The sequence below is a fragment of the Notothenia rossii genome (genome assembly GCF_949606895.1).
Source record: "Notothenia rossii genome assembly, chromosome: 2".
In the NCBI taxonomy this organism is placed as follows: Eukaryota; Metazoa; Chordata; class Actinopteri; order Perciformes; family Nototheniidae; genus Notothenia; species Notothenia rossii.
Genome location: NC_136904.1, coordinates 47,590,202 through 47,661,998, shown reverse-complemented (window position 1 = coordinate 47,661,998; position 71,797 = coordinate 47,590,202). Strand labels below are relative to the sequence as shown.

The 71,797-nt window shown below is 42.7% G+C and overlaps 4 protein-coding genes and 1 long non-coding RNA gene across 7 annotated transcripts; 4 read left to right on the top strand and 1 right to left on the bottom strand.

Moving 5' to 3' along the window:
* Positions 1–10,671: 10,671 nt before the first annotated feature.
* LOC307029623 (E3 SUMO-protein ligase ZBED1-like) lies at positions 10,672–13,019 on the top strand (the record flags this gene model as incomplete). Its single annotated transcript, XM_079665704.1, has 2 exons — positions 10,672–11,749; positions 12,394–13,019. The coding sequence occupies exons 1-2, from the start codon at positions 10,903–10,905 to the stop codon at positions 13,017–13,019; spliced, it is 1,473 nt and encodes a 490-aa protein (XP_079521830.1). The 5' UTR covers positions 10,672–10,902.
* A 14,939-nt stretch (positions 13,020–27,958) lies between these two features.
* On the top strand, positions 27,959–31,898 carry LOC307029879 (uncharacterized protein). Its single transcript, XM_079665968.1, has 8 exons — positions 27,959–28,070; positions 29,627–29,681; positions 29,765–29,883; positions 29,991–30,404; positions 30,572–30,794; positions 31,089–31,262; positions 31,410–31,621; positions 31,692–31,898. Exons 2-8 carry the CDS (start codon positions 29,642–29,644, stop codon positions 31,881–31,883), a joined length of 1,374 nt encoding a protein of 457 aa, XP_079522094.1. The 5' UTR covers positions 27,959–28,070; positions 29,627–29,641; the 3' UTR covers positions 31,884–31,898.
* Positions 31,899–35,219: 3,321 nt separating this feature from the next.
* LOC307029876 (uncharacterized protein) lies at positions 35,220–41,413 on the top strand. Of its 3 annotated transcripts, none has more exons than XM_079665963.1 (9): positions 35,220–36,738; positions 37,422–37,540; positions 37,667–38,080; positions 38,602–38,812; positions 39,116–39,253; positions 39,411–39,628; positions 39,706–39,877; positions 40,101–40,207; positions 40,771–41,413. In XM_079665963.1, exons 1-9 carry the CDS (start codon positions 36,699–36,701, stop codon positions 41,080–41,082), a joined length of 1,731 nt encoding a protein of 576 aa, XP_079522089.1. In that variant the 5' UTR covers positions 35,220–36,698; the 3' UTR covers positions 41,083–41,413. The 3 variants fall into 3 exon arrangements, with proteins under 3 accessions (XP_079522089.1, XP_079522090.1, XP_079522088.1); XM_079665964.1 differs by having other exon boundaries at positions 39,113–39,253; positions 39,724–39,877; XM_079665962.1 differs by having other exon boundaries at positions 39,113–39,253.
* An 888-nt stretch (positions 41,414–42,301) lies between these two features.
* On the top strand, positions 42,302–47,203 carry LOC307029875 (uncharacterized protein). Its single transcript, XM_079665961.1, has 2 exons — positions 42,302–44,617; positions 44,976–47,203. Exons 1-2 carry the CDS (start codon positions 44,221–44,223, stop codon positions 47,051–47,053), a joined length of 2,475 nt encoding a protein of 824 aa, XP_079522087.1. The 5' UTR covers positions 42,302–44,220; the 3' UTR covers positions 47,054–47,203.
* A 7,049-nt stretch (positions 47,204–54,252) lies between these two features.
* Positions 54,253–55,359, bottom strand: LOC307029885. The gene is made up of 2 exons (XR_013805435.1): positions 54,765–55,359; positions 54,253–54,593 (listed from the first exon to the last, which is right to left on the bottom strand). It is a non-coding gene; the product is annotated as an uncharacterized lncRNA (long non-coding RNA).
* Between the last annotated feature and the right edge of the window lie 16,438 nt (positions 55,360–71,797).

The following is a 71,797-nucleotide window of genomic DNA, read 5'->3' as shown; positions in this document are numbered from 1 at the left end:
ATCACATGAATCTCCCACCCCCGACATACAAAGCAATAGCAATGTTAAAACGAAGTAAACTGGATATAAACTCTCCAAACAGGCGAAAAACCTACCAGTTTCACCCACTGTCTCTGCCACCTCCCTCCATGCCTGGTTCCTCCGGTTTGTATCCCAGTAAATAGTTCTGGTCGTAAAGAACCGGGTGATTTGCTACCGTAATATCTCGTTTGGAATATGAGGAAATGAACTGCGGTCTGGCTTTCCAAGCTTGCACGCGATTTGATTGGCTAGCGCTTGCACTGGCGGGATTTGCATAAACGGGATTTGATTGGCTGATGCCAAGCATCGAGCCTCAAAAGTTGAACATTGTTCAACTTTTGATGCCGATAGATGCTCGTGATGCTTGCAAAGCCATGCCATGCTCCCCACAATGCAGTTCGGCGAAGATTAAAAAATCTTCTACGTCACCCCATTCAAGTGAATGGGCGAAGCGTTGAAAGCATTTTTCGATGCCTGTAGGGTAGACGGGCCGTAAGTCTGAACAGCTTCTGTCTTCAGGAGTTAACTGTCAGCCTCATCCTTTTCAGGGTAACTCAAACCCCCCCCCCCCCCCCCCCCCCCGTTAGCTGAGTGGCTCTCGTGTTACTGCAGAGGAACACCAGCAACAGAATAGCGGCGACACATATGTGATGATTATGATCTATAGGGACTAGATGACATAACAAAATGCTGACAACTGCTGATTATCCTGTCAGCGAATACAGTATCTCCCCAAATCTGAGATAACGCGGCTCTGGTGTCGATGTAGACCCAGCCCACACAAAGAGATGACAGCTGAGGCCCTAATTCTTTATTTCCTCTCACACTTCATTTAAGACTGTCCAGCTGAAGCAAACAGAGTCATATTTCTAATGATAATCTTACAAATAAGGCCTGATATATTCCATATGTGTCCTATTGTCAACAAATTCAATGAATAGGACCCAAACCAACATTGAGTGTACCTGTAAGAATTATTGTATGAATCAGATCCTATTCTTCTGAGCCGAATCACCTTTACAACACACTGTCTGCTTTATATAATGTGCAATAGTAATAATGTGCAATAATAACCTGCAATTACGTATCTGACCATTCCGCTATTCACTGTATAGTTTCCTACATTCATTATTTGTCCATCTTTATTTCCGGTTTGTTGTTTAATTTGCTCTTTTTACTGCACTGCTAGTTTACCGTTTTGTTATTGTTGTGTTACTATTATTATTATTATTATGTTTTTTGCGTCTTTTGGCACAAGAATGTGCTTATTAGTGTGAATGCTGTACTACAGCATTCCACTATAGTTCTTTGAATCTTTATTCTTCCCCTTATTATTATTATTAGTGCGAATGCTGTTTACAGCATTCCACTATAATTCTTCGATTCTTTATTCTTCCGATTCATCTTATTTCAGCCAATACTTTGGCTCTCCATAACTTCAGCTTACTTTCAGCTACAGAAACCATTCACATATTAAACTATTCAGCCTTTTCAGGAATCGATGGGAACCCTTCAACTTAAAAAAAATATTTAATACTTTTTGAAATATTCAGCTTTTTAAACTATTTTTTTAACATGGAAGTCAATGGGAAGAGCCTTCAAATCGTCTTTAACTACACCTTAAGCCAAATGCTTCTCCTTCCACATACTTTTAACTAGAGACTTCATTCCAACTTTAATATGATCACAAGACTTGTTGTTCAGGTTTTTTTCTGGCTGTTTTAGATTTTATAATGGTTCTCTATGGGAGGGACTCTTCAGGGGTTGAGTGCGTGACATCATCACTTAGCAGGGGTCGGCAACCTTTTTGATATGAAGTGCCATTATAAGAAAAAAAATGTCATCAGCGTGCCGACAATCGTGAATTATCAGCGGGGGGGTGAGGAGCTCAACGCTCGTGAACTGACAACAGGAGGGCGGGGGGAGCCTTGCTGCGGGGAAGCAGTGTGTGCACCTGTCAGCGCAATTTAACCAACAAATTTAAATAATTGGTTTAAACGGCATAATAATAAGGAAGATCGTCCGTTCTTTGGTTCTCCAGAACACACAGATGGCCAGTCCGCCCCTGTGAAGCATATTATTTCGATAAGAGAAGAGCAGATCGCCACTGGGCTTTCAACTAAAGACACAGCCACGCAAAAACTGCGGCATGTGTACAGCTCCTTATGGGTACTGCAATTTGTGAAGTGCTTTCCTCTGTGGTGAAACGATCAGCACTGCACCACGGAAAGAAAGCAGCAGAAAGTCGCCTGGAGTTAAAGAGAACGGGGCTGCGTTGCGTGCATGGCTTCCTTCTGCAGGTAACAGGGAGACGCGCTCTGGTGGCGGTCTCGTTCAGGATCCAAAAATAACATTTTAATATTTTGCCCACTTATTCCTAGTGTGCCACTGGTTACGGTGCCGCGTGCCAATGGTGGCACGCGTGCCAGGGGTTGACGACCCCTGGTGTAGAGAGTCTTAAAAATATTCTCTCAGAGCCAAAATATACACTCTATTCAAATAATTTCAAAAGATTTCAGGAGCATAATTAGTCTGGCCTGCTCAATTGTCATATCACACGGACCCACCGTTCGGGTCCAATAGTAATCTGAGTGACAAAAAGTCCACCTAGCTTCCAATAGACTCCCATGTTAAATTTGACCAGAACTTTCTTCAGAACAGAGAGAAGTCAACTTTAGACAAACTGCTCCCATCTTCACATTTGACACACAAAACCCAAAAAAACACCATATATCAGTTAATTGGGGTTCCCTGATGCTCACTTTCTGGTCATTTATTGATAGGAGCCATAGTTTTTTAACAGGTGGCAAAATTGTCAGATATAATCCTCAATGCATTATTAATGGCACTCAGTGCTGCAGTTGGTAAACATGGTGTTGCTGGGCAGATTGGGCCCACACACCTGAGTGACATCATCTAATCAGAGCAGACACACCCACAGACAGACTGGAGGTTTGTATTATTATTTTTTCAACAAAAGTAAGAAATGCAAGAGGCTTATCTCTCATTCAGAACAATGGAAAGACTCTCTGACTGATTACTGCACATCACCATGGAAACCTTTGATCTCTGGACACACACACAGCTGTCGTCGTAGCAGCAGACTTCAGATAATGGTTAATGATGATGCCCTCAACAGCTATTCGTCAATTATGGGGTGTCATCATATGCCGTTTCCATGGAAACGCCATAAAACACGATGCCGCTGTAACTCCAGTGGACATGGTCCGATCGTCCCAAACTTCGCTTGTATATCACCGGTCCATGCCTCAACAGCTCTACGCCAAATCTGAGATCTCACCATAGGCTGTTGCCATGGAAACGCAATGTTGTGGTAACGCCTATGAAAAGGGTCAAAACAGCAGCAGACTTCAGATAATGGTTAATGGTCCTGCCCTCAACAGCTCTACGTCAATTATGGGGTGTCATCATATGCCGTTTCCATGGAAACGCATCCCTCGCCATAAAACACAATGTCGCTGTAACTCCAATGGACATGGTCCGATCGCCCCCCAAACTTCGCTTGTATATCACCGGTCCATGCCTCAACAGCTCTTAGCCAAATCTGAGATCTCACCATATGCCGTTTCCATGGAAACGCATCCCTCGCCAAAAAACAAGATGTCGTCGTAACGCCTATGAAAAGGGTCAAAACAGCACCAGACTTCAGATAATGGTTAATGGTCCAGCCCTCAACATGTCTATGTGCCAATAGTGAGTTTTCCTCAAAAGCTGTTGCCATGGCAACGCATCCCTTGCCATAAAACACGATATTGCTATAACTCCTATGAAAATTGTCCAAAAGTGCTCAAACTTCACGTGTGCTAACAGTCCAGCCGTAAAGACATCTATGGGACAGTTTTGAGATTTCTTCAAATGCCGTTGCCATGGCAACACAATGCTAACCATGAAACACGGTTTTCTCATAACTTCAGTGAAACATGCTGAAAACGGCCCAAAACTTCACAGGTTTGGGAACGATGCAGCCATCAACACATGTATTATGGGGGTTTCATCAAATTCCGTTGCCATGGTGACAGATCACTCGCCATCAAGTTATTTCAAAAGTTTGCAGTTAAAATATTCTGCTGCTTCTCAAAGTCTTTTTACTTTCTTTTCCCTTCTTAATAGGGCGGTTTTGGCGCAGTGGTTAAAGCGTTGATCATCAGATCAAGGGGCGTTGGTGAACTCCAGTTCAAAAACTGCCTCGGCCGGCACTGCGTCAGGCCGTTGTGTCCTTGGGCAAGACATTTTACCCGCATTTGATCCTGTGGGTAATGTCCACAGTAATGTAATATGTAATTGTAAAGTGCTTTGAGCACCCGTAAAAGAGCTCTAATAAAAAATATAATGCATTATTATTATTATTATTAATATACATTCATTCACTACTACTTACAAGCCTACTTTCAGCTATAAACCATTCAACTATTACATTATTCAGCTATTTCAGGACATTGAGGCTATACATTTTATACCTTTTTTAAACCTTTTCTTTGAAATATTAAGCTTCTTCACTATTTTTCCTACACTCCCAGTTTAACATTTCACTTTCAAGTTTTTAACAAAGTCATTGCAATGCATTTGAACTGTAACCAGTTTGATTCAAATCATTTCACTTTTCTGCATTTCTCCGCTAAGTTCAACAACACACTTACTTGTTTTTTTTTTTATTACATTTGAATTGTCTTCAAAATAAAATTGTCAGGAAGTCGTCTGCTGAGCTCTCTGGATCAAAAACTTGCTGAGAGAAGGGGGGCTTTGTTTCACCAAAGCAAGTGTACTAATATTCTACTGAGGGCTTCTTTCTTAGTAGTTCTACAATCTGTATGTCTTATTGAATGAACTTCACCAACATGGACAATTTCCCCCCCTCAGATCTGCCACCACCCTCCTCCCACCCCTCTCCTGGTCCAAGCACAGGATATAGGGGGGGCAAGGCCTTCTCCATTACTGCCCCCTTCCCAGGCGCTGCCGTGGGAGGGCCAGGTATGGCCTGGGGTCTCATTTATAAACAAGCATACGCGTGCAGCAATTTCAAAGCAATCTTTGCGATTAATTAAAAAAAAACTTGATGGGAAAATGTGCGGTCCTCCACGGACACTCTGACCCAGGGGTGTCAAATTCAAATACACAGTGGGCCAAAATAAGAAAAATCGGTACTAGTCGAGGGCCGGACTGGTTCAATGTTTATTGTAAAACGTATTGAAATGGACTTATTGCACATATTAAACCTGGAACTAACAAAGCTTAAATTATTGCATATAAAAACAACAATAAACATTAAATAATCAGTTGCATTCATTTCTTATGGCTCTATCCGCAGCTTTTCTGGAGTCATTTGTTATGATTACATTTTTCCACAGGCCAACAACAGCTTCAAAAAAACTAGTTCCCTCAAAGAAAAAAACAAACATGCCCTGCTGTCGCAAGAAAAAAAGGGCAGAAGGAAACATCCATTGAAACTCAGTTTCACATAACTGCAGTTTGAGGCACTTCCGCATTGGCGTCCCGGCTCTTCCCCAGAGTTTGCCGCTTGGTCCCTACTGACCGCCAGAGGCGGTGTTTAGCACTGGATATGTCCATCGCGCGCATGCGCAGCTCGAGTACCAAATAACAACAAAGTCACCTGGGACCCACGTGACACCGGCTAAATATGCCGGTGTCGTCAGTAGGGGTGGGCGATACCACAAAATCTGTATTCAATCCGATATCAAGTATTTCAGGGCCAGTATCGCCGATACCGATATCGATACCGATACTTTTTTTTTTTTTTTAAACAATATGTTTATTAATTTTCATTCTTACAAATACTTACGACAACAAAACATTAAAATAAAACAAATGATGTGAAAAACAGAGATAAAGACAAAACAGGACATCATTACAAAAATTAAATGAAATTGAAATATAAAATATATAATACAAATAAGAGACATTAAATAAAATGACATTTTACAATAAAATAAAATTGGGTAGTAGCAACATTATCCTAAGAAGTGTACACAGTCACATCAGTTTAAGACGTACTTTACTTTTCCATTCAACCAGATCGCTCTCATGGATTTCCATTATTATTCCTTAGCATGTTTGACACATTAACATCGCCCAACAGTTGAGTAAACGGGCCCCAAACCCTATCGTAGGTTTCATTTTTCCTTTTCAGAATATTCATTATCTTCTCCATAGAACAGGAATTACTCATTTCCCTCAGCCATTGGCCCACATGTGGCCTCTGAGTGTTCTTCCATGACAAGGCAATCGAGCGTTTTGCTTGGAGTAAACACATGTTTATGAGATTCTTTTTATTCTTTGTTATGACTGGGGTGGAGGGGTAAAGTCCCAAAATAAACAATTTAGGATCAAGAGTATTCTTAACATCTAGCATTTTGTGAATTATTTGTGAGATCTCGCACCAGAAAGTTGCAATCTCTCTGCACTCCCACATGCAGTGAAAAAGTGTCCCTTTAGACTGTTCACACTTAGTACATATATCTGGAATGTTATTATTAAACTGATCTCACAGGTGTTATGTACGTGCGCATCAGCCAATTGTGTTGTAGTAATCTTAATCTGGTATTCGCAGTTTGTCTATGTGCCTCAGTACATGTCACACCCCAGTCATCCAAGGAAATATCCTCCTGTATATCTTCCTTCCAGGCGTTAAGCCGGTCGGTAGAGGATTCAGTGGAGTTAAAAACCAACAAGTTATATAGCACTGAAATAAGCCTTTTCCCATTACAATTATCAGAGATCACTCGTTCCAGTTCAGAAAGTGGTGGGGGAGTTAATAACTGGTTGCGGGATGCAGTTATAAAGCTTCGTACCTGTAAGTATTTATAAAAATTGCTATTTGAAAGGCCGAATTTAATATGCAACTGTTCAAATGACATCAACGTTTCATCTTGAAACATATCTCCTATTTTTGTTAGACCTTTCTTTGCCCAATGATAGAAACCTTGATCCATTCTTCCTGGTTTGAATTGGTCATTTCCCCAGATTGGGCTAAACCGGGACATTGATGATTTTTCCCATAGCACATCTTGAATTTTATACCAAACATTGTATTCAATACAAATGGGTTAGATGTTTGTTCCCTGAGCTTTTTAACATTGGCAGAATACATGTATAAGTTAAGTGGCAATTTAGGGGTAAGTGAAAAGGCTTCAATGTCTACCCACGCTGGGACTGGGTCGGGGGAGAAGTAATACATTATGCTGCGTAATTGGGCAGCCCAGTAATACCACTGGAAGTTAGGAAGTTTGAGTCCTCCTCTGTCATACGGTAAGTATAATAACGTCAATTATAAAACGGACAAGTCAAATCATTCAATCTGATTGGTTCTTAGCCGTGATATACTGAGCGTATACCATGGGTAGAATTGTAAGTTACTTTTCACAAAAAGTCAGTATCCCTCCGCGTCTACGAAAAACAGTATACCGATGGGCTGAAAAGCAAACTGCCTGCAGTTTGCTTTTCATAGTGGAACAAAAAAGCAGCGGATAAGTAACGGGGCAGAAACCCTCCTTTTTACGCAGCGGTCCAGACATAGACATCAAACGGCAAAACATATTCAGTGTGCAGTTCCTTTGGCATTAGGGCAGGGATATCTAGACTCTTTCCAAGGTTTGACATAATGAATTGTGCTACTTTTAAAGCAAGCAACGATGTTTTCAAATCTGTAATCAAAGAGGTCCGCAAAAACACTATCGACCAATCAGATTGCTTGATTTGACTTGTCAGTTTTATAAATATATTAAAATGTCTTCAGTTACGAAACAAACTTACAAAGCCTAAGATGGAAACATTTAAGATTAACTTCGACCTCCGGGGGGGTCTTACTATGGAGGAGTGGATTGAGCAGTGCCTATCTCAAGAAAGCACCTAAACGACGACATGCAGAGCTACGTGAAGAGCAGGTAGACCAACTGGAAAAGTAGCACCATTCAAAAGCTTTCTGATGCGGGTCTTGAAACAAAGCAGAGCAATGATGACCGTTAGTGGCCACAGGCTGAGAAAGCTCTCTCCAGAGCTACTGGAAGCCCAAGCACTGGGACCGGAGAAAGTGGAGCAATATTCTCGCCACGCCAAGCAACAGCCTAGAACAACCTCAACCTATATAAGTGACCACGTAAGCCATGCTACTGATGCTGGACAGTTTTTCAGTGGCTGCACAATAAACAGCAACATACACATTAATGTAAATAAACAACCAAATAATGGATCAACGCTCTCTGTCTAATATGTTCGATAGCTGTTAGTGTTGTTGCATAGCAACCACCTCGCACTATGTTTTGTGCAGAAGGCAACGGAGGGACTATTTTATTTTGATCATCATTATTTACGAATAAAAACTATTTAAATTAGAGTGTGTATTTTTCTTTCATATTGCCACACTTGGTAACCGTTTTATAAAAGCAATAGCTCACTTCAGTTCGTGATATATGCTCATTATATCACAGCTAAGGGGCGTGGTTCGTCCCGACGCGAAGCGGAGGGTCGACAACCCCCTTAGCTGTGATATAATGAGCATATACCACGGCCTGTCGTGAGCTATTGCTTAAACGTAGCCTGTGTCTTCTATTATTCCAAATGAAATTCGAACAAGTTTTCCTCAATTTAGTGAAATGCGATAGTGGCAAGGGTAAAGGTATGTTTTGGAACAGGTACAATAGTTTTGAAAGGATATTCATTTTCAGTATATTTATTCGCCCTATTAAAGAAATTGGCATATTAGACCATCTTTCCAGTGATTTATAAATTAAATTAAAGAGCAGGATCATAATTGTTTTTTTACAATTTTTCCTATATCAGGCACTATATGTATATCTAGGTAGGTAAAAGAGTCTGTTGAGTTGAATGAGGACACATGGTCCATAAGATTGCATCTTTCTTTTCCATTCAATAACATTATGGAGGATTTTGCATTATTCACCTTATAACCCGCAAATAATCCAAACGTCTTAATTACATTTAGTAAAGCTGGAATTGAATTAGCTAAATCCGTGAGGAACAAAATGATGTCGTCCACGAAAAGAGCTATGCGATGTTCTAGCTGTCCTAACCTGACACCTGAAATATTCTTGTGTGTCCTGACTGCTATGGCGAAGGGCTCTATGGCGAGTGTAAATAGGAGGGGTGACAAAGGGCACCCTTGTCTGACCCCCCTATTAATATTGAATGGTTGAGAAATAACATTGTTAGTCAGAATTTCAGCTGTGGGTTGAGTGTACAATAACCTTACCCAATTGCAGAAAGCAGTCCCAAATCCAAAACGGTCTAGTGTTGCAAATAGAAAAGGCCATTCTATGCTATCAAACGCCTTTTCGGCATCGATTGATAGCAGAGCAGTGTCTGGCGCGTCTTTCCTCTCGTGAAGTATATTTAACACTCTCCGTACGTTATGAAAGCCTTGTCTCCCTTTAACAAATCCATTTTGATCCATATCTATAATGACAGGGAGAACAGACTCCAATCTACGTGCTAATACTTTGCAGAGAATTTTAATGTCCGAATTTAGAAGTGAGATTGGACGGAAAGATTGGCATTTATGGGCTGGTTTGTTTGGTTTTAAAATTAAAATGATCATGGCACCTCTCAATGAGGGAGGGAGTGACCCTTTTTTATAGGATTCCTGAAGCATTTCTATAATTTGAGTTAAAAGTTTCCTCTTGAATTTCTTATAAATATCGATTGGTAATCCATCAGGACCAGCTGCTTTGCCAGAATTCATGGCATCAATTGCTTCTATAATTTCCTCTGTTGACAAATCAGAATCCAGGTTGATTTTTTCTTCATTTGAGACACTTGGGAATTTTAAATTATCCAAAAATGAAGTTTGAGCATCCGAATTAGGCGGATATTCTGAGGAGTATAACGTTTCATAGAATTGTCTAAAGGTTACATTTATTTCTTCAGGATCCACAGCCACATCTCCCTTAGAATTTTCGATTGCATTAATAGATCTTTCTGATTGTAGCTCTTTAATTCTCCAGGCCAGAAGTCTACCTGGTTTTTCTCCCTGATCATAAAAATGTGGTTTAAGCTTCAACAAGCTATTCGCAGCCCTCTCAGCAGATATTTTATTGTATTCACCCTTCAGAAGTAATAGTTCCTGATGTGGGTTTTCTGAGCTATCCATAAACTTGTCTTTCTCTAGCACTTTAATTTTATAATCCAGCTCTTCCAGTTTTTGACGGATGCGTTTTAATTTAGGAGACGTCAAACTTATCATCTGTCCTCTCAAGAAGGCTTTAAAAGCTTCCCATCTGATACAAGCCGAGGTCTGACTTGTGTTCATTTCAAAAAACATATCTATTTGTTTCCCAATAAAGTCTATAAAGCTGGGTCCTGTAGCCAGTTTATATGAAAACGCCATCTCAGAGGGCTATTAACCAGTTTAGAATCTACATATATAAAAGATATCGGGGCATGATCAGGTAACACTATGGCATCATAGTTGCAGTCTTTAATTTTATATCTTATCTGTGTTGATATTAGAAAGTAATCTATCCGTGAATAGGTTTTATGTGTGCTAGAGTGACAAGAATATTCTATATTGTTTGGGTTCAGATCCGGACAGATTTCTGATAAGCTCAAATCCTTCATAAAATGTAATATAGATGTTCTAGCTCTAATATGGGACGTAGGGCTGAACGATCTATCGTTTTAGACCGAAAATCGCGATCTCAGACAACACGATTTTGGGATCGTCAAAGCTGCGGTTTTTCTTGGTGCATAATAATAATAATTTCGTCAATAATTTCACATGAATGCCCAAGGCTCTGTGCCAGCTAGCAATCAGAAAGCTGCAGCCTGCGCGTGACCAGATGACGTGTTCTCCACCCCAATCAGTGTGTAGCTCGTCATTAAATTTCAAGCATGGCAGAAGCGGGAGCAGAAGCGGAGCCGACTAAATTAATACCAAAAAGAAACAGCACGTCGGTCATTTGGCAGTATTTTGGATTTGAGGATGATGATGAACACCAGAAAAGGGTGATGTGCCAAACATGTCGTGTAAAAGTGGCTACATCGGCTGGCAATACCACCAATTTACATCGCCACTTGAGAGTTCACCACCTGAACTTGTATGAGCAGTGCATGGCGAAAAAGAACCGTGAAAAATCAAGCAGCAGCCATACTTCGGCAAGTCAGCCAACAATAACATCATCGTTCGCCAGTGTGACGCCTTATGAAAAAACTAGCCGAAGACACAAGGAGATTACCGCTGCCGTAACGACTTACATATCGAAGGACATGGTGTCTGTAAACACAGTGACCAAAGACGCATTTAAAAGTTTGCTACGCACAATGGATAAGAGGTATGTTCTGCCCTCCCGCACATACTTCAATCAAGTTGCCATCCCACAGCTCTACACAGAATGTAAGGCCAAAGTTCTAAATGATCTGGAAAACACGGAGTTTTATGCGTCAACTACTGATCTGTGGTCAAGCAGAACGACCGAGCCCTACATGAGTTTGACCGTGCATTTCGTCAACGCCAACTTCGAGTTGTGTAGCCGCTGCCTGCAGACAGCATACTTCCCCACTGACCATACAGGGGAGAATATTGCCATGGGGCTGAAGGAGTGCTTGGCCAACTGGGGTCTAAAAGAAGAGGCCCAGACGTGCATAACAACAGACAACGCTACAAATATGATCAAAGCAATGGAACTTAACCAATGGACCAGACTGCAGTGCTTCGGACACAGGCTGCATCTTGCAATTGGTAAGAATGTGTGTTTGTGCGAGTGTGTATGTTTACAAAGTTACTACAAGTGTGAGAGTTCGTATTATCCTCGCAGAGGCCCTAGTCTCTGCTATATTACTCTGCCCTCAAACACAGTTGGGAGGGGGGAGGGACGAAGCGCCGAGAGGTTTGTTGTCAAGCTGTAGTTAGCTGACCAACTGTTAGCGCAATGCTCCTTTAACATACTGTTTATCCTAGTGAGAAAAATGAACCCTTTCATGGGTAAACTTTAAAACCTCCCAATACTGCTTGCTTCTGTTTAATTGCGGATTGCCGAGAGATGCAAAGGCGGTCTCCCCTATTTTTGAAGCCCTTACTAATGGGTCAATGACGTTTTTGTAGTAGCAGATGTCAGGGTGGTGCAACCACAGCTGATGCTACTATATTACGAATTAAATGATTTTTTGTTTTTTAGTGGAATATCTAAAAAGCATATTCCTTGCTTGTACATTAATTACCAATTAAAAATTAATTTATGGGCAATAACTGACGTCTGCTGCTAAAAAAACGTCATTGAACTTAATACAAGAAGACAACAGATGTAATCAATATGTTATGAATTCTGTGTTATGAGCTATCCTTATGGCTTTTCATACTGTAATACATGTAATGTTTTCCACCAGAAAATGCTGTCAAAGATGATCAAAGAATCAAACGGGCCACAGGACTTTGCAAGCAGCTGGTTGCGGTCTTCACTCACAGCTGGAAGAAGAAGAGGGCATTCAAACAGGCACAGCAAGACTTAAACCTACCTCAACAGTCGCTGGTCACTGAATGTCCGACACGATGGGGCTCCCGGCAGAAAATGATTGGGAGGGTGTTGGAGCAGAGCAAGGCACTGTGCCAGGTTCTGTCTGAAGACAGGAAGATGCGGCACCTGATCCCCACTTGGCAAGACATAGATGTACTTGAATCTGTAAACAATGCCCTCGGTCCTCTTCAGGAGTTCACAGACGCCCTCTCAGGTGAGGACTACGTAAGCGTGTCATACCTGAAGCCAGTGTTCCATCTCCTCAGAACAGCAACGCTTGCTGAAACTGACCAGGACACAAATCTCACCAAGGAGATCAAATCAAGAGCTCTCCACTACATTGAAGAGAAATACAGCGACCCAGTGACACAGGAGCTCTTGGACATCACATCCTTCCTTGATCCAAGATTCAAGACAAGCTACATAAGCGAAGAGAATGTCCCATACATCAAAGACAGAGTGAAGATGGAAATGGAACAGGTGGCACAAAAGGTATAGTTGGGTCTAGAACCTCAATTCCGTGACCATTCTTCTGCTAAGATGTTTTGACACTTGATTTGACATCATTGGACCTTTTATAAAAAATATAGACCCAAGGTCCCTCCCAAAAATCCCGGCAATTTTTGCTAGAGGGCCAAATCCAAGATGGCTGCTCGCGCCATCTTAAAAAATTAACTTTTGAACCAGAGCGCCTAGAGTCATGTGTAAATGCACTTTTTGGGGTAAGTCGACCACAAGGATTCCATTTCTGACATCAGTTTGGCGCTATGACATCGTTCGGACCCACAAATCCAAGATGGCCGCCACCCGGTCGAGAAATTACACACGTTTTGAGTACTGATCGACTTATAAGCAAATAATCTGCATATTAATATTTTACCATGAAATAAGAATGTATGACAAGATATACAACTACTTAACCTTCAAATAAAATACTTTTATTAGCTGTAACTTGACTAGTTAGCAAATGAGAACACTTCAAACAACATGTAATAACGCAAAAATGCTGCCTCGAGAAATGGCAAGTTTTGAACAATAACACAAATGAAACACAATTCTGCTTTTTTTTTTATTTATCAATATGACACTGAGAGTCCGTATCAGTCTGAATCAGAGCACCCTGCCTCGCTACATTCTGAATCCTCCGGTTCCGATGAATCGCCTCTCTGGACAGCAGCAACTCGATTTTCGTCATCATCATCGCTCTCATCTTCCTCATCTTCCTGTCCCTCTTCAGTTGGCCTTGGTGCAGGTAGATGCATCGGGAGTGCGGGTCGCGTGTGACGTACAGGGCGACAGCAACCACCAACCAGCTCCCAACCATGTCCGATTGGTGAGGCATGGTGCTTTAGCGATGGATGGCGCACCAGATACGCCAGGTAGTTGGCACGGAGGCAATGTTGACGCAAGCTGTCGGCATCCGGAGGGAGACGGATGAAGGATTTCTTTTTGATGGTCCTCCATTTAGCAGCACGGGCCTCAGCCATGGTTTTGCTCTTGTTGTCACCGTAGATGATGCTACGTGTGAAGGCAAAGAGCTGCTCCAGCACCTCCTCTGTCAGGGCAAGGTTATCTCCACATCGCGAGAGCTGTTGTCGGGCAACAGGGCTCTTCGCCACCTGGTCATACACAGACTTCTTACCTTTGCCGTAAAAGCCTGAGTTTGCATCACAGCCTGTCATACAATGCAGCTGCACAATACAGTCGGCCATCATGTCAGTTGTCATGTCACAGCAGCGTACCGTTTCCTGCTTCCTCTTGATACAGAGCATACCTGGCAGCTGCTGTGAGATAAGTGCTGCCGCAACATATACATCAGTATCAGTGGCATCGATGACAACTGGACCACTGTAGCCTGACTCGCGCAAAACTACATAGGTGGAGAACAGGACAGTGTCAGCCTCAGACTGGTCAAAGCTGTAGTTCTGCATCGGTTGTTGGGTTGATAAGTTGGTACAGTGGGAGCCGACAGAGTAGACAATCTCCACATCAACACTCTGTGCAAGATCGGTCAGGTAGCTGCATATCATTTTCTGCAGCCGCCCCTTGTTGCTGGAGCTACACAGCAGCGTCTTGAACATTCTGGCAGTGGGGAATGCGTCACCCAATTTCATGTAGGTGTTGGGCACATGTGTGTTTCCCTGTACCCTCAGGTCTCGCTCGTCATCCTTCGTCGAGTATGCTGTGTCGTACGGGTCGTTCACACATATGATACGGTGAGCATTATGATGGCGTGCAAGGATAATAGATGATAGCTTGTGGACATAGTCCGACCACTTGTATGGGTTGCCATCTTGCGTCCGCCGATCCTCTGCTGATGGAGTTGCCATCCTCCAGATCATGCCCATGTCCACAAGAGCGATGTATGATTCCTGCAGATCTACAGATTCCAGAGAGAGCTTCTGCACGAGCATGCTCTTCTGTGTCTTTCTGAAGGTGCCGTTGGAGTTAAATAATGGCACACACTCCTCGACAATGCGATGTTCGAGCAACTCGGGGAGGTTCACAAGTTGACTGCCCTCAACCAGGTTTATCAATGCCTTGAGGGCGCTTCGCTCCATTTCTGCAGCTTTCGCCTTGAGTTCATCTGATGGCTTCTCCTTGCTTAACGCCTTCGCAAACGTCAATCGTTTGCACAGAGGGACGGGTGCATGAAGAGAGGTATTCTTATTGAATACCCGTTCTTCCAAAAAGTGGGTCAATTTCTTCTCCCCTGCGGCATGGGCTGAGTTGAAGTCTGCAACGAGCTCATCAGAGGCGGGCATGGCCGACTGCAAGGTACGGAGGGTGGTTGAGGCCGTATCGAACGGGAAGGTGTCAAACTCATGCATGCATTCAACCAGGTCTTGCACACACTGCTCATCTTCTCGCATCCGTTTGGGGCCGCATTCCGTGTGCTTCCTCTTTGTCTTTTTTCGGTTCGCAAGGGCATTGTGAGCTGCCCGGATCTGGGCCACATTGTTCACATTTCTGGAGTGCACCAGCAGCTGCTTCTCATTCTGTAGGATAGAGAACCAACCAGACTTCATTTTGCTACCCTTGTTCATGGTGCATTCGATCCACATGTCCCAGGCCATGTTGGAATAGGGGTTGCCTGTGATGGACTGGGTGAAGTCAGTACGAAGGAACGCAACCTGATCTGCAGGGAGAGCTGTCAACATCGCCCAAAAGTCTGGCAGCCACTTCCCATATCTATTGTTGTCGTAAGCTACCATCCATGGCAGCATCGCACGCAGAGAGCTCACATACTCATCCCAGTTGCATATATGGACCGCATGTACATTCTGCATGAGCGCGTCTGTCATGGACAGGAAATCCCTCCAGTAGTTTGCCATGTCACTGGCCTCAACGTGGGTGAACATGTTGGTGACAAGGCTCTTGAGGTCAGCATCATTCTCTAGTGCCACATGAGCATCAGCGCGGGATTCCTCGGATTGACTCGTATCTCTCAGAATGTCAAGGTTCTCCCTCGTCTCATCAGCCAGGTCGGGCCCGAGGTTCTCCTTCATCAGCTGACACATAAGGGCCTCGTAGATGAGTCGCAAGCAGCGTAGCCCCCTCTTATAATGTTTGCCTTTCAGTGCACGATCGACGGAGCCATCGGCAATAACTCCAGCCGCGACAAGTACCTCACCTAGTTCACTACCTTTGTACCGCTTGTAGATGGCACTCATCATCACACACTGTGTATGGAAGGGACCAAGAAAAGGTACAATGGCACTGAATTTGCTTGGGTTTTCGGCCTTGAGCAGGGTGATGAGGACATACACGGGATGATCTCCAACTAAGAAGGCAAAGGGCATGTGCTTAGTTGCGATGATGGTAACCAGCTTGTCCATGACGTCCTTCACAACTGACTTGTCGGGCGGTTGATTGTAAGATGTATGAAAATAAGCCTTGCTTTTGTCCTGCCACATATTCAATCCAGCGTGAAACCCATTGTACGAAGGGATATTCTGTTCGGCTGCAACAGGGCGGTCACCATTCACATCAGCACGTGCAAGGGCATGAATAATGCTTCGCTGGCGCTGAGGCTCAGTACTCGATGAGACAGTAGTAGGCTTAGGACGGATCGGAGGCTCGCCACGCTTGACGGTCCTATATGGCATAACCGTTTGCATCTCAGAGGCCTTCTCAGTCAGCACGTCCGAGACAGTCTTGGCATGTTTGATCCGCGGTTGCTCATCCTGGGTGTTTGCCTCATGCTTATGTACAAGACGTTCTTCGCGTTGCAGAAACATCCAATTACAGCGGTGTGAAGTACCTCCTCCTGTCAATGTATCGTTCCGAAAATCGTCATTGTCGATGATACTGATGCTTGGTTCCCCTTCAGCGATCTCTGCCGGACAGACCGAGCACCGCTCAAGGTCATGCATTGTCCAAACATCACGTAGCAGAAGCACGTTTGGGTAACTGATCCCCATGCCCAGCTTGTAGTACGAATCAACAAGCTCCTTGCTACGAGTCAATCCGTGAAGGGTGACGGTGGCATTGATGGCGGTAGTGGTGGGTCGCTTTATAATGTACTGTGTGATGAGAGAGGTGAGAGAAAGTGTGCTTGGAGACAGATCTACCCCATGCTTCCCCTGCAAAGCCGATAGCAACTGCAAAACGAGAGGCGGGAGTTCCTCCTCCTCCTCTAGCTCCTCGACTCGTGGAGGCCATGGGACGAGTTTGATGGACTTGACATCATCTCTGAGCCGCGCAGCCACATTTTGCACCAGTTGCTCACTGCTGACACCAATAGAGGAGATCGCTGCTTCGACATATGAACCGCTCCCAGACATGTCATAGACTAGGTCGCTCTGGTTTCTCTGAGGACGAGAGTGGAAGCCGATCTTGTCCTTAAACTCCCGGGTCAGGATATCTTTGATGTAGGATGACTTGACTCCAGATGTTGGGAATCCATACCGAGAAACGATAGAGCTGTAATCTCTGAGGAGGCTCTGCAGTGACCTTAGTTCATGTTCATCAAAGATAACTGTTCTGATGTTATCAAAGAAAATTGTCTGAGCTTCACGGAGAGTGACATTGTGCATGTGGGGAAGTTTGTCATCTTCACTCATTCTCTGGTAGTTACGAACATATTTAAACCAGCATTTGTGATGATATCTGATCTCAAGTGCATACGGCTGATCAGCTGCATAATTGATCAGACAGTTGATTCTGTCGCGCATTAGTTCATCTTCCAGAGCCACCGTATGGCTCTTGAACGCTGCCCATGCATGATCGTACGAAATCAGGACCAACTTTGATTCTGGATGTTTTGCCGACTCCGTCTTACAACACCACACACTTTTATTTTTATCGTGTATCAGCCCTAGACTAGATCGCAGCCGCTTGAAAGATGGAGTTGCAGCTGTGGAACTAATGTCAGACGTAGACGAAGACTGAGCTTGGCATTCATCGACAACTCGTTTTTTCTGTCTGTTGTTGGCCTGTTCCAGTTTTGTGGCATTGCATAAGGTCAACCTACATGTATCATGGACACAGTGTCCGACGGGACCTGTATCCCAGTCGATGGATGTATGGACGTCTCCGAACTTGTCAAGACCGCTCCATAACTCTGTATTGTTCTTTAGAGTGTCCCATTTTTCAATTGAGGTAATGGCATCGGTGGCTTTGCTGCAAACCCTTCCACACTGCAGGATACACGGAATGTTGGACATTGTCACAAGCTATGATCCATATCGTGCGGCATACTCATGAATCCCTATAAGAAACACAAGTAGGCCTACGTATTAGATATTGATATGGGGGCAGATAAGAAATTAAGAACAATTTCCATTTGTTAAATGTAGCTATTATTTAGTTAGTAAGCATTTGGACAGCCTGACAGGTCTGATTCAACTAATCAAGAGCTATGACTATCTTATTAGAACAGTTGAATCAGGTGTGTTAGTTCTGGGTTGGAACGAAAACATTCAACAGGACTGGAGTTGAGAACCACTGAGCTAGTTAGCTAACGTTAGCGCACATTATGACAGGGTGAATTTGGCAAATTTTTGACTCGGATAGTCAATCTGCTTTCTGAGGTAAACTTAACGTGTAGCTCGCTACACCAAAACTAACATTGTTATTATTACTAATATTTCTATTTCATGACACAACAAAAATAGCCTTATGACAGTTTCTACTGAATGGTAATAACAAACGCTGGCTAGCTAACGTTGGCTTGGCTATCTAGCAAGATTACATGATCCATTCGCTAATGTTGACAATACAATCAAAATGGCATAGCCTACCTTTCAACTTGGCACGTTTCTCTTCTTCTTCTTTTCTTCTGTTTTTATACTGCGCCCCGATGGCTTTTGCCTCTTCACAGTTCTCTAACGTTAGTCTTTCTTTCCTCAACGCTCAATTTTAAAAACACTTGACAGATACCCATCAATGCACAGCGCTCTAGCATGTTCTGACTGTGAACACTTAAAGCTGAGGCTCTTAGACCGACCGACCATTTTAGATTTTTGGCTCATTTTCCCTTATGTTAGATTATTATTATTTTTTTTTAAATAATGGTTGCAGATATAGAGCCAAAACTGCGCCAAGCAAACTTTTTTTTATTTATTTTTTTATTTGTGGCGCCGCCTATATCGCCTGTAGGAAGCTCCGCCCCCATATATAGTACATATATATACTTCAGTTTATAACAGTGAGTGCTTGTTCTACTGCCGTGACCGGTACCTCGTGATCCTGCATGTTCCCGTTCAAAACGTGTATATTTTCTCGACCGGATGGTGGCCATCTTGGATTTGTGGGTCCGAACGATGTCATCGCACCAAACTGATGTCAGAAATTGAATCCTTGTGGCCGACTTACCCCAAAAAGTGCATTTACACATGACTCTAGGCGCTCTGGTTCAAAAGTTAATTTTTTAAGATGGCGCGAGCAGCCATCTTGGATTTGGCCCTCTAGCAAAAATTGCCGGGATTTTTGGGAGGGACCTTGGGTCTATATTTTTTATAAAAGGTCCAATGATGTCAAATCAAGTGTCAAAACATCTTAGCAGAAGAATGGTCACGGAATTGAGGTTCTAGACCCAACTATTGGGTGCTAGATCATGTGATAATTACTCCCTCCTTTAACAAGGACTTTAAAACAGAAGTCATTTCATTAATGGTTTGCAGTTCAATTCAGGAATTTACACCTATGGCAGATATGTTTCTCCTTTAAATAACATCTCTAAATGTCAGGTCATCTGGTGAATGGATGACCTTTAGGAGCTGGTGGCGCTTGTCTTTTAAAACTCATACTCTGGTGCCGTGCGCTCCCTCTGAAGCTGCAAGTAAGATTTAAAACATCTGCAGGGTGGGTCGAGCGACCCCTTCTCCCTGAACGATATTTGTTGTAAAATATGCACCATCACAATGAGTGATCCAAGGCCCCGCATGTATTACTCCCAATTATATTAGTTTTTTTTTTAAATTAAAATGTGCAATCTCTCTTTGCCCAGTGTCTTTTTAAAACTCTACATCTTGGACAAAAAACAAATGTTATTTCCACCTTAATCTTCCCTCCTGGGGTAATAACCATGCTACAATGGAGAAATCAATACTCTAGATTGGAATACTATCTTTGGCTTGGTACTAGCTCTACCTTTAACATTTTCCATACAAATAAAGATTTGTCTGCTTTTATAGAGTGGTTACTAAAACCATCCCTTTAAACTGTAGGTCTATACTGTAACAAATTAAATCTTACCCAAATTCACACATGAATAAAAAAAACTCTTAAAGAATAATTTGTTCCTATGATGAAAAGATTGAATAATATGTTCTACCCTCAGTGTGTTTTTAAGGTTATTTAATAGTTTTCTCTTTCTTTCTTTATAAATTAACCAATTGATTAATTCATGGCTAATAAATCTTTTTCTTTCCGTATTTCTCGTTGGTGAATAAGTGTGTTTATGTGTAAACTCACTCACTCCCGTTTTCCTTCTCTCCCCCTCTGGTTGTCAAGCCACGACCCCCTCACTTTCTGCCGGACCATGCCAACTCCTCCGGCCTGTCTTCTCCTCCGTCCACCTTCTCCTCAGTCCATCTGCTCTTGGATCCTTCCGCTGTAACTCTTTTCAGTGTCCCATCTGCTTTGCATTTCATCTCCTCCTTTACAGTCTCTACTTTGTTGCATGGAGGGCGTATTCCACTCTCATGTCCCACACTCTGCTCTTGTGTCCAAATCTTGTGGCTCAGCTTGGAACTTCATGTCCTGTGGGGGACCGATGAGAGTGTGCCTTTTATGTCACCTGTAGTTCTGGATTCCTCAGGTGGAGATGGTTCAACTCTGCTTCTCTGTCTGTTTGATGGAGGAGGAGGAGTCTTCCGTGGTGAGGTCTTTTGTCTGCTTGGAAGTTGGGGTCGTAGTGTTCTGACAGGCGGAGAGATAGAGAGAGAGATCTCGGGACGCATTATCTATAGTTAATTCTAACACACTGAGGTAAAATAAATCCAATCTTTCCCACTCTATTTTCCTAACCATACTATCTTTCTTTGATGTTAAATGTCATCTAAGCCCAGTTAATGTTTTCTAATAATTGTACCATATCCCTAAACATTGTTTTCACCCACTGTAACATGTTTACTCCAATTAACTCTTTCAGGAAACCACTTTCTTCCATACATTTAAATACCTAGATGCTTCAAGCACCACATATTTCACACACTATAAAGGAACGTCTCCATATTTTCTACATCACTTTAAATCTCACTGTTATTTAGAACATAAATAACTTTGGTGACTGGACATATCTGCAATGTCGCCACTGTCTGCTAGGACATTTTGTTCATAGAGTTTGTACGTACAAAGCTGTACTTTTGGGTTAGTAGCCTGTTTCAACTGTAATCATTTTCAATAATTCTACTCAGGTCACCGGTCGGTTGTTCATAAACTTAACAGGGGGTGTTTCTGGTACAGACTAAAACATGGATCCAGTGGATTTAGAGATTCCCCTAATCTGTAAATCCCCATCACTTACATATCCCGATCACTTAAACCCATCTCATCATTTGATACAAGAACTGCATATAGGGGGGTGAATCATCTTGATTATAACCGCCTCTTGTTTGGGACCGAGTATTTCTAACTCCTCCTCTTGTTGCTCAGCTGATCTTTTGGCTCTGAGGATAAGTGAAAGTCTGTGAAACGCAGCTGGAGTCTTGTTAGTGATGTGGGCATTCTCTATGAGTGAACTAATGGTTCCATGTTTTACTTGATATTGTACTCCCCATCCAACCAACAAGGTGCCAAGTGTAATGAGCACAATCAACAATGCTATTCTGACTCTTATCCCTAGGGGACCCCACAATTGGTTTGGCTTTGTTCTCGTCATCATCTCTATTTTATCCCTGGTTGTGTCCGTTACAGAATTTAAATAATGAATCCAAAAATAACATACAAAAAATTGGACTCTTTTTCAGATGTAAAACAAAAAAATAGGTTTTCACATTAATGTACAATCTATACAAATCTATAGACAATTTGTCTTTTGAGCTGTTTCTATCTTTATCTTATTTCTATTTATTGTTTTGTTCCAGCTCTGCCAAATCAGTCCTAACTCCCAATAATGTTCTGGAAGTCGCCAGTGAAGGGTGACAGTCTGTTATCAGCTGGGTGGTGTCAATTTGCTCCTTTTTCTTTACCTTTAAACCGGAGCGCGTGTGAAGTTTGTTACAACCTTTCACGCTTCCGTCCACCGGGGATGAGCCCACTGTCTTTTGTGAACCTTCACCCTCACCCAATCACCTGGCCGAACAGGAGTCTCTTCTGGTGTCTCGTCTGGTATCTCTGTAGTTTTCCTAGCCTGCTGTGTAGACAAAACTTGCATAATATTACTCAGAGTTCTGACATATTCATCCACTTCTATTTGTCTAATATCTAAAACTGGACCACTCCCTCCTTGGAGAAGGCCCAAGCTTTGGCATACCTCTTGTTGTTATGAGACCTATTGTCAACTACATGTTATTATTTATTAACTACGTCACTGAAATCAACATATCTGTATAATCATGACACTCCCTCATTTGAGCATGAAATGCTCAATTAATATTGCAATGATTACCCTATTATGAACAGGACATGTAAAACCCATAACGTTGCATTAAATAAATATAAATTCTCCGTGTACCCACAAGGCGTACAAAAATATCATATGATGTATGGCTTTCTGATGGCATAAATGCATATTCACAAAACATTTCCCATTAGCACTTCTAATAGTTTACTTGTTTCAATAATGGCTTTTGTCATGGTATTATGCATTTGTTGCTACGAAAAACAATACCCCTGATGTCGCTAATGCGTCTCAATAACTCTAGGATTAGAGGATTGGTTGACACTGCTGAACTAACATATGATAAAATAATATTTCTCCAAACTGGAGGGAAAATATGAACTATTCTCTCAGAGAGTGACCTGCATGAAGGGCTGGTGCCCCTCACTCAAATGAGATATTGCCTTACGCACAACACCACAAATCAGTAAAGTTACTCAAGAATAAATAAATAAAGACTGATTCTTGAAACTGTTGTAAAAACCCTACAACTTCTTCATCCAAGCTCTCAATCAGTGTTATGTTATTTAATCTGCAGCTCACGCCTTAAAACAGATACTCCAGACCGATTATAAAATTGTGTTTATGAGAAAAATGTAATCTGACTCCATAAATCAAATAATTGTTTGATTAAAAACTGCACTTCTGGCTAACAATAAATGAAGTTCCCCTTTAAACACAGCCCCGGTCTTCTGACGGGGTCCATCTATGTACTGGCTGGAAAATGTTGGGCCAGTCTCCGTCGCTCCGTCACTGTTCTCCCGTTAACAGTCACTCTCTAGTTCAGCTGGGTTCTTGTTGACTTCTTCACTGGTTTGAGACAAGCGACCCTATCGGACACCTCCCTTTGTAGCCAGACTTCACCACCACATAATCGAGTTTCTGTTTTCAGGTCTGGACAGCTTCACGTCAGGTGTATCGCCGCCCCTTGCATATTTTGGGTGGAAGCCCGTCTTCTTGACCTCACTAGTTGTGTGGACACAATAGTTTTCTGTGTGGGGGAACAACATCACTCGTAATGTATTTTCCTTCTCATAATTACAAAAATAGTCTGCTAAATGTTCTACTCTGCTACTTCTAACCCGTGGATGCTCTGTGTAAATGCAATATTCTACTCACTATCTTTTAAATAACATTCAACCTCTCCCTCCTGTGGTGACATATGTGGCTCTATGTAGCTGGATTTCCAAATACTCTAGTGCTGAAGATGCATCACCTGATGGTCTGGTCCTCTAAGCTTCCTCATTGTTGTGGTTGATACCAGGCTGTCTGCGGCATTTGGTTCATGTTTGGAAATTCTGTACGTCTTTGACATCTCTGGGTTGCTTGGTATTTGATATCATTGTAAATGAGATGTTGTCTCCATTCTTCAATGGGTATAGCGTCTATTGCCACCACATCTCCCAGGCTTGCCTGCACTGATTGGGGAAGGGCGTTAATGACCGCGTTCTTCCACAGCATTACGACAGACGGTGAAACGTCATGTCGTTCTGCAGTGGAGTCCTCCCACACTCCTTCACATCTCTTCAGGAAGGCATACATGTCTTCCCCCGGTTCTTTTCTCAGGCTGTTGAGGGCATGTAAACTCCGTGTTGTTGGGTAGATGTGACGAATAGCAGCCCAATAATTCGACCTGATGTAGTTGAATGGAGTTTCATCTGGGTCATTTGTGCAATTGGCCTCGGAATCTATTGCTCTCACTTCAAGTCGTCTTTCAATCCGTCCGAGCAGGTCCCTCATGTATCCCAAGCACAGGTGGTCCTGGGCTGTGTATCTCTTCAGATCATTCACCCACTTCTGACCTCCTTTCGTGAGTGGAGGTAGCTTTGACACTAATGCTTCCATGTCCCTGTGAGTCCATGATTTGTATTGAAATCCTCCTCTTCCAGCCGCTATCAATGGCATGGAGGTATATGCACCGGTTCTTCGTTCTTCTTGTTCTCTCCGTTGTCTATCTGCAACAATGTCATTATGGGCTTCAACTGACTTTCGTCTCTCTTCAATAATGTCATTATGGGCTTCAACTGCCTTTCGTCTCTCTTCCATTCCTCTGTTGAGTTCCTTTTTCATTATTCTGCCAAGTTCTTCCACATGTAAGCTGTTTGTCAATCCTTGGCTGGCATCTTCCAGATGGAATACCAGACTTGCAACCATAGCTTTTCTTTTTTCAGCTCTGTTCATAGCAATGTTTACAGGTCCATACCAAGAGGGTTGTCCGGCTTTGATCCATGTCCTCTGTCTTTTACTTGAAACTGTTAAAGCATCGGATCTGATTTTTACCCTTTCCTTGATATCTGCAGTTGAGCCTGGCCCTGCGTCTAGTCTCAACTTAGTTTGTTTTGGTGACATGTTCTCTAATTATTTATGAACTTATCAAAGATGAAGCACTAATCTTCTGACTAGCACCTTCGTTGCTGTTCGTCCGAACTTTAACTTTTTTTTTTTTTTTTTTTTTTTCTTGCTCAAGGTTTTATTATTTTTATAGTTTTTTTTTTTTTTAAGTTTAAGGTAAAATATTAATAAAGTTAAATATATAAAAAATATGCAAAATTAAAATATGAAATGTTAAAATAAAGTTGTACCGTGTATGGTTTTGACTTTGAAATATGAATTTGGTTCAAATTCACAATGTTATGGTGTTTCCGCTATTTGGGTAATAATTCTGTACTACCACCAGAGTGCGCTATTTTAAATTCCAGCGTAATCCACTCGGGAATAGCTGTTTCAAAACTGACTCGTTTTTAACAAGGAGAAACTTAGTTTCCTCAAAAATATCTTTAAAATAGGAATTTACACTATGGTTAAACAACACAGCACATAACCGCCAAAACACATTTGCAAAGAAGAATATTCACAAAACCGCCAATACACATTTACCAGCAGAAGTACTTCCAATAGTTCTAACTCTAACAAGAAGTATGATGTTCTTTAGAAGATGGAATGCCTAGCCTCAGTGTGTTAAAGCAAACAGAGTACTTCAATTAGCATTTCATGAAATGGTGACTGCCGTGTGGCTCACCGTGAACATGAGGTCAAGACAAGATGGCAACTGGTTTTCCAACCTTTGACCTGAAGAACAAAGGGATTTGAGAAAACACCTGGAGTTGAAATTGGTGAGGTGATATTTTGTCTAGTAAATTCAACACACAACACTGTAGTTTAAAATAACATTTCTATTTAGTTTACAATGATAAATGGGCCTCATACCCTCACGTCATAGCCCTCTACCCATGTACGTAAATGTTTTGACTTTAAGAGCCAGTATGGTCTGTTTAAATGGGCCTCATACCCTTACGTCATAGCCCTCTACCCATGTACGTAAATGTTTTGACTTTAAGAGCCAGTATGGTCATCTCTTCTGTTTAAACACGCTATTTATGGGACTAATAGGACGCTAAGCAAACACAATCAGAAGAATATCGTCTATCTAACGCACGAATGTCGCACTTCCTGCCGTAATCCACAACGCAATGTCTTGAAAAACAGAAATAGAGTAACCACTGAAAGCTTCAAACTCCTCAGGCCTTTTCCGTGAAAAAGGACTTTTTAAAAACAGCCTCACGCTGTTGTTACACAAAACACTCACTCCAATAACCTTAGCTTCAAACTTTGGCTGTGTCTTTGCCTCAAGCAGTCCCGACTGCTTAATGGCCTAAAACCATTCACGTAAAACGTAAAACGCAACAAAAGACACATATAGTGATTGGCCTCTAGCCGACATGTAATAACAGACAAACGAATAGCATGCAGGGTTAAATAGAAAAAAAGAAATTGAACTCACCCTGCCTGTAACAAAGCAACGCCACGTGGTATGATACCAATATTTATCAATTTAGGCTTGTTTTAACTTAAATTGCACAGCTATTTTCAGGATCCGCTGGCCGCCGTCAAACACACAGAACTAACATTGTCCTACATTAACTATTGAAGAATTCGATATAACAGGTTTCTCCTTAGTTGATTTGAGCTCTCTGTGTGTTGAACGGATGCCAGCGGGTCCAGCAAGCAGCCTGCTGTAGTCTCTCCCGGTTTTGCGAGATCCTGGCTGGCTCGCCAATTGTTAAATATGTTCTTTATTCTCGCGTCCAGGAGAGAAGCTTTAAAATGAGACTAAATGGAGTCTCTGAAAAGATTCAAATGGGATACTTTAATTAAAAAAAGGCGCGGTAGTGTTACAGACAGAATATTGTTCCGGCAGAAAACAGCTGTGATCTGGTTCTCCTGAGCAAGAAGAAGACAGCGGATCTCTCCTCCGGCGCTGCTATATATATCCTCTGCTGGCTCCTCCCCGCCAGCCGGCTCACCTCGTCTCCAATGTCCGTTATTGCATTTAAACAGAGGATAGGTTCTTTTCACATTCAATATATGCTTAACATGCCGTTTCTCCTCATATTCTCTTTCATCACTTTTCATTTAACACATTCTAAACGCTGTAATCAATACTCTAAACAATACTTCTCGGCTCGTTTGGTTTCCGGTCATTCCGGATGTTGTCACATGCTACTCTCGTCTGTAAACAATAATGTATTCAAATAAACTGTACTTTCATTTAATATTCAACATGGTAGTATCTCGACATCTATCGTTGTAGTGTTAAATCAGTAGGTTTCGGTTTTCACCACACCAAGTCATTTCGCTTCTCAATTCACCTCTTTAGGAATTCGTATATTAGCCACATGCTACATGCTAACCGTAGATGAAGGATTTTCAGAATAAAAGCTTAACTGCTTGTGCACAAGAATTTCTGGTTTTTCAGTATAAAAGAGCGTTTAAACTGACGGTATGTTTAAGCTACATTATACCATCAAAACATTGATTTTAATTTCTAACACAACCCAGAAGGTGGGCTTCCATTTTCAAAATACAGAGCATGTCTACGTCTGATGTGGTAGTAGAAAGAGTTGAAAACTCTGTATTCTTCGGTACATCCATTAATTCCACATACAACACGGAAATCTGGACTGCGGCCATGTGCCTTGTTAATATGGCTCAGCAGAGACTTCAATGTTAACGCAAAAAAAACAAAGCAAATCACACACCGCCAATACGCCATGTTCCTCAAAATCTTCTGAACTGAGGAGGAGATGGAAGCTGACAGATTGATGTGACAGACAAAACATCTGCTAAAGGCAAACTTGAACCACAGCCTGCGCCAGTACTGTAATATCTCCTAGTTCTACTTTTTGGCGAGCTTTGGCACGTCGGTTGGGTCAAACCATATTAACAATGGGGGGGGGAGGTCTCTGATATATCCTTTTTAGTATGTGCTGCGATATGAAAAATACAAAAAGCATATGTATTAGCAATTACAAACACTATCGTCACCTTTTTCCCCTCAAATGCTTAATTTTATCATCACTATTTACTCAAATTATTATTTGTCGAAGGAGGAGTTCAACCCACTACTGTATCATTGTCAAGTAGCACGTTCACGAGGTTAGAAAGAAGAGGTCACAGAAGAAGAGAAGAGAAGAGAAGAAGGTCACACATTTGAAGAGAAGGTGTGTATTCATATTATAATAAAAGCGCATTAATTTGTCACGGTACCAATATTGCTGGGTTAAAAATGCAATAAATATTATGTCTGTTAGCTAGCTAGCTAGCGCTACTAGTGAGCTAGCGCTGTTAGCTAGCTAGCTAGCGGCGATGCTAACGTTGTCGTTCGGGTTAGCAAATCATTATAGACTGCTGAATTAATCCACAAAAATTGTCAGTTGCTTCTTTTTTACACCGGCATAGTGGTACGTTTATTAAATAATGAATTAAAAACGACATGTATAACTTTTATTTGTATCGTGATGTGTTCACCGGTCCCACAACTTCCATTACGCAGTCAAAATGGTAACTAAGAGTGGAAAGTGTTCAGTGTTTTACACTGAACTATTTGACCGTTATAATGAACCATGCGGGTACTACCGATAGGCCTATAGTGCACACAAATATTTCATGCTTCAGATTGGAACACATTTATACACTCAAAACAGTAAATGTAAGTAGGAGTATGCAAATTGAGATACAGCAAGGGACCGATAGCTGTTTTGTCAGTATTGACTAAAACCAGTGTGCGAAATATGGGGTCCCTTCGTTCTGAGTTGGAGAGTAGCACGTTTAAGTTCGCGGCCAAATAGTAATTAAAGTAGTTTGTTACTATACAAGTTAAGCGCCTGTAACATCAGTGTTAAATGCGTATGTGCCGGTTGGTGTGTGTACCTTATGAAAGTAAGTGTTTATCGGTTAGCAGACGTAATGAGCGACATTGCAGTGGTCTACATGTAATGCGCACGTTCTATTGTTTACAATTAGCATGCTAAGCGGAGTTAGCTTTATTCACGTCTTATGTTGCCTTACTATGTAATATGGATGAGATTCATGTTGCTTAGTGTAATGCCCCATCCACCGCTTGCTTTGCATGTCCCACAAACCAACCAGTGGAAGTCAGGGGAGGGCGAAATAGTTTTGGAAAGGACCACTCTACTGCGATGAGGTGGATTTGTTTATCGGCGTTACTATAGCGATCATGACGGTACTGAGCATAAAGTAGAAAGTAGATGAGACGATAGAAGGGTAAGAAACCCATATGAAGATAGGCTTTTTATTTCAGTTATCCTATTTTTGCACCGAAAATATTTGAAAACCATGAAAGTTTAAAAAGTTCAAGATAATGACCACTACACAAGCAAAGTTGTGACACCCCGTGTTCGTTCCCAGCGCCCCCCTAGGTTGTACGAACGCCCCCCACGGGGCGCTGACGCCCCCGTTGAGAAACCCTGTAATATAAAACAACGTGCATCCAAACAACTTTAGCCAATGCAACCTCCTATGTCAGTGTTGCGCAACAATCGGGAGATGGGACCCCCCGAATATTGACGGGTATTTCGCACACTGACTAAAACCATTATTTTTCAGCCTCTGTAGCAGATAAAAACATAAAATGAAAAACATTTAAGAGCTTAAACCACAAGGAATGATTGTATTCACTGTAATATTCAATCACATGTTTGTAAAGCTGTTTGAAATCAAATTATGATAATTAATTAATATTTTTTCTTCCTACCAGGTTATAGATGGGACAATGGATAAACTGGATGATGTTACAGTGTCAATTTTTAAGGGTATCTCATTTGTGTTTGAATCAAAACGATAAATAATTATTTGGGATTGTAAAATGTTGGTAATGATGCTGCTGTCCTCATAGCTGCTAACATCGATGAGGTGTTGATGCACTCCCTCACTCGTGATGATTTGAGAGACCTTTTTCCTGGGCCAGAACACTTTCTTAGGAGAAAAAGAGTGTGGTCTTTGATCAACCCAGAGGTAAATGGTTACCTACTTTGGTCTAAAAGAAAAGTTGCACAAGACATGTTATTTCAGATTGTCGCCATTGTTTGACTTTGACTGTTTGACATTATCTGCTGTTGTAGGACGAGAATCCTATCTTAAAAGATAAAGATGGCCCTTCTGAAACAGGAACTCCACCTTGTAGAAAACATAGTCTCCCCTCAACATCCACTCCTTTGGAGAAAAAACGCCCAAAGATGACCCTACAGCTACCTAGTCCACCAGAGTATGTGATCTACACGGACAGTGAGTTGGAACAAGCTCGTAGACATTACTTTGAGATGGCCCGCACAGGCAGAGAGGGGGAATGTGTAATGTCCAAGGAGTTGAGTTGCAGGCTAGTGAGGAACACACTCACCAGCATGATTTCCATCCTGAGAGCAAGTCCACAAGGAGAAGAGCTTCAGTACCCTTCCAAACCTGAACTCACAGCCATGGCTAAGAAAGTAGTGGAGTATTATCCCATGTTACAAGACAAAGATGAAGCTGTGAAACATGTAAGTCATTAAAATGTGTGGCTTTTTATTTCTTGCACTTTGTTGATTGTGAAGTACTTAATAATTATTTGAATTCACTGTCATCTCTTAACATTTTGAAAAAAAAGTCAAGGCTTCATCAAAATGATTAAGTAATTCTTATAAAGTTACTTTGTTATTTCCCACAGACAACCATTCACAATAAACTTAAAAAGAGGCTTCTGAACGTAAAGTCTCCGCAAAAGAGGCAAGGGCCTGCACAAGAGAGGGGCTGTCCAAAGAAGAGGCGTTGCCTTGACTTGTCAGCAAGTGACTCAGGAAAAGATTATGATGCTGACTCAAGTGACGCAGGTGGATCAACAATTATTTTGGATCAGACTCTTACCAGTTCTGATGAAAATGAAAGTACATGTAAGTAGAATTGCAACTTAATTTCCATTTATATGGTTCTCTACTCGAAAGGCATATCCACACATTGCTGAATGCATAACATCATGTGCAACATAAAAGTTGTTTGTAATGGACAGAGATATTATGGTCATTTTCTGTCATTCATTTTGTAGAGAACATTTTAACCTTAAAGGCAGCTATATATAGTTATGTGAGCATGTCATTGTCGTTTTCTGATTTATTGTTTGACAATTGTGGTAAGGCACAAAATGCATTTTTGAAAGGACAAATAAATATCTAAAATATCTTCATTAGCTTCCACAGTAGCCCGCTCGGGCCGCCGGCTGCCCAATTACACCGCGGACCAGCGATCCAGTATGGTCATCCGTTCTCCCAACTCACACCAGGGAGCCAAAAAGCAGCTGGTAAAGGCCCTCCACGGTACACTTTACCCAGCAGAGGACCCAGAGCCCGGGGAGGAAGAAGAGGGTAAGTCCTGAGTCTTCCAAACTTTTCTACTTGTGTGTTGTCTGAATATTTTTACAGACATCACCCAGCCATAAGAGGGCTGCTTCTAAAGGGAGACCATTTTTGACAGTCTTATGTGCACATAATCATTTTCATTTTTCATTTTAGTGGACAAGGATAGTCTGCAAGCACAGGCCAGGCATTTTAAGACTCTGCATGAGATGTACAAGAATAAAAAACAAAACAAAGATGCTGTCTCTCAACTCCTTGATCTCGAGTTTGAAGCAAGAAGACTGTTCATTGACAGTGATGTCCTGAAAGTGGAGGACAGGCACACAAAGGTCCTGGATGCCTATCCATGCTTCAAGGATCTTCAGAATGTTAGTAAACGATTTCCCATTTTTACTTTTCAACAAAAGTTCCAGATTTTAATACTTATTCACTCTGTAGGTGATGTCTGAGCTGCGTCGCCTCCTGGATAAAGACAACCACAAATACAGAGCAGAAGTAAAGAAGAGATGGGACGACTTTGTTGCTAAAGTGCAGTTTTACGGAGTTTCGAAGAAAGCGATGAAACCACCTATGACCCTGGATGGTGGTAAGTCACCTCTTAGTGTCTACAGTGTGTTGGTGAAGATATGACTGTGAATACACTGCAAATTATTTGGTTCTTACCAAGAAAAAAAACCTTACATTTAGAAGTGTTAGATATTTTTTCTTGTTTTAAGAATTAATTTCTTATTTTAAGTCTTCAACTTAACAGTATAATCTTATATCAAGCAAACTTTACTTTTTTGTCTCAAACAGGCAGGGAATCCTAAAATGAGACAATTAACACTTAAAATAAGATGTATTACGTTTCTCCTCCAAAGTCTCATCAAAATAAATCTTGTTTTAAGATTCAATAACAAACTCAACATGCTTGATTCAAGAGTCACACAAAAAATATCTGAAAACACACTTTATTCCGTGGATTTTAAGCATATGACAAATGTTTGTTCACAAAACTGCACAGGGAGCACGAAACAGACAAGTTGGGAACCTTATAGGCCAACATATATTACATTACATTACATTATTTGGCAGACGCTTCTTTACAAAGCGACTAATAACCGAGGACATAATCATGGCATACAACACTTGCAGATACAAAATGCACAGGGAACAGAACAAATATGCCAAGTAGGGAATTTTTTTCCCTTTTCTTTCTTTCTTTATTCATGTATTTATTTATTATTATTTTTTTGGGGGGGTGTTTTCTTTATTTTATTTTTTTTGTTTTTTTCCCCCTCCATATTACCGTCTGTGGGCAATATCATTTTTTTTAATTATTATTTAATTTTTATTTTTTTTGCTTGTTTTTTGTATAAAATTCACAAAAACAAAAGGAAACATACAATATTATTGTTCCTCCATATTACTGTCTGTGGGCAATAACATCACAAAGACTATATTTTATTGGTACAAAGGTACTGTCTTTGAAACTAACTGAAAAATAGGAGAGGCAGTCTAGTAGTTCTTTAACTAATTCTATGGCCTGGGCAGCATTGGGAACTGCCACTTCATATGCCAGCAACTCTGGACTCAGATTCAGTGTTTCATAACGCTGGAACTCAAAAGCAATAAAAGAAGAATCTATCAAAAAGATGTCTTTTATCAGTCCAAACACTGGGAAATCATCATCTACATCTACGATAATCATAGATTTCCCACTAATGTACTTATTGCCATTAAGGATGTACCACTTTACAGAGACAACAGATTGCATGACCTCTATGCCTAAAAAATCTCTGACTTTTCTCTTAACATAATCTACATTTTTAACAGCAGAGACAGGCCCTGATTCTCTTTCAGTAGCAAAAATTGGATGCTCAATGCCTATTTCATTGCAACATTCAAGGAACTGATTATGGTTTGCAAGTGATTTACAAACATTCTTGAAATTTAATTTGGAAGCCCATTGCTTAAAATAGCTATGCTTAGCTTCAAATCTCATACACATACTTCTTACTAAAGGACCAAGAGATATGATCTGGCTTGGTAGATGTAGCATGTAATGCTGCTTGGGAATTACATTGGCTTCAGGAAATAGTTCTTTGAACTGGTGCAGATGCTGCTCAATCATGTGCCTGAGCTGTAATACAGTTTGTAATGAAATAACAGGAGCAAGGACAATTTGAACAATTTGAATTAATTTGAGAATAAATGTGACATACTCATTATCCATATCATTAAAAAGAAAAGGTATTATTTTTAGAAGTATTAACATTTGTCCACACGACTGTTTTAATTTATTGTCATTGGCAGCTAAGGTGTTGACACTAATAGGGCATGGCTTATCTCGCATATCCAGAGGCGAGTAAGGAAAATGTATGATAGCTGAGTTAATCTCATCTAATTCTATCTGTCCTGACAGAATAAGTTGTTTCAATACAAGTTTTATTTCCATTGGTGCAACACCTTCAAAAAGTACATGCATTACATCCTGTGGAGTTTGTTTTATCAGGTCAAATGCTGGAAAATCAATTAGTCTGCTTCTTCTGTTAATCCCGTAAGTGGTTTTGAGGGATGCTTTCAATGTTTCTGTGCTTGCTTTGTCTATTTCAATACATTGCCTGATGTGTTTTTCCAAACTTCTTGCAGTAAACAAATTTTCATCATACATGCTTTGCATGTCATTAAAGGAACATTCACAGTGTCTACATTTGCTATGAGCAAACCCTACACCTTGTTTAAACCCAGCAAGGTCATGTTGTGCAAGTGTGTCTACACACACGGCTATCACAGCACCAAATAACTCAATTTCACCACTTGGGGTTTCAATCCTAACGCCATTGTAAAGAAGTGTCAGATCTTCCAGGATTATTTTTAGTATAACATCAACACCCCATTGAGAAACATCCTTTGCCTTGGCAATAGCAAGGAGCCTTATTGCAGCCAACTTGGACCTGAATTTAGGATCAATATTACCTAAACTATAATAAAACATCAATAATTTATTCGCAGAGGCATGGGGGCCTAATGGGTTACATATTTCAATTTCATCGCTGTAAAATAGTATTTGCAAAGCATTTGGCCTTTGAGAATATAATGGATGGGATGTAAAAAGAGCTCCATCAGTAAAATCATACAGGAATCCCTCTCTACTTCTTTGTGGAACAGTGCTCACCATGGAGAAGATTCTAGAATTCCTCAGTAACTGCTTAAGACTCTGAATGAGTGGTATGTAGTAAAAACTTTTATTCTTCAAGGCCATGACCCATGAATGACCACGCTTTACCCAGCAAATATTCTGGGATACTACAACTTCCTCTGTGTTGACTGGATTGAATAGTTCCCGGATGGTTTTATTCTGTCCGTATGCTGTGGTTGAGAAAGGATCCATGAATGTATCGAATGTAGCCAAAGCCTCATTCTGGAGCTGAGCAGTTGTCTCTGGACGGTCTTCAAACACCCTTTGGACTCTGTCCCTTAGTGTGTGAAGGAGAACAGCTTGGTACTGTTGCACCCCTGAGATGACACTCCTGACAGTTCTCTGTGAAAATATCAAAATACACATAACAAATTACCCTCAAATAATTATTGATTACAGGCCCACAGTTAACATTAAAATATAGAAAGGAACTACAATAGAATTTATATTTTTAAAAAACATTAACAAATTATTCACAATTATATCATTAGTCCTAAAGCATCTGTCCATCGAGCCAAATTTACCTGTGACAAGTGGCCCTGTTCCCGAATGCTGATGGCAAATGCCGCTGCAGATCTTGCCAAATCAGGTCCGGCTCTGGATGTCCCAGCAACAGCATCCTCCTTCAGAAAGCAATGCATACATTTAACACAATGAGGTTTGTGTGTAAAACTTACTAAAGCTGTGATATTACTAAGCAAGTAAATACCCGGCTCTATACAAGTTAACATTAACTTCACAAGATACTACTATGTTTACAACTTAATACTTAACGAATGACTAAAGCGCATGAATAATGCAGTCTACGAGATTGTTTCCACACATCTTACAGTAGTTGAAAACATCTTGTACCATTTCTCCTTATGGAGAAAAGCAAGCCATAATTCAGGACGGATGAGGAGGAACGATCACAGCTAGCCAACTCTCTGAGATGATTGGCACTCAGAGATTAAAATAAATGGAGTTGTGTAAACTTACAGACGGGCCGATAACGTCAGGTTCAGGTAGAGAGGCAACAGGTGGGACGGCAACAGGAGGAACGACCACAGTGGTGTCCGCTGCAAGAGTGGTACAGTTGGCAAAAACTGACACACCAAATGTTTCCTGCCCCGAAGAGTGAGACGAATCCGTTGTACTCCAACGTGGTGGACGTCCAGTCGTGTAATACTCAAGGTGCGTCCGTTTAATGTGTCGGAAAAAAGAGTCGAAAACTCTAAAGTCCTTTTCACATCCATCAATGCCACAGTAAACCCAAAAATCCGGGCTGCGACTATGACTTGCATTAATATGGCTTAATAGGATTTTAAGACTAAGAGCAACAAATACGAAACATATCAAACTCCTCCAAACCGCCATGATGCCGACGAACGTGACAACGTCAGTGCAAGTGATTTCAAGGTTGAGTCAGTTGAGTTGAGCGTGAGAGACACGACACGTATCCTGCCAAGAAGAAGAGGAGGGAAACGAAGAAGAAGACACGACACGTTTTTTGGGAAGGAGTAGCGGCTCAATCAAGGTAAGGAAGCGTAACTGTTTTTTTATTTTCTTGCTAAAATCGTGTTTTTATAGAGGGGTTTGCTATGACTGTTCCTGTTTCTCAATTCCACTGGACCGGTCACTTGCTTAGCAAGCTAACTGGTGTTTGCTCGTGCATGCGTGTCCCAACGTCCAGCTTTGCAAAAAGGGTTATTTGCTGGATGAAACCCCACTCAAAAACGTTCGCGCTATTGACCAGAAGTGGGTACGTAGTTCAAGATGGTGTATAGTTTTTTTTATTATTAGATGCATGTGATTTTCATGGCTGTGGTGTATTTTGGTTATAGCTAGCACTCAAGACGCATGTTTTTTTTCCCGAGCTGACTACAGCTAGCACTGCTAGTCTTGTCGTTTGGCGGCCATTTTAGCATTAGTAACGCCCGCGGGCATCTATTTCCGATTAGAACAACCAACTTCATGTTCCGAGCATACACAAACGGTATAATTTGTGCGCAAACGTGTGTATGTGACAGCTAAAATCCACAGCAGCCATGGCAGAGAGAGGGGACACACCGAATGGATTGTTAGATCGAAGTCTTGAAACCAATTTGACTTGCAAATGGTGATTATGGAATTTTCCATCACGACTCGAGCTCTCTGTGTAGTACGGCTACAGCAGAGAGTGTGTTGGCGCCTGTGTTAAGTGTGCATGAATATGCACTTTTTTTCCCCCTGCTAACGAGTTCTGGCTATGTGTTTTTGTTAGAGCCTGCCGCCTGATAAAGAGAATGGATGATTTTGACGAAGCCACTCGTTCGATATTGGACGGTAAGTCACTAATAATGATTTATATTTTATGTAACCAAGTAAGTAATTTTACAATTCATATCACCAACACTGAAGATGGTGCATACAGGTAGCTGAATATTTTAAGTCCAGAGTTAAATATTGATTTTATTTGGAAGGGGCATCTCTGTTTGTGGCTGATATACACTTAAAGGTGCACTGTGTAGGATGGTGGCTAGAGTAGGTATTGCAGCTATGCTGCTCATTGAAACTGTGCTGCCTATTGCCATATTTGATCTTTTCATGAAATGTTACTAAATAATAGACTAATATTTACTAGAATGACAAGAACAACAGGTTTTGCAGCTAAAAATGTCTAATTCTGGAAATTCAAAATGGTGGACATGGAGAAGATCCCCCTTTTCATGTATGAAAATTGCAATTTGCCCAGTCAAAATGAATTCTTAGAATTTGATGGTGGTAAGTATTTGTGAAAAAGTAACATTTGTGAATGGGCAGCATGAATTCTGGAAAGAAACTGATAAAAATAGATACAAATATTACACAGTGCACCTTTAAGAGGCTTCATAGCACAAGCAACTAGATACAGCGTTTATAAACGTGTTGGAGCTCTGAGGGACAGACAAATGACCTTTTGTTTATCTTGCTTGGTTCTGTAACTTGGCTTTGCTTTACCCAAAAATATATTTATTTGTCATCTACAGCTGCAAGTGTTGATGAACAGACCTTGAAAGGCCTTAGCCGGGAGGACCTGCGGGACCTTTTTCCTGGCCTTGAACATTTCCTTAGAAGGAAAACATTTTGGGAATTCATCAATGAAAATGTAAGCTACATCAGATCTATCTATCTATCTATAATCCAATATTATTAACATTAAATTATGTTAAACATTAACCATATTTGTAATTGTCCCAATGCATTTTGTTTACATCCTGCATAATCCTAATAGTCTGAAAATACCATGGACCAAGATGCAAGCCCTTGCCGTGGAAACAGGATTATGCCCTCAACTTCTTCTGTGCCACCATGCCCACCTCAAACCTCCACCCCCATATCTGCTGAGAAAACAATGAAAATGCCAGACCCTCCAGAGTATGTGGTGTACAGCGACTCGGAGTTAGATTTGGTGCGTAGTCAGTATTTTGCATTGCTTCGGAATGGAAAGGAAAAGGGCTTCAAGATGTCAAAGGAGCTGTGTTGCAGACTTGTAAGGAACACAATCACAAGCATGGTTGCAATACTGCGTGCTAGTCCCATGGGGAAACAAGCAAGCTACCCCTCCAAACTGGAAATTAAAGTCATGTCGCAGAAGATAATTGAATATTACCCCATGCTTCGTGATGCTAACGCAAATATGCCATATGTAAGTAATGTTTTCTTTATCTTGTTTTCTTTTTTAAAAAAAATCTTTATTTGCCTTCTATGTCTTTGGTAATGTCTAAATTACCTTCTACTACAAGCTCTAACCCACCACCATCAGACTGCTGAAGTGTGTGTGTGTACGTCGTTTGAATACTGCACTAGCTCTCTACCTAGACTGTGCATTTAGGACTCTGGCTTGACTGTGTACTACTCTCTGATCTGTGCCACACCACTCTGTCATATGATGACTCATTCTTGCACCTTGCACTAAATTAACAGTGGACAATCTTTCAGGTCACTGGAATCCATGCTGTCTACCACAAATCATTTTATCAGGGCATTTCACACCTTGTTGGATTACTGTTAACTTTGTGGATTGCTGTTTCTTTTCTTGCAATGTGCAGTATATTGCGAGATTTTTTGTGTGCAAGGCAAATAAAGTTGCTCTTCTCTACTAAACCAAAACTACGAACAGGTAAAAAAAAATAGACAGATGACTTTCCTAACATTCTTTCACCACAGCTGACCGTCTACACCAAAATGTTCAAGCGACTCCAGAATATGAGATCCCCAAGAAAGAGGCAGGGCTCTGTTCCTCAGAGGGGAGAAGCCAAGACTCTCTTCAGTGCAGACAACCAAGACATGGAGACGGATTTGACAGACACGAGCAGCTCAGCTGATACCAGAATTCTCGAGAGCAGTGATGACCTCAGTGAGAACAACTCCAGTGCAGGTGTGCAAACCTAACAATGACCTGTCATGTCATGAAACTATAATGTTTTTGTATTTTTGTTGTATTTGTTCTGTGTATTTGTTGAACTAAAGTTCATGACTAAACATGCACTGTACTTAATCTATGCCTGATTTTGGTTGTCATCATTTTAATAATTGTAGTGTGTGTGTGTGTGTGTGTGTGTGTGTGTGTGTGTGTGTGTGTGTGTGTGTGTGTGTGTGTGTGTGTGTGTGTGTGTGTGTGTGTGTGTGTGTGTGATATATATATATATAAACCATTTTTTTTTCATTATTTCTCAAGAAGCTTCCCCACCACCAGCTCCCCCTGTGCCTCGGAAGGCTAAGGCTAAGAGTGGCACCAAAGCATCCCCGCTGTCATCCAAGTCTTCCTCACCTGCACCCATGACTGTGATTGCTTCACCAACCATGCCTGCAAAAGACGGTAAGCCCTCCTCAGCGCACTTCTCAGCCTGTCATCCTTGATCATAAGTTTTGCAAAAAAATAACTACTTGTATTTTAACCCTGTGTCATTTCCCCTGTGGCGTTGTAAAAATGTTTACATTAAAATGTCTTTGTCTTCGTTTATTATCGTTTAAAGTGGGCCCTGACAGTCTGAAGATGCAGGCCAGACACTACAAAACCTTGGGCAACATGTACAACAAGCCTAATGCAAAACCCAATCAACATGATGTGGCGCAAATTTTGGACCTTGAGATTGAGGCCAGACGGGCTTTCATTGATTCAGATGTTACAAGGGAAGAAGACCGACCTGCAAAAATCTTTGATGCATATCCATGCTTTAAAGATGTTCGAAATGTATGTTTGTTTTTTTTCTTACCTGAACCTCAATTACTGTGTTTTTTGTGAACGTTCTGAATACATTATTAACTAAGTGTTTTACAATGTTTCAGGCAATGGATGAGCTACGGCGCATAGTAGATGGCACTAACAGCAGATACATCGAGGAAGTAAAAGGAAGATGGACAGAATTCTGCACTAGGCTGCAGTTCTACATTGTGTGGAAGAAAGTCCTGAAACTCCCTTTCCCTTTGGATGTACGCAGTGGTAAGTTACTGTTCCATATTTATATGTACATGCAGGGCTCTAAATGAACCCTTTACCAGACTACCAGAACCAGACTAGTGCCTAGTACGTTTTCTTTTCTATCAACCAAACTGAAATTTCACCAGCATTTAGCCGGTTTGCTCGTGTTAATTTAGAGCCCTGTGTACATGTATTAATATTTTTACAGCATTCTGACAATTCTGCTAATCTTTCTATTCTTTAGTGGATTTCACACTGGCCCTCTTCAATGCACTGCCAACCTTATTCCCCTCACCTGTTTTACCACCAAAGAAGCTTGCTTGCACTGAGGCACTTATTCATATCCTGAAGGTAAGTAAATATTTTCCAAGATTTATGCAAATTCATTCATTCACAAAACAACAAAATTCTACAACTTTGCATCAGCTTGTCAGGTATTAATCTATACTACATTCTTACAGTTTATTACATGGCTCAACGTCATTCTGTAGAATGTGCCGTTCACTTGATTGGGGCTCCCCAACGTTCGCAAGTCTGTTATTTCTGAATAACAGATGTGGTGTTCTATAACAGTTCTATGACCGCTGTCAATGGTTACTGACAGAATGTCTGTTACCCAGCGACGTCAGCTGATTTTGACACTTGGAAAACTGCTGAGCTGCGCAAAAATGGCAGTCTCTAGGCCATAATCGTAATAATTATGATGAAATACAGAAAGACATGTATGAACTTAAAAGTTGTAGGAATCATACTTACTGCATTCCTCCCTCCCCTATTGTAAAGTAATAATGTTTTTCTTAGAATCTGCAAGTTTTTATACAGGAATTTCATTTGGGGATTCAAGCCAATGGTTGCATGATGCTTAACATTTTTCTTTCTTCTCTCTCTGCACATTGTTCTCTTTTCTGTTCCAGTCAAACGAAGACCCTGGTCTCTACCTGCAGAAGCGTCCTCTCTGCTCCCCAGTTCTGCTCTTTGATGGCTCAACCACCATCGTGGCTGTGGGTAACGTACCTGTGACCACCCTCAAGCAGGAAGATTTTTCAGAAGGGATGTTGGTGTTGATGGCGTACTATTATACATTGCACTTAACATACCCCAAATGTGTCGCAACCCTGCTCTCTGTTATTCAAACGGAGGTCATTGGTGACACCCTCCATGATAAAGATGCCACTAGTGCATATAAAAAAGCAATGGTGGAATGGAAATCCTTCTTTGACAAGTAGTGCAATGTCAACAGTTGTCCGTTGAAAAAGCCTGTATTTCATGTTCGAAAATGCTGCTTCATAAGGGCTGAGAATTTTTGTTTTTATGGTATTTAAATGTTTGTGCTGTAAAGAAAGATTTCAAGAATGCATAGTGCAATGTCAACAGTTGTCCGTTGAAAAAGCCTGTATTTCATGTTCGAAAATGCTGCTTCATAAGGGCTGAGAATTTTTGTTTTTATGGTATTTAAATGTTTGTGCTGTAAAGAAAGATTTCAAGACTGCATAGCAACTCTGACCCATTGAGTTTCAATAATAAATGTTGAACATGTTTACAAGTCATTCTGGTTGTTTTTTATGTAATATGTATATTGAAGACTGTTGGAGATTTGGAGGATGTTGCAAACCAACCTCGTCTCCGCGTGTCGTTTGACAAGCTAGGTGAATTCGGGAAAAGGGAGGGATTAAGAAACACCAGAATACAAGTTAAACAATAATCCTGCTTTAATGATATACAGTAACGATACAAATACAAAGAAATCACGAAGCACTCTGCAGAGTACTCCGGGCTCAGGTTCTACCACGTATGAGACAGGTCTCAGGAACGGCCGGTGAAAAACAAGAGCCCGAACCAAAGGAAAACACAGTCTTTCATACTAAAACACAGGAGGAGGAGGTGTACGTGCTTTCCCCCAGAGGTCATCTTATTGGCAGAGACCAACACATGGCCTGTCGCACCCAATCAGTGCGACACAGCAGCTTGTAGCCAGCACACACACATCTCCTTTATGGCCCTTGGTCCCTGAGTCCATCTTCCCGCCTCCTGACTGCCACACACAAGTTAAAAGTATGTTTTAAGATATAGTTGTTATAGTTGGCTAAATATACGTAATACATGTTAATTACTTTCATATCAATAACAACGAGGAACACATTACCTATGCTCTTAAGCAGTATTAGAGATGCTTTTCAAATAGTCAAACTTCTCACAGGCTTACCTATAGCCCCTCCATTTGTTTGAGCTATTGTTCACATCTTTACTTCAAATAAAAGGTTTCACATTGTATATTTCCAGCTTCCTTTACACATACTGCTATTATTAACACAAAGTAACTAACCACACACCTCTATTGAAAACAAGTCGATTCCCCTGACAATTGACCTGCTGAACCTCTTCGGAATGTGTTCCTCCCCCACCTCTCTCGTCCCTGTCATAAAAACTGCTTCCATTTCATATACAGAGCTGCCAACATACACGATTTTGGCGTAGCAGATACGATTTCCAGGCCCTAATTACGCCGCTACGCTTGACTTGAATATCCTACGCATTACCTAACAAATCGAAAAATGAATCGGTGAGCTGGCAGCCTCGTGCATGTGTTGACATCCAACCAGCACTAAAGCTCACATATAAGCCGTTTTATGATTCGTCCCTTGCGTTGGCAAAGAGCCAATAGGATCGGCTGTACTTCTTTTTTGTAATGCCCTCACTACTGTTACCAGGATGCTATGCTGTTTTGGCTCCCGCTGTTGATGAAGAATTCTATTCATGTAGACCAGTGCCGTGCGGTGAGGTTCGTAGCTGGCTTTCAGAGTCAGATAGGCCTATGTGAAAAATATGTGAAGTCAATAGAGTATATTAAAACATACCCGTACTTTTTGGACTATAAGCCGCGCCTTTTTTCCCATTTTTCGACGCTGCGGCTTATGTAACGGTGCGGCTAATCTATGGATTTTTACAGCTAACGGCCAACACCTTTAACTCTATGGGCTCTATGGCCGGTCCGCGGACCCCCACCTTTAAGCGGCGGGTTCCAGCAGGAAAAGCTGGAGGTCGGAAAAGAGTGAGACAGGTAGCGCGCAAAAGTAAAAGTGGAACCGAGAGTGGTACGAGAGACAGAACGAGAGCAAGACAGACAGACATTACGAGAGCGAGACAGTTTGTCCCCGTACCACTGGTTGAAAACCGCTGCTCTAGATCACTGCCGGTACGTGCGCTGGGAGCGCACCGTTTAATTTTGAAAGTTGAAAAGTTTGTGTGTCTGAAACACTATGTGATACAGTACAGTTTACACAGCACAGTACATGTTCTGTAGCTACTATTGCAATAAATGCTAACACTTGAATACGTTATGCAAATATGCAACTTGTTTGTTGAAATGTTAATAAATGGGAGCTTCCTCAAACAGCCATCTCTTTCCCGACAATCCCCTCTGTGCACGAACCCTTACATATGGTAATTAAACATTAAAACACCTGCGGCAGATTCATCGGGGTAAATCATTATGGTTACATACTGTTACATATATATATCGGGGTAAAACCATCAAGCATCTTTGTAACAGAGCAGGGAGGCATTATACAGGAGGGGATATTTCCTCACTAGCATCTTTGTTACAGAGCAGGGAGGCATTATACAGGAGGTGCTAATTTCTCACTAGCTCCGCTAGCCTTTCTCTTAAATTCAACGGCGCGTGCCGTCTAACATAGACAATCACACTGTGACTGGTCGATCGAGTTATCTTCTGTCCCGTCGTATGAAACAAGCATTTTAGCTCAAGCAATGATCTCAGTAAATCGGGACGTGAAGTGATTAATGGAGTCTAGTGTCCAGGCTTTCGCACGCCCTCCTCATTGAGACAGAGATAGCCTACTGTTTGCCTCCCCTCTGCTTTTTCACCGCGGGTTTATGTCAGATCAGCAAGACTACAACACATAGGCCTACCTAAAATACATTACCTACTCAATGGATAGAAAGGACATAATACGAGTGTCTACAAACATTTCACAGACAATGAGAGAAAAAGGCATGCGTTTAATCCAGTTTGTGAGGGATTGCTCAATCTGACGTGAGGCGCCGCTCTTTGCTGCCTTACCCCGCTTGTCTCCTCTCTGTTTGAACCATAGACTGGTTTGAACAGGTCACGAGCAAATTCAGCTATTTTGGTTATAAAATTATTTAAGATAATTGGAATCATACAAAAATTACATTTATAGCACAGATAAGTAGAAAATATTAATATCTGTTTTATTTCATTATATAATTTAACATATGTGTTGTGTTTTTATTATCTTAATTTCTAATGGACCAATGATAATTCGTGAATACACTATGCCCGCGAAATCGCGGAGCGAGCTGTCAGTTGAAGTCTATCAAAAATGGATGGTGAACGTACTTGTCCTCCGCCGAAAAAGCGGCGAATTTCTGAACAGCGCTTCAAGCTAGAATATAACGCAGAATGGCCGACCATCACCCGGTCGAAGCTGGACGACTTCCACGCTTACTGTATGTTGTGTAAGGCAGATTTTAGCGTGAGGCATGGGGGCCGACACGACGTTGAAAAGCACACCAGGACTGCTAAACACACGTCATACAAGGCGGCAGTGGAAGCTACAAGGCCCATCGCGGGCTTCTTTACGGTTGACAGTGACACCAGTGTCATAAATGCCGAAGTGCTCGCTGTGGACTTTCTGGTGGAACACAACATCCCGATCGCGGTGGCCGACCACATCGGGCCACTGGTGAAAAAGATGTTTCCGGACTCGAAAATCGCTGGTAAGGCTCAAATGACAAATAGCCTCAATTCATCTCAAGCATTCATAGGCATAGATTTATATCTGTATACTGTCACAATACACTCTACAATCTGTACAGACTAGCCTATATAAAACAGTTACAGTACTGCCCTGGTTGATAATCTGATTTAAATCTTGCAAATTAATGATTGCTAATTTATACTGATACTGTATCATTCTGATAAACATTTTTCATTTTATGTAAAGGTGAAAAAAAAATAGCCTAGGCCAACTTACTCTACAGAGGATTAATATCATGATTGTAATTCTGCAATTCTGTGTAATCTAGAGTATAATCATGATAATACAATTCAATATTTTTGTGATTGCAATTGCAGGAAAGTATGGGTCTGGTCGCACAAAGAGCAGCGCCATTGTTGGAGCCCTTGCCAAGGAGGATGCGTCTGTGATCACGGAGGCAATGAGGACAGCTCCATACTCCCTAGCCACGGATGGGAGCACTGACTATGGAGACTGTAAGCTGTATCCTCTTGTTGTGAAGTACTTTGATCGAGGACTTGGGCGTGTTCTGACAGTACTGCTATCTTTGCCAGAGTGTCATGAGGCATCTACTGGGCAGAACATATTCAAACTCATTGACAATGAACTTGAGAAACGTAGCATATCCTGGGACAACTGCATGAGTTTTGGGGCAGATAATGCCATGGTGATGCAGGGACTCAAAGCTGGCACGGCAGGCTACATCAACAAAAAAAACAGTGCAGTATATGTGCTGGGATGCCCGTGCCATCTAATTCATCTAGCTGCAGAAAAAGCTGCTGCTCAGCTTCCAGTGTCCATTGAAGAGCTGCTGGTGGACATATACTTCTACCTAGACAAATCCAGCAAGAGGAAACAGGGACTGAAGAAATTTCAGGATCTGTGTGGAGTGGAAATGAGAAAGATTGTTAAACATGTAAGTACGAGGTGGCTCTCTTTAGATAAATGCATCGCCAGGTTGTTGCAGCAGTGGCCTGCATTGCTGCAATACTTTGAGTCAGAACAGTCTGGGCACAGCAGCAAGAACAAATCCACGCAGAGCAGCAGCAAGGACAAGACCACGCAGAGCAGCAGCAAGGACAAGACCACTCACAGTGTTAGCAAGGACAAGTCCACGCAGAGCAGCAGCAAGGACAAGTCCACCCACAGTGTTAGCAAGGACACATCAACCCACAGTAACGGCAGCAAGGACAATTCTCAGTTTGATTTGGCAGGCTATCTCTTTCGCCAACAAAACCTAGCCAAATTCAGTCAGGGAAAGAAAACACCAGCAGCTGCAACCACACAGCCCAAGACTGCAACGGCAAAGCCCAACACATCTAGCGCTGCACCCACTCGGCCCAAGACATCTAGCACTGCACCCACTCAGCCCAAGACATCTAGCACTGCACCCACTCAGCCCAAGACATCTAGCACTGCACCCACTCAGCCCAAGACATCTAGCACTGCACCCACTCAGCCCAAGACATCTAGCACTGCACCCACTCAGCCCAAGACAGGGGCACAACAGAGAGTGCAGAGGGCATGTCAACATCTGCAGGACCCAACATTCCATCTTTACTGCTACTTTCTGAGTGCGGTCCTGCCGATATTTGATGAGGCCAACACTCTGCTGCAGCTAGACAAACCCTGCATACAAGTACTACACAGGACTTTGACCACACAGCTGAAGAATCTCTTGAACCGATTTGTGAAGCCTCAGGTGATTAATGCAGCTGCTAAGGTTCACCAGGTACCATTTAGGGAACCAAGCAACCAGAAGAGCAATGAGACCTTGTTCATTGGGCAAAACACCAGAGACTTCATAGCAGATCACCCTGAGCTTGAGGAGCTGCAGCTGGCCCAGGTCTTCAGCGCTGTGCGGGCATTCTACATGAAGGCTGTTGAGTACATGGTGAAGAAGTTTCCCTATGATGACCCAGTGTTACGGAATGCTTCTGTGGCTGACATGTCTGCACGGGACAGCGCAGAGTTCAATTCTGTGAGGTACTTCACAGGCAGATTCCCCTGCTTGAAGATGAATGCTGAGGAGATGGACAAGCTTGAGGGTCAATTCATGACCTACCAAACCGATGCTCTGCCAGAAAGCATCACCAGCTGTGACAGACCAGACACACAGTGGCACCTGATGAGTCAGCTCAAGGATGGAAATGGCCATCTCAAGTACCCTTTACTCTGCAAGGTAATGCTGGCTATCCTCTGCATCTTCCATTCCAATGCAGACTGCGAACGCATCTTCAGTCTTGTCACAAAAAACAGAACGGAGTTCAGACCTAGTATGGGAATGGAGACCCTGAGTAACCTCATTACCCACAAACAATTCATGGTGGCAAAGGGGTCTGTCTGCTACAAGCAGGCGTACTCCAAGACAACTCTTGCCAAGGCCAAGTCAGCAACCTATGACCATCTAAAGTGAGAGGTTGATCAGATGGTCATGTCACAGCCAAAGGTTCCCTTGAGTTGAACTCTGTTCTAAAAAAGGCTGTGTACAGGTTTTTCATGTGTTATTGTTCAGTATTGTTTCATGATGAATTCTGTTCGGTTAATAAAAATATTTTTTTGTGTATGTTGGTGTTTAATTGTGTGCAACAGTACAGGGAAAAGGAGAAATTATACACAAAAAATTTACTTTGCAGAAAAACATGTCCTAATATGACCTAGATTGCATCTCAGAGCATGTAAAGTCTCTGGCTTCTGATAAGATAAGATAAGATAACTTTTATTAATCCTGTAAGGGAATTGCACATGTTATAGCAGCAGGGTGATAGGAAAAGGAATAGGGAACTATATATACATACAATTTACAGTAAAATAGAAACAGTTGAATACAAAAGATAAATAGAAATAAGTAAAGTAAAAATGAAATAAGGGGGCATTCTGGGGGCTTCGGCGGACCTCGGACCCCCCGCCGGAAAAAAAATTGCCTTCCTCCGCTCGGCATGCTACTACTTTCTATAACACAATGTTGGCAGCTCTGCATATAGAGTAATAAAAGATGTTTAAGCTAATTTCTCCACAATGTTTGTAGCCATTTAGTACCCACACATGAAAGAATAAGAACAGAGGTATAGTTGACCAATAATCATGTAGCATTTATATTTACTTCAATGAAAACACATACACATCTGCTACAAGATTGTGTCACGCACACCCTTTTTTTACGAGGGAAACATTCCAGAGCCTTGGCCTTTCACCTCAATATATTGGGGGAGGAAAGGATACTTTGTCCCTTCAAATTTAACACACATGAACATATATAAGGTGACACCAAAATGAATATACCAGATTTTACTTTCCTGTCATACCCCGTTACTTTAATACTTCAAATAATTCAAATAATCCTTCAATTCCCCCTTTTTGGTCTCGCATTAACGAGACCAACACACATAAGACATTTGAAACAAACTACTGTCATTCTTTGATACTGTGTCTGTCCCCCTTCATTAAACCTTTGAGAACAGAAAACAACCTCCAATGACAGTGAAGAAACTATCAGAGTGAGAGCCTGAGTGCCAGACAGCAGCATCCTTGCGTGTTGTTGAATCATCAGGGCCCCCCCCCCCTCAGCGGAATACGCCAACAAGGGCAGCTGATAGGGAGGGGGAGATGCGGCCTTTCCTTCAAAGGTGGAACTGATGAATCTGATCAGAGAGAAGTAGACTCCTCTGCTGCCTCGAGAAGTCCCCCAGCCCGCTGATGCCAGCTTCCAAGTCGTCTGCTGTAGGGATGTCCGCGAGGTCCTTCTCCTCCAGTCCGCTGATGCCTGCTTCCAAGTCGTCTGCTGTAGGGATGTCCGCGTTGACGATAGCCAGGTCCGTCCTGATGTCCTCCAAGGTCCTAGCCGGAGTGTTCCTCGCCGCACACTGGCTCCAGTAGTACCAGATGTCCCCCTTTGCTCCTCGGCGGACGGCATGAGATGTCCTCTGGGTCACTCTGTAGAGGCCGGAGAACCTGGGGTCGAGTCACGTAGGCCTGACGACCTTCAGCCAGACGAACTCCGCTGTGTCGGCCTCCTGCTCCTCGGGTCCCCCTTTTGGCGTCAGCAACCTGTGTGGAGAAATCTGATACCCACCCCTCAAGTCTACGCTCAGTGCTTCTGGGCCCTCAGGTGTTTGACCCACCACTGGTAGGCCGCTTCAGAATTCTAATACTTGGCCTGTGTCAACAAACTAAACCCCAACATCTTCAGGTGAACTAAATAACATATCTCAATAGCTCTGAATTCCTGACAAGCATCTGTGTTATTATAAATGAAATCTTTGAGATCCCATTTAAAATCTAAATATAATATGAACTGCTAACGTCTCTGGTAATGGAACACACTAATATTATGGATTAAAAACAACTAAAATCATGATACTGACAAAGTGAATAATTTCCAGGCGAGACTGCTTCTACCTGTCCCTGCTTGGATATTATCAAGCTGAAAAATGAATACAGAAATCCAACATACTGTCATCAAATGTCTTTCTATTATGACTTTAAATTAAATGTACATCCCCATAATGATCTAAACAGTCTATGGCTTTTACTTCTTTACCAGGCTAGTTACAAGATGTTGTCTAAATTAAATTCTATCTCATTACATTACTATGTTTTAACTTAGCTGTAATATGTTCTTTCTACACTTCAAACCTCAGTTACTTTAATACCTGTTGAAATATTACCAAATTGTTTTCATTATCACAGTTCACCTTCTCATTCTCATTCTGGAATTACCTCTCTCAGTAGCCCCTTGGCCACTGATTCTGCATCTGTGTTACCTGTTATAACTCAATCAATATTAGAAACATGTCAACATTCATCAAACATTATCTTATCCCCAGATATGGAGCAGGTTAAATCTAAAACTGTCAATCAATGGTCAGATTGAACATCTGAGTTGGGGCGGCAGGTTTCTTCCAGTCCCTAAATGAAAATATCCCACACTCCCCCTTTTTACACATGTAAACATGTGTAATAAAATCCTGTATGGGAAGAAAACCTTCAGGTAACCAGTGGTTATAAGAAAATACCAAACATCATTCACAAAAGTACATCCATCATTTTTCACAGTAAACACTCCAGGGAAAATAAGTGTTAATTTCCAGCTGGCAGTCCTAAAAGAAACAGAATCTTTAGATTTTAGTTTGAGTTTTACATTTGCAAACCGCCAACTCCTGTGGGAATTAGAAACGGGTCACATGTGCATTTTTCCAAATGCGTGGAATTGTAGGAAACCTGTGTTTCCCATGGAGCTCCAAAATAATGTATTAGTCCAAAGACATGCTCGGTTAGTTATTGTTTTAGAATCATGCAGTTACACTGATCACATGCAGAAATTCATTCACACTCACACTGTCAGGTTGTAAAGTCAAGTTTGGTCAGCCCCAGAGTCAGTCATTGATAGTGTTGTTCTCAAGTCACACTGTCAGTCAGGGTCAAAGGTCATTTGGTCTCAGTTTCATTGGCCATGTGTCGTGCTCTGCAGAGACTTTAATATTCTACTAGCTGGAGTTGTACTAGTGACATCATTGTGTTGATGTCAACCAATGCAACAAAGTTTTTCTTGTGTTCGCAGCACCATTTTCTTCAGATGTTTAACAAACAAATGATCAATACACTTTATTAATATACCGCCCCTAGGAAACACAATAACAAATGTTCTGACAAATGTTCATGCACGGCATTCTTAAGTGAACCTGCAGAAAACGGCCTTTTGAATTAATATTCCAAATTAATCAATAATAATAATAATTCATTTTATCAATTTGTTTACCCTTAGAAGTGAACATACCTCATAATGTTACATCAGGATGTTAAACTAAGCTTTGGCCAAATCAATCATTATTACTGTTTCAGATCTAACTGGAGGTTGAACAAACAAAATCTTTTTTGTTTTTGTTTTGTTTACATCATGTAAACCACTAACTTATTTTCCAATTTCAGCATCAGCCTTGTTACTCTCAAATTACATCCTAAATAGGAATATTAGGAATGAAACAAATATTTAATCTTCAGAAATGTTCTTAACAAATAGAGAGTAATGCCATCTTTCTATCTAGTGAATAGCCAACATATTTAAAAAATGTCAGATATACAAAAATAAGCCTAAATACTCTTTTACTATCAAAGTCTAAAGCTAGACCTAAGCTGAACAGTTTTGGTAATGGAAAATGTAATCTAGAAAAAAACAAAACTGGACCTGTGTTCTTGTGTGTTCTTCAAAATACATTAGTAAATACCTTGTGAAGTATTCACAATATAACTATTCCTCTCTAGGATATGAAATCCATTCATCTTTAACCAGATACTATTTCCCTATTTATTTTTAGTTCATGATAATAATGGTATAACGTCCACACGTTTACCCATAGCTAGAAACTATGTCAAGATTATCATGTGTGACATAATAATCAGATGTGTTGTTTGCCAACCAAGGATATTAAACCTTAACCATTTCAGCATTCCAAACCATCATTAAACAATCAGCCTCCTTTCCTAAACACTAAGCATATCGTTCTACACCACCTTCTGATAAACTCTTGCACAGTTATGCTGTAAAATCATTGCATGATTTCTTCAGAGTCTGAACAGACTGAGACCAGCCTGTCTCAAGATCTTGTCATATTGAGAACATTCAATGATTCATTGTCCTCTTCAGCTGTAGTCAGTGGCAGGGCCCCCAAAAAGCTAGAACCGGCCCTGGTCAGTGGGCTCCAAGGAAACTCTCTCTGGCATTGGGATGTCCTGAGGGGGAAGGGACCTCTGGATCAATGTGATACAATCAGCAGACACACGTTGTCCTCTGTGCCGCAGAAATCCCCCAAAACTGCAGTACCTCTTCACACCACTGTTGCCTTGACAACGAGGCACAAGCAAACTTTGAAACCCTCCTCTGAGATGTGTTCTTTGCACAGTTCTTCTGTTTGCAATGAGCAACTTTTCACCAACACCCTGATTCAGAGTACAACCCAAAGGTGGCGCACAACTATCCAATGCTGCTGTAATCACAGCAAATCAGCTACTGAGAAAAACTCAATGTAAATCTCTCCCCCAGCGGGTGACAAAACAAAACAGCTGAGTGTCTATATGGTCAGGAATGCCGAAACATGTGAATGTTAAACCCATTAATGGTAACAGTCTTCCTATTCTTCATTACTTCAGTTCTCAGTTAATAGGCAAAACAAAAACTTTTCTTAACCACTATAGATTAATCTTTAATCTTCTTGCTTATTCTATTCTTTTCAAATTGTTTATCTAAGTTGTGGGTTACAAGCATGGTTAGATTTGTAACAGAATACAAAACTAACTGTATCCAGCGCTATATATTTAAAACAAGTAATCTGACTACAGTTAATGAATATATTTTGGAACACTTAAAGGAATTATTACAAAATGTAATCTTCATTATTACTAAAGCTGAAACCTAAATAAATCATCACGGAACATTTTTCTGTCCTTTTTACTTAATTGTTTCAATAAAAACTAAAAGCATTGTGAAAACTCCCATTTTTGAGAACATCTCTCAACACTTTTATTCCATCTAAGCACGAATGTTTATGACAAACTCGTCCTATTAATCCCAAACGGTCTTTAATGGTATCAATTGTGAACATTTCTTAATATTAATTGTAAATGCAACGTACGTTCTCTTTAGAACAAAGATAGGATAGTTGCAGCTGAAACTGGTTAATAGCAATGTTCTGTTAACCTAGATAAGCCTGTTGTTCTTATATCTAGTAAATATATTCTTATTTCATGTTACTCACAAAACAATATGACATTTTCCAGAATAGTAGTAACTCTATATAACCTGTACTCTCTCTATACTTCTTCAAACCGTCTCATTTCTCCTGTCTGTCTGTCTCACTGCGCCCTGCAGCTGCCTCCGCTCCAGCCCCTCACAAATCACCCCTTTGTGAAACTGTGTGAGATGGCCGGAGCAAAACCTCGTGCAGGACCTCTGTCATGCTTAAACATGAACAGATTCCCTCTGACTGACACATTTACAAAAACCTTATTTTTACTGTCTACTTCTTCTTCATAAACTAAAAAACACCATTGTGGTTAATCGTTTACGTTTTCCGTTTCCTATCTACTTTAAACAACCCTCAACTGAGAGTAACTGTATATGATAACAACTCCTAAATAACCTCTCAATATATATATTTCTTCCAATGAGTTCGTTATTTCATGTCTAACAAATGTTCCTCTTTCCATGTCGTATTCTAGATGGAAAAATCCACCTATCATATTTAATTTGAATAAAACCTTAACTTTAATGTACTTCATATTCTCAGTAAATCTCTTTTTACTTTCCCCTAAGGTTACTGTATGTAACATAATTTTCCTTGAAGTATAATTAAGTACAATCCTTAGTTAATGACAAATACTATGAAATTCACAACGCAATGCAACGGTATCAATCAGTTGTCAAAGACTATATTTAAATAACAGCAAATCATTGTTTATTAATTTCAATATATCTACCACTTCAAATAACACCTTGATCTGTTAATTTTCTATGTATTTCAGTCCAACTTCAGATCACTAGAGACAAAAGCAAGCAGACACCCTCCGGGCCGCTGCTGCTCTCGAGAGGAAAAAGGGTGGGGGGAACTCTCACAGACAAATACTGACACCCCCTTCTCTCTCCCCCGCTGTAGCTCTCAGCCTCTCCTTTGGAAAAGGGGGGCTTCTTTCAACAATTAACACTTCTGCTATCCTTTTATTCAATTTTTCTGCTCGAACCCACTGTCCTCGTAAGCTCTCAACTCACGCTCCTCTCGTTAAAATTTTCCCTTCATTATGACTTCGTATCTATTCATCTGACTTAGGCTGTTTCTGTTACCAGTCAATATTCACAGACTTCATATCTATTGATCTGACTTACTGTCCTTGTTACCAGTAAATATTCACAACACACCAAAGGATATAGTGAGGCCCGGTCACTTCAGAATGACTTTCTGAAGTTTGCGTTACTCTCCTTTGGATCACTTATAACAAATAACTCATCTCCAGCCCCGTCGAGCTGTGGATTCGTTATTTTGGGTCAGTCTTATATGGAGACTTAATACAACCAACTGACTACTCTTAGACAGTCTAACTGTGGGGACTCAATACCGCCACTTCCAAGCCAGGGACTTTAATACCCTTTTGGCCTGTCGGAACTTGATATCCGATTTTAACTGTGGGGACTCTTATACCTCCACTTCCAAGCCAGGGACTTTAATACCCTTCTGGCCTGCCGAAACTCGATATCCGGTTTTAACAACTAAAACACGCATTCGCATTGTTACTATAAAAAACACTGTAAACTTCGTCTGACAACCCTAAAATTTGGAATATGGTCAAATCACAGGCTTCGAATTAAATCGTGTCTGCTCACCTGGTAGCCTATTGTACAGAGCTCTGTTTGTAGTTGTCAGAAGAGGCCGAGATGTTTAGCCCTGGACTATTCCGTCCGCTTGCCGCTGGTGGTCTCTTCCCCGAAAACACCCCACTCAGAAACGTCGGGTTCACCATTTGTTGGAGATTTGGAGGATGTTGCAAACCAACCTCGTCTCCGCGTGTCGTTTGACAAGCTAGGTGAATTCGGGAAAAGGGAGGGATTAAGAAACACCAGAATACAAGTTAAACAATAATCCTGCTTTAATGATATACAGTAACGATACAAATACAAAGAAATCACGAAGCACTCTGCAGAGTACTCCGGGCTCAGGTTCTACCACGTGTGAGACAGGTCTCAGGAACGGCCGGTGAAAAACAAGAGCCCGAACCAAAGGAAAACACAGTCTTTCATACTAAAACACAGGAGGAGGAGGTGTACGTGCTTTCCCCCAGAGGTCATCTTATTGGCAGAGACCAACACATGGCCTGTCGCACCCAATCAGTGCGACACAGCAGCTTGTAGCCAGCACACACACATCTCCTTTATGGCCCTTGGTCCCTGAGTCCATCTTCCCGCCTCCTGACTGCCACACACAAGTTAAAAGTATGTTTTAAGATATAGTTGTTATAGTTGGCTAAATATACGTAATACATGTTAATTACTTTCATATCAATAACAACGAGGAACACATTACCTATGCTCTTAAGCAGTATTAGAGATGCTTTTCAAATAGTCAAACTTCTCACAGGCTTACCTATAGCCCCTCCATTTGTTTGAGCTATTGTTCACATCTTTACTTCAAATAAAAGGTTTCACATTGTATATTTCCAGCTTCCTTTACACATACTGCTATTATTAACACAAAGTAACTAACCACACACCTCTATTGAAAACAAGTCGATTCCCCTGACAATTGACCTGCTGAACCTCTTCGGAATGTGTCCCTCCCCCACCTCTCTCGTCCCTGTCATAAAAACTGCTTCCATTTCATATAGAGTAATAAAAGATGTTTAAGCTAATTTCTCCACAATGTTTGTAGCCATTTAGTACCCACACATGAAAGAATAAGAACAGAGGTATAGTTGACCAATAATCATGTAGCATTTATATTTACTTCAATGAAAACACATACACATCTGCTACAAGATTGTGTCACGCACACCCTTTTTTTACGAGGGAAACATTCCAGAGCCTTGGCCTTTCACCTCAATATATTGGGGGAGGAAAGGATACTTTGTCCCTTCAAATTTAACACACATGAACATATATAAGGTGACACCAAAATGAATATACCAGATTTTACTTTCCTGTCATACCCCGTTACTTTAATACTTCAAATAATTCAAATAATCCTTCAAGACCGGCTTGGGTTTTAAGGTAGACAGCCTTGTTTCAAGATAATCATGGATCTTGGTTTAAGACGGAGTTAAGTCATTTTGAAATATTTTACTCTACATTTAATATTTACCCCAACTAATATTGATCTGAATTTGCTAAAAGAAAAAATGTAATTGCTTGTATTCAGTATGTTTCCCTCATTTTGAGGTTGTAAAAAGTTGCTTTTCAAGATATTTAATCTTAAAATCAGTATTTTACGCTTGTATTCAGTATATTACACGTATTAAGAGGTTCTAAAATTTAACTTTTTTAGCAATTTCATCTTAAAACCAGCATTTATATTGTATTTTTAGTATATTTCACTTCATTTAGGGCTAGAAAAGGTTAAATATCAAGTCATTTCATTTTATAATGAGCATATTTGTCTTATTTTAAGCCTTCCAAATACCTTTGTAGGAATACTTGTTTCTAGATTTAACAATCTTAATTTAAGAAATCTTGCCAAGTCAAATTATCTTGCTGCATGGACAGATTTTTTCACTTGTTTTGAGTACCTTTTCCCTTAGTTTTAGTGTTATTATCTTGTTTGAAGACCCCTATTTTTTGCAGTGTGTGTGTGTGTGTGTGTGTGTGTGTGTGTGTGTGTGTGTGTGTGTCTTTCTGTGATGTAGCTTGCTTCTAGTATGCTTGTTTATCATAGCAACTCTTTAAAAGTGCTCCCTTTCATTCAGTAGTAGCCTAGTAACAGGGTGCGGGAGAACAATCACCTTTTTTCCGCTTCCCGCATATTTCACAACTGTTCGCATATTTCGCAACTTTCCGCATATTTCGCAACTTTCCGCATATTACGCAACTTCCCGCAATTTCCCCGCATAAAATCACATAAAAACCCCGCATTTTTATCGCATAATCAAGGATTTTAGCCCGCATAATCAATGATTTTAGCCCGCATAATTAAGGATTTTGGCCCGCGTTTTTCTGGAGGCTCTAAATAAGACTCGTGACAACACTCCCCATGCTAGAAGGATTGAGACCCAAGCTGTTGTTCAGATTGCATGTACAGAAATGACTGATGCTATCCAAGTACAGGAGCAAGATTTCCCTGACAAGTCCAAGGTGCCCAGTTGCTATTGGGACCTGAAGGAAGTTTTTAGTAAAGCCCGAGCCACTGCCCTGCCACCACATAGGCCTAATGACTGTGCTATAAACTTGGTTCCTGGCTCCCCCATTCCCAAGGGTCGCCTCTACTCTCTTTCCGGACCTGAAGGGGAGGCCATGAACAGTTATATTGAGACCTCATTGCAGGCCGGACTCATTCGCCCTTCCTCGTCACCGGCGGAAGCGGGCTTCTTTTTCGTCGACAAAAAGGATGGATCACTCCGGCCCTGTATAGACTACAGCCCTCTGAAAGCATTCACCATCAAAATCAGGTACCCTCTCCCACTCATCTCCTCCGCCTTTGAACTTTTGCAAGACGCCAACATTTTCACCAAACTGGATTTAAGGAATGCTTATCATTTGGTGAGAATCAGGGAGGGGGACGAATGGAAGACTGGATTTAACACACCTAGTGGACACTATGAGTACCTATTGATGCCTTTTGGCTTGACAAATGCACCGGCAGTGTTTCCGACCCTCATAAATGAGGTGCTGGGGGACTTCCTGAATAAGTTTGTGTTTGTATATCTTGATGACATTTTGATTTTTTCTCCTGACAACATATCCCACCAGCAGCATGTCCGTCAAGTCCTCGTCCACCTGCTACAGAACCAACTTTATGTTAAAGCAGAGAAGTGCGAGTTCCATGTCCAAACCACATCGTTCCTGGGTTTCATCATTGCCCCCGGTCAAATAAAGATGGACCCTGCCAAGGTCAGTGCCGTGGCCGAGTGGCCAGTTCCTGTCAACAGGAAAAAACTACAGCAGTTCCTGGGGTTTGCCCATTTTTATAGACGTTTCATCAGAAATGTCAGTTATATTGCTTCCCCGCTACATGTACTTACCTCTCCTCATGTCCCTTTTGAATGGAACTCCAAAGCTGCTAACGCTTTTCAAGGCCTAAAGGAGATGTTCACCTCTGCTCCCATCCTCACCATCCCAGATCCACTTTGACAGTTCTTGGTAGAGGTGGATGCCTCTAACCTTGGTGTGGGGGCAGTTCTCTCTCAGTGGGCTGCAAAGGATAATAAGCTCCATTCCTGCGCTTATCTCTCCCGTAAGTTGTCCCCAGCGGAAAGGAATTATGACGTGGGCAATCGTGAACTACTGGCAGTGAAACAAGCCTTGGAGTAGTGGAGACATTGGCTAGAGGGGGCCGCTCAGCCTTACCTTGTATGGACGGACAATAAGAACCTCGAATACATTAAAAAGGGTAAGAGACTGAATTCACGCCAGGCTAGATGGACGCTTTTTTTCAGTCGTTTTGATTTTACCTTGTCATTTAGACCTGGCTCCCAGAACACCAAGCCAGATGCCTTGTCCCGTCTGTTTGACCCTGAGCCTGCTGCCAAGGAACCAGAACCCATCCTACCACTGAACCGTGTGGTAGGAACGGTAACTTGGCAGATAGAAAAAGAGGTGCAGCAAACAAATGTTGAGAGCCCAGCACCTAGTGAGTGTCTGCCTAATAGGCTGTTTGTTACAGTGCCCTTACGCTCCAAGATCATTCACTGGACTCACACGTCCTTGCTCACTTGTCATCCTGGGGTTAGAGGAACCATGTTCACACTTAAGCAGTGTTTCTGGTGGCCGTCCATGGCTAAAGATGTTGGTGAATATGTGAATGCCTGTCCTGTTTGTGGTCGCAGCAAAACTTCTTCCAGGACTCAGGCTGGGTTGCTGCAGCCATTGCCCATTCCTCAATGGCCCTGGTCTGACATATCTATGGACTTTGTTATTGGACTCCCGGTGTCTCAAGGTAATACCACTGTGCTAACAGTGGTAGATCGTTTTTCTAAAATGACTCATTTTATTCCATTGACCAAGCTACCCTCGGCCAAGAAAACGGCAGAAATTATGATGATCAATGTGTTCCGGATACATGGATTTCCCAGGGATATTGTGTCCGACCGGGGGCCACAGTTTTTTTCCAAGTTCTGGAAAGAGTTCTGCAGTCTTATTGGAGCAACCACTAGCCTCTCCTCTGGGCATCACCCCCAGTCCAACGGACAAACGGAGAGATTAAATCAAGTGTTGGAGACATGTCTGAGGTGCTTGGCGGCTCAGAATCCCTCATCGTGGAGCAAGCATCTAATCTGGGTGGAATACGCCCACAAATCTCTTCCTACCTCTGCCACAGGTCTGACTCCCTTCCAGTGCATCTTTGGCTACCAACCACCCGTGTTTGCTGAGACTGAAAAGGAGGTCTTGGTCCCTTCTGCACATGCCCTGTTCAGACGTTGCCACCGCATCTGGGCGGCTGCCCGTCGAACCCTTCTAAGGAGTTCTTCTTCAATGAAAAGGGGGGCTGACCGACACCGCCGGCCAGCTCCAGTGTACCAGCCTGGGCAGAAAGTTTGGTTGTCCACGAAAGATCTACCCCTCCATGTCACTTCTAGAAAATTAGCCCCCAGGTTTGTTGGTCCCTTTCCAATAACGAAGATTGTGAACCCTGTTTCTGTAAGCCTGCGACTCCCCAGGTCCCTGCGGGTCCACCCTACATTCCACGTTGGGAGGATCAAGCCTGTCAAGGAAAGCCGTTCGGTGCCTGCAACCAAACTTCCGCCACCCCCCAGAGTTGTTGATGGTGGCCTTGTTTATACGGTCAAGAAACTGCTGGCAGTCCGAAGAAGGGGACGTGGCAAGCAGTTCCTCGTCGACTGGAAAGGCTATGGAGCAGAGGATAGGATGTGGATTCCTTCTCGTCACGTTGTGGATCAGGAGTTGAACAGGGATTTCTACAGGCAACATCCTAATCTGCCTGGGCCGTCAGGAGACGTCCCTAGAGGGGGGGGGTAATGTTGTGACTCGACAGATATGTTAGGTTTAGTTATGTTTTACTCTAGTTTTGTGTTTTGATCTGGTCACTCCCTGTTTTTATTTTGAAAGTTATCTTTCCTCTCATTCCAGCTCCCACATTTCCTGCCTTTGTGTGTTTCCCGCCCTTGAGATTGCTTGGCCCTGCCCTGATTGTTTTCACCTGTGTCCATCCCCCTCACCTATATATAGCCCTGGTGTTTATTTGTTCCTTTGTCAGTTTGTTATGTTTCATGTCGTGAGAACCTGGGCCTTTTTGACTCGTGATACCTACCTTGAGATTTAGACCTTTTGCCAAGTGAGTTTTTGTGTTGCTGTACAACTTAGCTTTGGCTATTTAACTGCTTTCTATTTTTTGAAAGTACGATTTAAGTTTTGTTATTAAAGAACATTCTATTTTTGGACAACTGTCTTTGAGTCCTGCTTTTGGGTCCTACATCCTGTGTCTCGGTCCATAACAAACTGGTGTTAATAGGTGAAGAGTATCCAGTAAAAGTATCATAACTTGTGCCACAGAGCTTATTTTCTGCATTATTCCAAAGATCCAGTGGAAAAGTCCCATAGCTTTTTGTCTAGGGAGCCTTTGTGATGCTTACTTCCGGGTCGGCCAACCAAAATACTTCTCCAATGTATCACTCTGTTCAGAATCACCATCAGAACCAGAAACACGTTTATTAGCAAGTAGGTCAACATGATGCATACATAAACACAGCTAAAGAATGGTATAAGATACAAAATAAGAAAAACAACCATAAAATAAAAATAAAAACAATTATAAAAAACTGTTATACATTTAGATGATTTACATTAAATCTGGATATACCAAAACACGATGTGCAGTATTCTATTGTAAAGTACTCAGAATAATCAAATAAAAGATGTGCAGTATTGTTATGGAAAGTGGATGAGAAGTAGCTTGTGTCAAAATGTGCAAAATATTTGGAAGATTGTGCAGAACTGGCAATACTCATTAATGTAATAACTATTGTCATTGTCATTCCCATCATCATTTCCACAGGAGAAAATATATGTTTTTCTTACATTTTCTTAGAAAATGTCAAGCAACTAATGATTTACTAAATACACAAATTATATTATAGTCAAAATTACTAGAGCCTTTATGATATCACAAACTTGTTGATTTACAAATACGAAGTGTTTTTTTTGCTCGCGGTTATTTCTGCATTTTGCAGCTGTGTTTCTTTAATAATGAATTATGTGTTAAGCTATGAGAAAAAAAATAGTTAACTCTTTGTTTGTTAAATACGCTTCTATTCCGCTTGGACATAGAAGAAGAGACATAGAGAGAGAAGTTATTATACAATATAAATGATTGAAAGCTTAAACCTGAAATAAACCTTCTAGCTTTTAGGGTTAGGAAAACAGCAAAGAGAAAACCTTTATAAAGAAAGGCATCGACAAAAGGATCATAGAAGATAGGTACTTGGTAAAAACACACAGAGAAGCCAACACTACAGCCTTATGATACTCTTCTGTGTCAGAAACTCAAACAAGCTAACGACACGGCATATGCAGAGGGAGATGTGTAGTCAGAGCAGCCTTCAGGAGAATGCTTAGTGCAGGGCAGTCTTCAGGAGAATGCTTAGTGCAGGGCAGTCAGACGGAGCCCAGTGTTCCAGAGGAGAGCACTGAGGGGTCACTGCTGTGAGAGGGGGGGGGGGGGCACATGAGAGACCACCCTCAGCCTACAGGAGCCACAAATATTACACTTCCTCGCCACTAAAAGAGCAATATCTCCATCCTCTGATTTGCTCCTTTCTGTCCTTTGGTCTGCGCCTGGGCCGACACGCTCACACATCACACAGAGATATTATTTAGTTTGTTTTGTCACTTTTACTTTCCTTTTCTCATTCAAACTCCTTTATTTAAGGTTCTCTTCTTCTGCAGGCAAATTAATTTGTCTTACCAGACGATGTTAAACAGTGAAGTGAAATCAATTAAACAACTTCAATGTACTTTTTTTTTTGTCCAGTGTAGCGGTCAAAAAACTTAAAATCAAAGAACCAACAATGTCCCCCTAAGGACTCTTTTGTACCGGATGAGACAATTACCGCCCCAATCAGCTGATGGTCAACAAGGGAGTGATATTTAAAACTCACCTGTAGAGAGCAATTAATTAACATTAATTAACAACCTTTTACATTCAGTTTGCATTACCAATATTGGCATTTGGGCGGCAGTGGTTCAGTCTGTAGGGACTTGGACTTGACAAAAGGTTTTTAAAGTTTATCTTGTCTTATTTTACCTATGTGTCATTTTTTCTTTTTCTTTATGCTTATTTGACTAAATCAAATCAAATCAAATCAAGTTTTATTTATATAGCACATTTATAAACGATTTTTGGTCGAGCCAAAGTGCTGTACATATAATAAAAATAGCCTACAGTAGAGACACTTTACAGCTGATACAACAGCACAGATTGTTCAGAATATCAGTATGAGAAAAAACGACACCCTCTATCCTTAGACCCTCACATCGTACAAGGAAAAACTTCCGGAGAAAACCCACAGTTTAAAGGAAAAAAATGGGAGAAACCTCAGGGAGAGCAACAGAGCAGGGATCCCTCTCCCAGCACGGACAGACCTGCAATAGATGCCGTGTGTAAATCGAAGAGATAATACATTTTACAGCATATGTAGTCCAAATGTTAGGAAATGCATGTGTCTATAATAAGAAGATGAATCTACGAAGATGTCAACTACAATCCTGCGGGAGCCTTCAGGGAGGCAGCATGACGAGACCCAGGCAGGACCGCAGAGACAGGTTTAGCCACGACCCGAAGTCCACGACTTAATCCAGAACTCAGGATAGAGGATCCAGGACACAGGACCACAGCAAGAAGATCAGCCTCGACTCCAGATCCCGGGGTAGATATAGACACAAAACAAGAAAAAATGTGGCTGGGTTAACCGGAACAAGAGAATACACAGACACAGACAGACAGACAGATAGACAGACAGACAGACAGACAGACAGACAGACAGACAGACAGACAGACAGACAGACAGACAGACAGACGGAAGAACTCCCTTAGAATAGGTTGAGGGCAAAGGGTAGCAAGTAAGAGAGTAAGAAACATAGGTGGAGAGGCACACTCAGGGAACAAGGTCCCCACTGGAGCCTTAGTTGGAAATTGATGAGAGATAGGGAGGTACACTGTGCCTACGAATCGTAACACTCCCCGGCCTGTCTAAGCCACTTTGCAAACCGTTTCCCTCTAATAAAACCTCGAGAGGTTAGAGAGGGAAAAGGTATTGGATACAAGTTATTCTTGATAAGAGAAGCCTAGAAGGCCAGAGAGAAAAAGTGTTGATTTAAAAACCCCCAGGGTCTTGGCCGACCTCGCATGGAGGGGCAAAATGTTCCAGAGGCTGGGGCCCGCTGCTGCGAATGCTCGGTGCCCTCGGCTTTTGAGCCTGGTCTTAGGCACTATCAGCAGCAGCTGGTCAGCCGACCTTAAGGCTCTGCCTGGGGTGTAGCGATGGAGGAGTTCGGCTACATAGGCCGGAGCCAGCCCATTTAGGGCTTTGAAAACAAATAAAAGGATTTTTAAAATGGATTCTGAACCGAACTGGAAGCCACTGCAATGAGGCCAGAACTGGGGTGATGTGGTCATGCTTTTTATGGCCAGTTAGAAGACATGCAGCTGCGTTCTGCACTAGCTGCAGGCGTCTAATTGAGGCCTGGTCCATACCTACATACAGAGCATTGCAGTAATCCAGTCACGAGGTAACAAAGGCGTTAATAATCCTTTCTAGGTCTTTAAAAGATAAAAACGACTTGGACTTAGCCAATAGTCGTATTTAAAAAAAGCAGATCTTGACTACGGTGCTGACCTGCTTATCAAATTTAAAAGCACTATTGACCTTGACTCCAAGGTTCGTGACAGAGGGGAGGATGTTTTTATTGAGGGAGCCCAGAATATCAACCGGAGAGGCTGGAGGTCCGGGTCCGAAAAAGATGACCTCGGTCTTGCTCTCGTTGAGGGTGAGGAAGTTTTGGCTCAGCCAGGATTTAATCGCTGTTAGGCAGTCCATCAACTGCTGTAGTGAGTTGGCATTTTGATTGAGAGGCAGATAGATCTGTACATTACATTACATTACATTACATTACATTACATTACATTACATTGCATTTAGCTGACGCTTTTATCCAAAGCGACTTACAATAAGTGCATTCGACCAGGAAGATACAACCTTTAAGAAAACAGAATCATATAAGTACATCAGGTTTCATAGAGCCAAACATTTCAAGTGCTACTCAACTGGCATTTAGAAAGCCAGCCCTTTATTAGTATATAAGTGCTTTGTTAGTAATTCTATCGCTCGAAGTGGAGTCTAAAGAGATGAGTTTTCAGTTTGCGTCGGAAGATGTGTAAGCTATCTGCTGTCCTGATTTCAATGGGGAGCTCATTCCACCATTTTGGAGCCAGGATAGCAAACCCACGTGTTTTTGCTGACGGGAACTTGGGTCCCCCTCGCAGTGCGGGTGCAGCGAGCTGTTTGGCTGATGCAGAGCGGAGTGCACGTGCTGGGGTGTACGGTTTAACCATGTCCTGGATGTAGGAAGGGCCAGATCCATTCGCAGCATGGTACGCAAGTACCAGTGTCTTGAAGTGGATTCTAGCAGTTACTGGAAGCCAGTGAAGGGAGCGGAGGAGCGGTGTGGTGTGGGAGAATTTGGGAAGGTTGAAGACCAGACGAGCCGCTGCATTCTGGATGAGCTGCAGAGGTCGGATGGCACATGCAGGTAGACCAGCCAGGAGGGAGTTGCAGTAGTCTAGGCGTGAGATGACGAGAGCCTGGACCAGAATCTGCGCTGATGTCTGGGTCAGCTGGGGACGTATCCTCCTGATGTTGTAAAGCGTGTATCTGCAGCAGCGGGTTGTAGCAGCGATGTTTGCAGTGAAGGACAGTTTGTTATCTAGGACCACACCCAGATTCCTTGCAGTCTGAGTCGGGGAAACAACAGAGGTGCCGATGTTGATTGTTAGGTCAAGAGTGGGACAATCTTTTCCCGGAAGGAAGAGCAGTTCAGTCTTGTCAAGGTTGAGCTTGAGGTGATGAGCAGACATCCACCGAGAGATGTCTGCTAGGCAAGCAGAGATTTGCGTGCGACGACCTGGGTCTCTGAGCGGGGAAAGGACAGAATAAGTTGGGTGTCGTCAGCGTAGCAGTGGTATGAAAAACCATGCGGGCTAATGACAGACCCGAGCGAGTTTGTGTACAGGGAGAAGAGGAGGGGACCAAGAACCGAGCCCTGAGGGACCCCTGTAGTTAATTGACAAGGGTCGGACTCGGACCCTCTCCAAGTAACCCTGTAGGTGCGGTCGTTGAGGTATGAGGTGAGGAGGGAAAGTGCAGTGCCTGAAACTCCAAGTTCTTGGACAGTGCGAAGGAGGATCCGATGGTTCACCGTGTCGAATGCAGCAGACAGGTCCAGAAGGATGATGACAGAGGACAGGGAGGCTGCTTTAGCAGTGTGCAGTTTGTCAGAGACAGCAAGGAGAGCAGTTTCTGTTGAGTGACCTGCCTTGAAACCAGACTGGTGCGGATCCAGAAGGTTGTTCTGATGGAGATAAGAGGAGAGTTGTTTAAAGACAGCGCGTTCAAGTGTTTTAGACAGGAACGGGAGGAGAGAGACGGGTCTGTAGTTAATAACATCAGACGGGTTGAGAGTGGGTTTCTTTAGGAGAGGGTTTACTCTTGCCTCCTTGAGACTGTTTGGAAAGTGACCAGAAGTTAGAGAAGTGTTGATGAAATGGGTGAGAAATGGTAGAATATCAGGAGCGATAGTCTGAAGGAGGTTTGAGGGGATAGGGTCCAGAGAACAGGTGGTAGGACGGGCAGAGGTAACGAGGGTAAGAACCTCACTTTGAGAGAGAGGGGAGAAGGAGGTCAGTGTGTGGGTGAACGGAGGGTCTGGTGACCCAGAGGTGAAGGAGGTCAGTGTGTGGGTGAAGGGAGGGTCTGGTGACCCAGCGGTGAGTAAAGGTGAGTCAGAAAAAGAAGAGCGAATATCATCAACCTTTTTTTCAAAATGGTTAACAAAGTCGCTTGACAGAAGGGAGGAGGGGGGAGGTGCTTTGGGGGGGTCCAAGAGGGTGGAGAAGATAGAAAATAGTTTTTTGGGATTGGAATAGGAAGATTGGATCTTATCTTGAAAGAAAGTGCTTTTTGCCTGAGAGATGGAAGCAGAGAAAGAGGAGAGGAGAGCCTGATAGGTTAGGAGGTCGTCATGGTGTTTGGATTTCCACCATTTCCGCTCTGCTGCCCGAAGGATGGTTCTATTAGCACGCAGTGCATCATTTAGCCAGGGAGCAGGAGGGGACTGACGAGCCGGCCGCGATGTGAGAGGACAGAGAAAGTCCAGAGAGGATGAGAGGGTCGAGAGGAGAGTTTTTGCAGCAGTGTTTGGAGGCAGGAGTTGGAACGAGTCAGAGGAAGGGAGGGCTGAGAGCACCGATGAGGCAAAGGTAGAGGGGGAGAGGGAACGGAGGTTACGGCGGACAGGAGCAGAGTTAGAAGAGATGAGGTTGTTATGTTTGGAAAGGGGTAGAGAGAATGAAATGAAGAAATGATCGGATGTGTGGAGCGGGTTTACAGAGAGGTTAGAAGTAGAGCAGTTCCTTGAGAATATGAGATCAAGGACATTGCCAGCTTTATGAGTTGGTGGGGATGGAGACAGTGAGAAAGCAAAGGTGGTTAACAGAGATGTTAGTTCAGATATCTTCCCTGTCTGGAGGTTGAAATCTCCGAGAAGTACAGCGGGAGGGCCAGTTTCAGGGATGTGTGAGAAGAGATTATCTAACTCCTCCAAGAAGTCCCCCAAGGCGCCTGGTGGACGGTAGAGAACAACAATGGTTAATTGTATAGGATGGGTTACTGTGACGGCATGGAATTCAAAGGTGGAAGGAGTGAAATTAGGTAGCTTGAAGAGGGAAAAGCTCCATTTGGGAGAGAGCAGGAGACCAGTGCCACCTCCTCTGCCAGAGGGTCTGGGTGTATGGGAGAAGGAATATGCTGTGGAGAGAGCTGCTGGGGTGGATGTGTTGGATGGAGTGATCCAGGTCTCCGTGAGAGCAAGGAAATCCAGAGACTGCAGGGAAGCGTAGCCAGAGATGAAGTCAGCCTTAGGGACAGCTGACTGGCAGTTCCACAGGCCCCCTGAAACGAGATGTTGGATCTCAGTGGAGCATGTGGGATAGACGAGAGCAGGCCGGTGAGATCGATTAGGAGAAACACGGGGCCAGTGATAATTGCGAGAAGACACATGAACAGGAATGCAGAAAATACACATGATTATAGCATGAGGGGCTAGAGAACCCAAGAGAATTGAATAAAACTAAATAACACCAGCGATACTTGGCGCAATCAGAGTAGGATTTGCCTCCTCTTTGCCTCCCACGTGACTCCCACAGGACTCTTAATGTCTTTGTCAGTCTTCGTCTGGCTGACGCTGAAGCTGACGCTGCAGGAAAACGCAACCTAAGATGGATACCTGATTGCTCAGTTCTCACAGCTTTGGGGGCACGCCCCTGTAATTAGTTAACTATTTTCTGCTGATGGGCGACAGCAGAGTCTTCCTGCCTATTGAAATGCACACTTGAGGGGCGTGACTCACTGAGACCTGAGTTACGCCTGGAGTTGAGCAGATCTGAGATTTTAAAATCTCTCAGAAATCGCCGTTTTAGCTACAATAACTACAGAACAATTATACAGAGTAGAATAAATGAAACAGAGAAGTCTATTTAAACAAGAATATAACTTACAGTGATTGCTGAGTCAGTATCGATAGTGTCCTCACCGAGTCTGGAAGCACACATTGTCAGCGTAACAATGGAAGGGGGATGTTGTGTTTTGTGAGAATTTAACCTAGGGGCAGTATGTACATTAGAAAAAGGATGGGGCCCATAATCCTTGGGGAACCCCACAGGTAAGAGGGGCTTTGGCAGAGGAGAAGGCACCCAACTGCACTGAGAGGCTACGGTCTGTCAGGTAGGACCTGAACCATGCAAGGGCAGAGCATCTGATGCCTGCGGACTGTTCAAGCCGTGACAAGAGGATGCTATGGTCCACAGTGTCAAAGGAAGCTGTCAGGTCCAACAGCACCAAGACAGCTGGGCTACCTGAGTCGGCGGCTAGGAGCAGATCATTAACAAATCTTAAAAGGGCTGTTTTAGTGCTGTGCATGGGTTTGAAGCCAGACTGAAACTTTTCGTGGATGCCATGTGTGATTAAAAACGACTGCAGCTGGGCGTAGACTACTCGCTCCATGGCTTTAGATAAAAAAGGTAGCTGGGAGATGGTCCTAACATTTCTTTTTAAGTAGTGGCTTGACCACGGCATGTTTGAAGACAGCTGGGACACATCCTGAGCTATGAGAGGTGTTTACAAGCAATATGTCACGGTTTGTGAAACAAGCAGGACCCAAATGCAGATTTAAACTGAAACTTCCTTTATTTCAAGGCTATGATATATATGTACAATGACAAACACAACACTCACCGCAGAACTAGTCAGGGAACAAGACGAACCGACCAAGACAGACAGACAACCCAGAACTTAAATACACACAAGACTCAATCACACAACAAGACACAGGTGAGGAGGGAGGAGAAAACACAGGGACCCAGGTGAACATAATCAGACAATTAGACACACCAGGGAAACTAATGACAAGAGGAAAACACAGGGAAAACGACCAGACAATAACCCAAAGGAAAACATGACATGGAAAAGAGCAAAAACACCCAAACCTACAAAACTATAAACGTGACATAACATGAGAATCGTGACATAACCCCCCCCTCAAGGGACGGATTCCAGACGTCCCAAAAAAACAAAGATCCAGCAGGGTGGGTGGAGGGGGTCTGGAGGACGGGTCTCAGCCGGACGGCCCGGGGGCAAGGCAGAGTTCAAAAAGGGGAATTCGGGCGGACGGCCCGGGGGCAAGGCAGAGTCCATGGAGGGAATCTCGGGCGGACGGCCCGGGGGCAAGGCAGAGTCCGAGGAGGGGTGAAGACCAGACAGCTCCAGAGGCCTGTCAGGAGCCGGTGTCGGCAAGATCCCCCATGGAAGAGGACACAGGACCGGCAGGACCCCCGGCAGGAGAGCAGTCGGCGGGACCTCCGACGGCACAGGACATGGGGTTGGCAGGACCCTCGGCAGAAGAGCAGTCTGCGGGACCTCCAACGTGACAAGACATGGAGTTGGCAGGACCCCCGGCAGAAGAGCAGTCTGCGGGACCTCCAACGGCTCAGGACATGGGGTTGGCAGGACCCCCGGCAGAAGAGTAGTCTGCGGGACCTCCAACGGCACAGGATATGGGGTTGGCAGGACCCTCGGCAGAAGAGCAGTCTGCGGGACCTCCAACGTGACAAGACATGGAGTTGGCAGGACCCCCGGCAGAAGAGTATTCTGCGGGACCTCCAACGGCACAGGACATGGGGTTGGCAGGACCCCCGGCAGAAGAGTAGTCTGCGGGACCTCCAACGGCACAGGACATGGGTTTGGCAGGACCCTCGGCAGAAGAGCAGTCTGCGGGACATCCAACTTGACAAGACATGGAGTTGGCAGGACCCCCGGCAGAAGAGTAGTCTGCGGGACCTCCAACGGCACAGGACATGGGGTTGGAAGGACCCTCGGCAGAAGAGCAGTCTGCGGGACCTCCAACGTGACAAGACATGGAGTTGGCAGGACCCCCGGCAGAAGAGTAGTCTGCAGGACCTCCAACGGCACTTGAGTGGGTTGGTTCGCCAACAGAACCCGGGGAGCTGGCGTCGGACGGACAGCCAACAGGAAACGAGGTGTTGGAGTCGGCCGGTATGCCGACAAGACACGGGGAGCTGGCGCCGGACGGACAGCCAACAGGACACGGGGAGCTGGCGTCGGACGGACAGCCAACCGGAGACGAGGTGCTGGAGTCGGCCGGTATGCCGACAAGACCGGGGGAGCTGGCGCCGGACGGACAGCCATCAGGACACGGGGAGCTGGCGTCGGACGGACAGCCAACCGGAGACGAGGTGCTGGAGTCGGCCGGTATGCTGACAGGACATGGGGAGCTGGCGTCGTACGGACAGCCAACAGGAGACGAGGTGCTGGAGTTGGCCGGTACGCCGACAGGACTCGAGGAGCTGGCGTCGGCCGATGAGTCAGCAGGTGACGAGGAGCCGGAGTCGGGACCATGGTTACTGGAGCCGGCACTGAAGCCTGGACCATGGCTGTAAGGTCCGGTTCTGGAGACGGAAACATGGCTGTAAGGTCCGGTTCTGGAGCCGGAAACATGGCTGTAAGGTCTGGTTCTGGAGCCGGAAACATGGCTGTAAGGTCCGGTTCTGGAGCCGGAAACATGGCTGTGTGGGCCGGCACTGGACCCGGAAACATGGCTGTAAGGTCCGGTTCTGGATCCGGCAACATGGCTGTAAGGTCCGGTTCTGGAGCAGGAAACATGGCTGTAAGGTCCGGCTCCGTGGCCGGAAACATGGCTGTAAGGTCCGGTTCTGGAGCCGGAACCCTGGCTGCTGGGCGCGGAGCAGAAGCCTGGACCCTGGCTGTGTAAGCCAGGTAATGGAGTATGGAAGCAAAGCTGCATGGGCCGGCACTGGAGCACGGAGCCACGGCTGCTGGGTCTGGCGCCGGAGCCGGAACCATGGCTGTTGGGCGCGGAACCCTGGCCTTGCGTCTCTTAGGAGTTTTTTGGAGGCTTCGTGGACCCCCAAACTCCAGACCAGACCCCAAGAAAGGGTCAGAAAATGAGGACTGGCTCTCAGGGCTACGTGAAAAAATCCTAAGCCACTCGGGCAACAAGCTCCAGAGCCAGGGCTTGCGAGCAACCTCCTGATGTGCCTCCTTCAACACAGCCTCTCTACCCCGTCTAGATGAGGCGCCTTTCCATGTATAAAAAATATACTCCAGAGAATATCCAAGACGTTCCGCCTGTAGCTTCAAAAGATCTGCTGGGTCCATTTTAAGGTCGGTTCGTACTGTCACGGTTTGTGAAACAAGCAGGACCCAAATGCAGATTTAAACTGAAACTTCCTTTATTTCAAGGCTATGATATACAGGACTGTCTCAGAAAATTAGAATATTGTGATAAAGTTCTTTATTTTCTGTAATGCAATTAAAAAAACAAAAATGTCATACATTCTGGATTCATTACAAATCAACTGAAATATTGCAAGCCTTTTATTATTTTAATATTGCTGATTATGGCATACAGCTTAAGAAAACTCAAAAATCCTATCTCAAAAAATTAGAATAGTTCCTCAGACCAAGTAAAAAAAAAGATTTATAACAGCAAAACACAATCAAACATTTGAAAATGTCCATTAATGCACTCAGTACTTGGTTGGGAATCCTTTTGCACGGATTACTGCATCAATGCGGCGTGGCATGGAGGCAATCAGCCTGTGGCATTGCTGAGGTGCTATGGATGCCCAGGATGCTTCAATAGCGGCCTTTAGCTCATTAGCATTGTTGGGTCTGGTGTCTTTCAGCTTCTTCTTCACAATACCCCACATATTCTCTATGGGGTTCAGGTCAGGGGAATTTGCAGGCCAATCGAGGACAGTAATGCCATGGTCAGTACACCAGTTACTGGTGGTTTTGGCACTGTGGGCAGGTGCCAGATCATGCTGGAAAATGAATTCCTCATCTCCATAGAGCTTTTCAGCAGACGGAAGCATGTAGTGCTCTAAAATCTCTTGGTACACAGCTGCATTTACTCTGGGCTTGATGAAACACAGTGGACCAACACCAGCAGCTGACATGGCTCCCCAAACCATCGCTGACTGTGGGAACTTCACACTGGATTTCAAGCAACTTGGATTTTGCTCCTCTCCAGCCTTTCTCCAGACTCTGGCGCCTTGACTTCCAAATGAAATACAAAACTTGCTTTCGTCTGAAAAGAGGACTTTGGACCACTGTGCAACTGTCCAGTGCTTCTTTTCCTTAGCCCAAGTCAGACGCTTCTTCCGTTGTCTTGAGTTCAGAAGTGGCTTGACCATGGGAATACGGCTATTGTAGCCCATTTCCCGGACACGTCTGTGAACAGTGACTTTTGATACCTGGACCTCAGCTTCAGTCCACTGTCTTTGAAGCTCCCCCAAATTCTGGAAGCGACTCTTCTTCACAATGCTGTTAAGGCTGCGGTCATCTCTCTTGGTTGTGCAGCGTTTCCTGCCACATTTCCCCCTTCCAACAGACTTTTTGTGGATGTGCTTTGAAACTGCACTCTGTGAACAGCTTGCTCTTTGAGAAATTTATTTTTGTGTCTTACCCTCCTGATGGAGGGTGTCAATGACGGTCCTCTGGACAGCAGTCAGATCAGCAGTCTTCCCCATACTTGTGATTTAGTTTACCGAACCAAGCTGAGTGTTTTTCAAGGCTCAGGAAACCCTTGCAGGTGTTTCGAGTTAATTTGACGATTCAAGTGATTCGTTGAACACCCTAC

Excerpts from the sequence above, each read along its gene's own strand:
- LOC307029879 (XM_079665968.1), top strand. The coding sequence starts at position 29,642 with ATGGATAAACTGGATGATGTTACAGTGTCAATTTTTAAGG. Across the intron at positions 29,682-29,764 it reads TACAGTGTCAATTTTTAAGG|CTGCTAACATCGATGAGGTG; the intron begins GTATCTCATTTG and ends CTGTCCTCATAG. Across the intron at positions 31,622-31,691 it reads GCTTCAAGGATCTTCAGAAT|GTGATGTCTGAGCTGCGTCG; the intron begins GTTAGTAAACGA and ends TTCACTCTGTAG.
- LOC307029876 (XM_079665962.1), top strand. The coding sequence starts at position 36,699 with ATGGATGATTTTGACGAAGCCACTCGTTCGATATTGGACG. Across the intron at positions 36,739-37,421 it reads CACTCGTTCGATATTGGACG|CTGCAAGTGTTGATGAACAG; the intron begins GTAAGTCACTAA and ends TGTCATCTACAG. Across the intron at positions 40,208-40,770 it reads CACTTATTCATATCCTGAAG|TCAAACGAAGACCCTGGTCT; the intron begins GTAAGTAAATAT and ends TTTCTGTTCCAG.
- LOC307029875 (XM_079665961.1), top strand. The coding sequence starts at position 44,221 with ATGGATGGTGAACGTACTTGTCCTCCGCCGAAAAAGCGGCGAATTTCT. Across the intron at positions 44,618-44,975 it reads TCCGGACTCGAAAATCGCTG|GAAAGTATGGGTCTGGTCGC; the intron begins GTAAGGCTCAAA and ends TTGCAATTGCAG.